The 72089-nt window shown below is 44.9% G+C and overlaps 3 protein-coding genes across 3 annotated transcripts; all 3 read right to left on the minus strand.

Moving 5' to 3' along the window:
* Positions 1 to 15279: 15279 nt before the first annotated feature.
* Positions 15280 to 26229, minus strand: bmp16 (bone morphogenetic protein 16). Its single transcript, XM_021587404.2, has 3 exons — positions 25636 to 26229; positions 18814 to 19166; positions 15280 to 18108 (listed from the first exon to the last, which is right to left on the minus strand). The coding sequence occupies exons 2-3, from the start codon at positions 19157 to 19159 to the stop codon at positions 17024 to 17026; spliced, it is 1431 nt and encodes a 476-aa protein (XP_021443079.1). The 5' UTR covers positions 19160 to 19166; positions 25636 to 26229; the 3' UTR covers positions 15280 to 17023.
* A 22356-nt stretch (positions 26230 to 48585) lies between these two features.
* On the minus strand, positions 48586 to 49670 carry LOC110507421 (gem-associated protein 7). The gene has a single exon (XM_021587407.2). The coding sequence runs from the start codon at positions 49649 to 49651 to the stop codon at positions 49265 to 49267; it is 387 nt and encodes a 128-aa protein (XP_021443082.2). The 5' UTR covers positions 49652 to 49670; the 3' UTR covers positions 48586 to 49264.
* A 10995-nt stretch (positions 49671 to 60665) lies between these two features.
* LOC110507418 (galaxin) lies at positions 60666 to 70992 on the minus strand. Its single transcript, XM_021587403.2, has 12 exons — positions 70964 to 70992; positions 69538 to 69595; positions 68191 to 68333; positions 67911 to 68045; positions 67053 to 67249; positions 66912 to 66943; positions 66066 to 66208; positions 65388 to 65488; positions 64412 to 64641; positions 62148 to 62470; positions 61732 to 61788; positions 60666 to 61536 (listed from the first exon to the last, which is right to left on the minus strand). The coding sequence occupies exons 5-12, from the start codon at positions 67179 to 67181 to the stop codon at positions 61259 to 61261; spliced, it is 1293 nt and encodes a 430-aa protein (XP_021443078.2). The 5' UTR covers positions 67182 to 67249; positions 67911 to 68045; positions 68191 to 68333; positions 69538 to 69595; positions 70964 to 70992; the 3' UTR covers positions 60666 to 61258.
* Between the last annotated feature and the right edge of the window lie 1097 nt (positions 70993 to 72089).

Consider the following 72089-nt stretch of genomic DNA (forward strand, 5'->3'; position numbering starts at 1 on the left):
TTTCCTCCAACCATAACTAACAATGGTCATTATGGCCAAACAGTTCTATTGTTGTTTCATCAGACCAGAGGACATTTCTCCAAAAAGTAAGATCTTTGTCCCCATGTGCAGTTGCAAACCGTAGTCTGGCTATTTTATGGCGGTTTTGGAGCAGTGGCTTCTTCCTTGCTGAGCGGCCTTTCAGGTTATGTCGATACAGGGCTCGTTTTACAGTGGATATAGATACTTTGTACCTATTTCCTCCAGCATCTTCACAAAGTCCTTGCTATTGTTTTGGGATTGATTTGCACCTTTTGCACCAAAGTACGTTCATCTCTAGGAGACAGAACGCGTCTCCTTCCTGAACAGTATGACGGCTGCGTGGTCCCATGGTGTTTATACTTGCGTACTATTGTTTGTACAGATGAACGTGGTACCTTCAGGCGTTTGTAAATTGCTCCCTAGGATGAACCAGACTTGTGGAGGTCTACAATTATTTTCTGATGTCTTGGCTGATTTCTTTTGATTTTCCCATGATGTCAAGCAAAGAGGTACTGAGTTTGAAGGTAGGCCTTGAAATACATCCACAGGTACACCTCCAATTGACTCAATCAATTAGCCCATCAGAAGCTTCTAAAACCATGACATCATTTTCTGGAATTTTCCAAGCTGTTTAAAGGCACAGTCAACTTAGTGTATGTAAACCTCTGACCCACTGGAATTGTGATAGAGGGAATTCTAAGTGAAATTATCTGTCTGTAAACAATTGTTGGAAAAATGACTTGTTGGAAAAATTACAAACTATAGTTTGTTAACAAGACATTTGTGGAGTGGTTGAAAAACATGTTTTAATGACTCCAACCTAAGTGTATGTAAACTTCCGACTTCAACTGTAACTCTGCAATGTTGGGTTGTATTGGAGAGAGTCTCAGTCTTAAATAATTTTCCACACACAGTCTGTGCCTGTATTTAGTTTTCATGCTAATGAGTGCCGAGAATCCACTTTCACATACTGTAGGTACTTGCTTGCAAAGGGCGTCTGTGTCTTAACAGTGCAATTTGTCAAGGCAGGACACTCTGAGCGCCGCCCAATCCAGAAATCTGGCAGTGGCTTCTGATAAAATTACATTTTCACAGAACCGCTTGTTGCAATTTCGATGAGGCTCTCATGTTCAGATATCGGTAAGTGTACTGGAGGCAGGGAATGAAAGGGATAACGAATCCAGTTGTTTGTGTCGTCCGTTTCGGGAAAGTACCTGCGTAATTGCGCACCCAACTCACTCAGTTGCTTTGCTATATCACATTTGACATTGTCCATAAGCTTGAGGTCATTAGCATACAAAAATAAATCATACAATGACGCATCAGATTCACAACTGTCAGTATCCATGATAGCTGGTCTAACAACAAATTTAGAATTACTGATGCTGGCATTGGGTGTGCTTGTGGAAGCAGAACAACTTGTGTCGTCGACAGGTGCAGGTGTAGTACTGCTGGTTTGTGTCTCTAAGGACGAGGGCCTTACTTGTTTTGAACCATTTATCAATTTTCGAGCAAACGGAATGAGCAGCAGCTACATTTGGTACATATGGACCGTTAGTGGACTTCCCGCGAGAGAGGTTAATGGTTCATGTGATTGGGTGTTAATTATTTGACTAGGCTACCTGTATTTGACATTGTGTTGTTATTTCGCTGAACACTAGATGGGTTTATTTTAGGCAAGAAAAAAACCTCACCCAAATGTATAGCCCCTTCGGAAAATATAATTGGACTGTTGAAAATTAAAACAAAAGACAATTTTTTATATATTTAAAAAAAAAAATGTGAATCGCATTTTTTTGGGCGTACCCCCGACAGCGTTGTGCGTACCCCATTTTGGGAATACCTGGTCTAGACTTGTTGTTCTCCTTCTGGTGACGAACAGATTTGTGATTTGTCTGACTGTGCTGTTGCTCAGGCCAAAACAGGAAGGAGGGAGGGATCGATGGATGAAAACGGGTGTTAATTGCTCAATCGCAGTTTTGCAGGGTCTTACGTTTTTTTGAGTGCTGGTCTGGTGTCGGTCCAGAGTCAGGCTGACATTTTGGATTGTGTCTGGCCCTAGTAGCAGCCAGGAAATGTGTAGTATATGAACCAGTCATCGCCATGTTGACAATGTCACTTCCTCCTTGGTATGGAGAGCGGAGGGAAAAAGTGATTGAGGGTGGATGTTTTGGTGTTCTCTTGCCATAATCAACCACAATCGTTTTCCCTATGCAATGAAACACAATACAGTCACATTAAACGGAAACCGTTGTAATAATGTTTTCATCGAGCTCTGTGCCAGGTGACTGTGAAATAAGGACAATCTGGTCATGGCGCGCTGTTATAACTCTCATTGTTAAAGGAGACTTTGTCCATAGCCAGTGAGCGTTTTGGATGAAGCGCACGCTGAAGTAATGGGGTTTCCTCTCTTTCTCTTCCTCCCCAGTTGAGCTCTGAGTCTGAATCACCCACGTGAGAACACGGGGGCTAGTCGGCTATACACCTGAACGTGGTTCACGCTAAGTTCCCGGAAAGCAGAGACCATGTGATTGGTGTGTTGACAGAGGATCTTTCCCATACATGTCTCCGATAGTAAAATGTGGTTGGAAAGAGATTTGTATTTGACACATGGCGGTACCATATGACATTTGCATTTTCTGTCACCACATTTACATTTGAGTCATTTAGCAGACACTCTTATCCAGAGTGACTTACAGTGGTGAGTGCAGGCATTTTCATTAGTACTGGTCCCCTGTGGGAATCAAACCCAAAACCTTGGCATTGCAAGTGCCATGCTCTTACCAACTGCCCCACGGGACCATCAGATCAGTCGATCTGCATCCACAGGCATCACCAGATCTTGGGGTGAAACAATGCTTGACATGTCAGTCATCCATCTCCTTGTTGTTGAGTCTTCAGTCCGTGGAGGAAGGAGAAAGGAAGAGAGAGAGAGAGAGAGTGCTGCATTTCCAAGTACAGCAGTAGCTAGCAGACTGAGTCTACTGGCCAGCGAGGATACATGCTGCATTTACAATAACTAGTTTGGCGTGGAGACCGGGTCTGGGCATCCAGGGAGGGGTTTTGCTTTGTCTTCATGCCGTACCAACCCTTCCTACCTTTGGAGTTGCAGCTCAGTGGTGCTGGAAGCGAGGTCGTAATTAAAGGGAAAGGAATGGCGTAGGTCGCTCCAAACCAGGCCCACGCCTTCCCTTGGTTGGGGGGGGGGGGGGTGTTATCCTTCCCACCTTCTCTCACCAGGATAGATGGTGCTGGAGAGGGTGTTTAGCATAACATAACATTATCATGCCTTAGGTCTCTGGACTTCCATCACTGTCCCGGAGACAGGTGGGAGTGTTGATGTTGTAACACTCCATGAGGCGAGCCTTCGGAACTGTATGGTAATAATGTGACACTCGACAAGTCCGGTCCCCTTCATGGGAGGGGGTGGTTAGTGATGGGCTTGGTGTTGTGTAAAAATAAAAAATTATACTTATTATTAGGGCTACGCTTAAAGTAGTAAATTGTACATTATTGGGCTATGCCATGAGTATAGCCTGTGTAGTGTCACACAAAGTCGTATATCAGGGGTTCCCAAACTTTTCTGTCCCGTGACCAGTTTATGATATATTTAAAAAAAATCTCGACCCCATCATATAAAAAAAAAGTTATGTGAACAACGACCGATACTAACTTTTTAAATAATATAATAGTATTTAAATCTGAGGAAGTACGGTTTGAAGTTCAGGAAAACTTCATGGAAGATCATCAGGCAATAATTGTGTATGATCTTCTGTGTAGAAAAGAACATCACGTTCTTCTTTCACCAGTCTATCACTGGCTGGTTCTTTACACTCTGTTCTAGGGTTTCTAAGGGAAACAGTGTTCCTGGGAGTCTTATTTTTCAGGAATGCGGTCATAATATTTTGTAGCATAAACCATTCAAAAGTGAGAGACAAATTTCTAGGAAAGAAACACTCTTCTTACAACCCAATTTAGTGGCTCACGTAACCCTGGTTCTATGAACCAAGCACCCATTTTCCCCCCCAGTTTCTCCCGCGACCCCTAGGTTGGGAAACGCTGGCTTATACAGTGACAAAAGGCACTAAACGCATCCAACCATTGTGTGCTCTATGCTCTGTACACATTTGTTTTATATAAGCTGTACCCAATTTAACATTCGCTGCTTTGAGATGAATGACCGAAGGAGGGCGAGAGTCGTAAAAAACAACAAACACACTCACAGTGAAAAACAGTGAAAAACAGAACAGACAAACCACAACAGAGGGGGATGAGGGTGGTGGAGGGGGGAGGATGGAGGGAGGGTGGGCGGGCGGAGGAAGAGAATGCACGATCGGGCCCAGATCTGTCGGGAAGCGGTAGCTTGGGCCGGACGAATTCACAGATGTTTTTAAAGTACTAATCTAATCTCTATGCCAGGCCTTTTCCCCCTCCCCTCTCCCTTCCCTCCTTTTTTCATCCTTCTCTTCCTTTTTAACTCGGGATGGGCTGAAGCCCATGTTAATGTTCCTCAGGAGCACCATGTACTGCTCAGAGATCGCCTGCAGTTATTCATGCGCCTGTTATCGGCCCTGTTCTCAGGCTTAGACACATGTGCTAATGCAATGAGGGAGATTTGCCTGAAAAAAAGGAGATAAAAAAAAGATCCCTACTCTGGCAAAACACAAAGCCACCTTAAAAAAAGGAAGAAGTGTTTCTTGTTTGGTTATGTCACCCCTGGTGACCATTCATCACATTCGATGAACTCCATTTTTTTACTCAAGCAGTTGTTTTATTCAGCTTATCCTTGTCTCGTTTACCCATATTCTGACGATCAAAATGTTACAATTTTGCTCCCAGTAAAGAACCAAGGGGATCGTATTGCCATCGCATAGTAAAATATTGGATACGTTTAAGGGCATACTTTGAATTTTGACTACCGACTCCCTCTCTCCTCCCGTCTCTCCCTTCCTTCCCCTTTTCTCCTTTCCTCGCCACAATTCTCCCTTTCATCCTTCCTTCAATCTCTTGCCAGGGAGGAAGAGTATTCTGTGTAGTACAGTAGCCACATTGAAATATAGTCACAGCTCCCCCCGACTCAACGGATGTACATGTTCAAGAAATGTACTCTCCTAATGTGACTGCAAACCTCAACCCTGTGGTTTAACCTGTATCACCCCAGACATGCAAGAGGAGAAACAAAGAAGTACTATCAGAAACGTCCACAAGTAATATCAATGAAGTAAGAGGCCAATGAAGTGTATAAAAGTAAGTGGGAGTGGAGAATCCTATGACGCATTAATTGTACAGTACTGCAGACAGATTCGATATGCAACACAATGACATCTATCATATGTAGGCATACAAAAACATACACAGCAGTGAATTCATCAAGAGGAGCAGCTGCACAGAGAAGCTTTGTTTGGTTGTTGTGTTGCTGGGCTCTGACTATTTGAAATATGTTTGCCACAGACCGGGGCACCTGGGGCTGGCCAGTCCTACTGTTGACCCTCAGTACCTGGCCACGTAGTGCATTGAATGATGATTCTATCCTGGCAATGATCCACAAACACCCCCCTCCCCCCAACACTCCCTTTCCTCTCTGGGCTTCAGAACATCTGGAGAAGAGTGACATCCTGCAAGTAAACAGACCAACAGCTGTCCTCCACCGGCTCCTCTCTCTCTCTCTCTCTCTCTCTCTCTCTCTCTCTCTCGCGCTCCCTCTTTCCCTTTCCCTTTCTCTGCCTCGCTATTTCTATCTATCTCTGTCTGTCTGTCTCCTTTCCCTCCCTCTCCATAGCACCCTCTCTCCTTGGATGTGGTCCCACTAGGCAGTTGTTGATGGATATTTTTATGACATTGTTTGGTCAGTTTGTAGGGCCAGATCAAGGTGAAAGCTAAATATGGCAGATAGTTGAATCAGTCAGTTAGAAGAGATGAGGAGGGTGTCAATGTGGCTCGTCTGAAGCCCCTCTTTCTGGGAGTCAGGGTTAGAAGAGGATCAAGTCATTATTAAGGGGGCTGTCCCATAGAGAGACGATAGTCTGGTCTAGATGGGTGGGGGGTTGAAGGGATGAGGAGGTGAGGAGTTTAGGTGACGACAGGATTCAAAACACTGCCTTTATTGTCAACAAGTTGCTCATTAAAGCAACACTCAGGGAAGATCACTTCCCTCCTCTCAACTCCAGTGTTGACAGCAAAGCAAAAGTCGGCAGAGGGGAGAATATGGAGGGGCGAGATGGAGGGGATGGACGAATGTGATTTCCAGTTGAGCAGGGACAGCATCTGCATCGTGAGACACCTGTAAAAACATCATTTTTTAATCCGGGACTGTGGGGGACTGAGGGCAAAACGGAGGGGGAACGGGAGCATAGCGGGCCGGAGGGTGGGGATTGTTTTTCTCTCACCCCTAAGTCGTTATCCAGCCTTGAATTTCCATGGCGAGGACTCTGATTTAAGACTGCGATAGGGATTCCAGGAATAAACGGGATACAGAGATGCAAGCACGAACAAAAAACTCACCCCCCAAACAAACCGCCATAATCCCCATTTACACACACCATCACCCCCCCCCCCCCCCCCAATTCCATAAAACGACCCCAGCCCCCCCATACCAATCACATCACCTGTGACTCCCACCCCAGCACCCCGGTGCTCCGGTCTGCTTCAGGATGGGGATTGGGGTCAGCCTTCCCAGCTTTATTACAGGCTGGCTTCCGGTCAGCCTGAAGGTTTGACATGCCGCAGCCCCTGCCTCGTTCTGCGACCCTCTCACTCATCCAGGTTTTGTTGTTCCTTCCAGAATGGGTCCATCTTCGAAACCCAAAACCCTGGCAATCTGTTTTATGTGTTCCAGACCAACCATCAACTCAGCAAACTGTATTCAGTTAGCACATGACGTTCTAAGAACCATATGTTTCCAAGAGCTTGGTGAGAGCATGGTTATTGTATGGTTATTTTGCATACAATCTTTCTAAAATGTTCTGGGAATGGTGCGGGATAGTTACTTGACTTTGGAACCATCTCAGCACATTGAAGGAACTTGACAAAATAATGTTGTTTTCTTGGTATTTCATTCCTTTAACAGAACGTTTCCTGAAGTTCAAACATGGTTACATTTCATTTCAATTTCGGTAATGTTCTAGGACCGTTCTACAGCTGGTTTGAACTTGGGAACGTTCTCAAATAGTTCTGAGAACATTAGGAAACAACGTTCTTCTGTAGGAATTTCAGTAATTCAACGTTTTCTACAGGTTCCCTCATGGTTCTATTCAAAGTCATGTTCTCAAAACGCACAGAGAACATTAAGAAACAACATTCTTCTGTGAGAATTTCAGGACTTCAGCATAATGTTTTCTACAGGTTTCCTCATGGTTCTATTTAAAGTCATGTTCTCAGAACATTAAGAACACTTTCAATAATCAACACAGAAAAACAGTAACGTTCAAACTTCATGTTGTACACAAAACTGTTCAAACTATTGCATTCAATAAATCAGTAAGCATAAAACCGATTTAATTGTCTTTTTTCCGGAGGGGATGTAGGCTACATGCAACTATTGACACGTTTTACACAAAGTACATTATCGGCATGTCCATACAAATGTTGTTGTCAGTATTGCAAACATAAGCGCGACACAAACAGGCAGTCTAGCAATTTCATGTTCTTCTTAGCTATTGAGTTACACGCTATTATATCAGTACATATCGCATAACTAAGGCACCGGGGGATGCAAAACGAACCCATTGTCAGACTCTTTTTTTCCTGATACAGGCTGGGCTGTCACACCCTGATCTGTTTCACCTGTCTTGTGCTTGTCTTCAACCTCCACCAGGTGTCTCTTATTTTTCCCCGTTATCCCCTGTGTGTTTATACTTGTGTGTTCTGTTTGTCTGTTGCTAGTTCGTCTTGTTTTGTCAGGTCTTAACAGCGTGTTTCTCGTTTCCATAGTTCTTGTTTTCTAGTGTTCCCGGTTCCGACCTTTCTGGCTGACCTGACCCTGACCCTGATGCCCGTTCTGTACCTTTTTGACTCTTGGATCACAAACCTTTGACTCTTGGATCGACCTGGCCTTTTGCCTGCCCCATTGTTATAATAAATATTCTGAGAACCGAACCATCCGTCTCCTGTGTCTGCATGCGGGTCATATCCTGAGTCGTGATATCGGCTGCCTAGAACGTTTGGCTGCCCAGAGGTGGAACGCATCAAGATACAGACACTTGGTCTAATTAGCGATTCAATTACATTTTTTTTCATCATTGCAAACATTGGCTAAGCTGCACAGGAGGTCGTCAGGCAGTCAAGTAGTGTTTTTTGGACACACAAAATGTGTCCAAAGTGTAGGAACTGCGTCCTTCTTGTGCAACTGCAATATCCATTACAACAGACAGATAGAGAGGGTTGTAGCCTTCATAATTCAGTGCATTCGGTAAGCATTCAGACCCCTTGACTTTTTCTACATTTTGTTATGTTAAAGCCTTATTCTAAAATTGATTATATCGTTTTTTTTCTCGCATCAATCTACACACAATACCCCATAATGACAAAGCAATAAAAAAAAACCTGAAGTATCACATTTACATAAGTATTCTGACCCTTTACTCAGTACTTTGTTGAAGGACCTTTGCCAGCGATTACAGCCTCGAGACTTCTTGGGTATGACGCTACAAGCTTGGCACATCTGTATTTGGGGAGTTTCTCCCATTCTTCCTCTCAAAGCTCTGTCAGGTTGGATGGGGAGCGTCGCTGCACAGCTATTTTCAGGTCTCTCCAGAGATGTTCGATCTGGTTCAAGTCCTGGCTCTGGCTGGCCACTCAAGGACATTCAGAGACTTGTCCTGAAGCCACTCCTGCAATGTCTTGGCTGTGTGCTGTCGTGGAAATATTGAATCAAATATTTCTCAGATACCGTAGCTTGTGAATTCAAATAGACTTTATTACAAAAAGTAACAAAGCCAAGCAATTCCATGGAACAACTCAATTATCTTGCCACAGACCTCAGGCCTTATAGGGTTCCATCTTCAGATAACACACATGGTCACTCCCCTCTATGTAGATGATTAACAGCTCTTGGCCTCTCGCCACCATTATCTTTCTGTCTCAATTCTTGCTTGTTTACAGATTCTATTGGTGGCGTATCCATAGCAATGATACAAAAAATAAGACACACACATAATGTCTGTCCAATGATACTCATAGGACTACACAATGGCTCTCCCCAAGCCTGTAATGGCACAGACATACATATACTGTACAATACAACTACATGCCCTAAAGCCAGTCACAGGACCAGGCAATGACTTCCCTCAGGCCTACAACAGCACAGGCATACATTTTCTGTTTACTTCTGTTTTTACATGTCTAGTGATTAACTCTATGTTGATCCAGCTCTGTTCATTCACCTGGCCTCAGCCTTTATTCTGCTTACACATGTCTATTAATTAACACTATGTTGATTATGCTCACTACTTCTGGGAGAACAGTCCAGATACTGGAAAATCACCCATAGTCATGAATTTTCTCCTACAGTGCTTAGGGTTGTTGTCCTGTTGGAAGGTGAACCTTCTCCCCAGTCTGAGGTCCTGAGCGCTCTGGAGCAGGTTTTCATCAAGGATCTCTCTGTACTTTGCTCCGTTCATCTTTCCCTCGATCCTGAATAGTCTCCCAGTCCCTGGTGCTGAAAAACATCTCCACAACATGATGCTGCCACCACCATGCTTCGCCATAGGGATGGTGCCTGGTTTTCTTCAGACGTGACGCTTGGCATTCAGGCCAAAGAGTTCAATCTTGGTTTCATCAGACCAGAGAATCTTGTTTCTCATGGTCTGAAAGTCCTTTAGGTGCCTTTTGGTCAACTCCAAGCGGGCTGGCATGTGCCATTTACTGAGGAGTGGCTTCCGTCTGGCCACTCTACCATAAAGGCCTGATTGGTGGAATGCTACAGAGATTGTTGTTGTTCTGGAAGGTTCTCCCATCTCCAAAGAAGAACTCAGGAGCTCTGTCAGAGCAACTATCGGGATCTTTGTCACTTCCTTGACCAAGGCCCTTCTCCACTGATTGCTCAGTTTGGCTGGGCGGCCAGCTCTAGGAAGAGTCTTGGTGGTTCCAAACTTCATCCATTTAAGAATGACGGAGGCTACTATGCTCTTGGGGACCTTCAATGTAGCAGACAAATTTTTGGTACCCTTCCTCAGATCTGTGCCTCGACACAATCCTGTTTTTGCTTGGTTTTTGGTTTGACATGCACTATCAACTATAGGACCTTATATAGACCGGTGTGTGCCTTTCCAAATCTTGTCCAATCAATTGAATTTACCAAAGGTGGACTCCAATCAAGTTGAAGAAACAGCTCAAGGATGATCAATGGAAACAGGATGCACCTGAGCTCAATCTTTCAAAAATGTCTATAAACCTGTTTTCGCTTTGTCATTATGGGGTATTGTGTTTAGATTGATGAGGACAAAAATGTATTTAATGCATTTTATAATAAGGCTGTAACGTAACAAAATGTGGAAAAAGGGAAGGAGTCTGAATACTTTCTGAATGCACTGTATATACGTCTATGTTTTGGAAGGTTCGTTGAAATTGCTGCAGGGTTTTTATTTTAGCTGTTCAGAAATATGAGGTAGAGACATAGGCATCATCATCATGGTTCAGGCAGAGGGTGAGTAAAGGCTGTGCTACACTGCATCCATCAGCTCCCAGTGTAGCCATCAGACAATGAGGGAATGCTTTCTTTAAAATCTATGAAAGCTACTATTCTGCCCGTGTTGCAATCGCATTGCGTCACATCCAAAAGGCGTGTCCAAGCTCAAAAATAGCCTCGGTTCAAATCTTGATGGCTGACGCGCACGTTCACTCTATCTTTTGAATTGAAATTCTGAGAAATAAAGTTGATTTTGGTTGCATATGGCCTCGAGTATACACCACAGGTTATTTTACTAAGATTTATGAAGTCAAGAATCTACTAGCTAGCAGGAACTTTAGCTAGATTGCCTATGTTCTCAATGTACACAAAAGCAACTTGTGTAATTACAGGATCATTTATTACAACCACTAGCAAAAATGATAATGAGTACTTGCGTAAAACTGGACCAAAGCTATTGTACTTACACATAATCGAAGAATATTGTACAGAACAGTAGGGGAAAATAAAGATGCTCCTCTCTGCTCTCAAAACAACACTGTATACCAGGTCGAAGGTCACAATGACACAACGCTAATGACAAAGCATCGCAATGCTTATAGTGGAGCGGAAGTGTAAAGCGCGACACCTGAAGGGTGGGGGAGAGTGAGCAGAAGCTATGTTAGAAAAACAAATGTGTGCTGAAAATAACACATAATCAGAAATAGGTTTCCCAATGGGCGGGAGGGGGGGGGGGGGGGGGGGGGGGGGGGGGGGGGGGGCAAAAACTCTGTATCCGTAACCACGGCCTATTTAAAAACGTATACATTCTGTTCTCAGCTTGAACAAAATCCTCTATCTTGCTAAGTGAGTTCAGGTGTATTGGTCATGCCCACTAATTGGTCAAACCTGATCTTTAAGAGTGCTTGTTTCCTTTGAAATGTGGTCTGTTTGAATAGACTAAAATGAACAGCTTTGTATACGTAAAAAAAAACAAAAAACATGTTATTCTAGCTCCATCCTGATGGTGCAGTGGACTAATTCCATGGATAGAGAACAGAAGGTTTGAATCTCAATGTCGCTGTGCCACAATAAAAAATACATGCCTTTGCATGATTATTGCCTAAGCAAATGAATATTTCCATGTGTCCTATCTCTGCTTGGAGTTTAAAACAGTTAACCTAAGCTAGCAGTGTTATTATAAGTCTTACTGAAACATGTTCTCAAAACGTTATTTAATTACCTTCAAATCACCTATCGTTTCTGTTCTCAGAACGTTAATAAAACCTCCCAGGAAAACTTTTGAGGAAACAGAGTAAAATGCTCTCAGAACCTCACAGCAACCTGACATTTTCACGTCCGTTCTCAGAACATTTAAAAAACGTTCAGTTTTACCGTTCAGGAAACTTATGGCTTCGTTCCCAGAACCAATGGGAAACCAAAAACGTACGTTCCCACAACTTCCAAGGAACCAAATGTGCTAGCTGGGGAGGCTTTTACCACAGCTGCTATGGAGGTTTTATCTTATGACAATATGTATCATATATTGTACACGTGGGGGGATCCATGATTGAAAACCGTGTCTGTTATAGTACATGGAAACCTTTGAAGCTGAGACATATATTGCACGTTTGTGACCACACTGAACTGCTGTTGTGAGTTTTATTGAAATCACAATGACCTCAAAGACCTGGAACACATACATCATTTTGGAGCATGTACTGCTCTTACCTACATCCCTGATGTTATCCCACTACAGAGTTTTAAACTAGTCTGAAGCATATTTTGGGCTATTTGAAATGTAACTCAAGCCCAGTGTCACATTCTGACCTTTATTCCTTTGTTTTGTCTTTATTTAGTATGGTCAGGGTGTGAGTTGGGGTGGGCAGTCTATGTTAGTTTTTCTATATTTTCTATTTCTGTGTTTGGCCTGATATGGTTCTCAATCAGAGGCAGCTGTCTAGCGTTGTCCCTGATTGAGAACCATATTTAGGTAGCCTGTTTTCCTTTGTGTTTTGTGGGTGGTTATTTTCAGTCTTTGTGTGTCTGCACCAGATAGAACTGTTTCAGTTGTCATGTTGTTGTTTTGTGTTTTTTTGAAGTGTTCAATTGTTTATTAAAAAGATGAACACTAACCACTAACTAACACTTTGGTCCTCTCCTTCTTCCACCGGCGACAACCCTTACACCCAGAGCTTTTTCCTTGATAAGGTCACCATATCCTGTAGCCAGACTAGTCAGTCCACTGGTTCTGACGCTGAACCATGCTTTGGGCCTTGTGGTCCTAAACGTGGCAAGTCTAGGGCCGGGATTCAATCCAATCGTGGATTTGGATAATGAGCCATTTAAAGGTTATTTCAGATTGAGCCGACATATGCAACGTTTACCGTGCATGTGCTTTCCGCGAACGTGGGAACACTGCCGACAAAATGTGCTTTGCCGACAAAATGTGCATTGCCGACAAAATGCGCTCGGATTGAATCCCAGCCTAGGTTGGCACGTCGCAATTTCCAACATGGTAATTTGTGTGTGTGTGTGAGTGGGAGTGTGTGAGCAAGTGTGTGTGGTTGGGCGGATATGGACAGTGGGTGGGCTGTACAGGTGAACTGGCGGTGGTGGGAGTTATTCCCGTATTACGGGGTGAATGGGGAGAAGCCAGTCAGTTAGTAGGGCATACCAGGGATGGGGCCTGCTCTGTTCTGGGCTTACCTTGGCCCTGCCTGTGTGGCTGGTTGGATTGGCATGTTGACGGAGACGGAGTTCATTTCCATGAACTCCACACTCCAACATGGAGGCACCTCTGGGCCTATCCCTAGTCCCTGGATCACATGAGCATTCTGCTAATACTCTAACACTACTGAATATTCCAATTAAACTTCCATCTGCACATAGCACAGACTTTGAGTTCCATAACCGAGGTTATAATCACAACCGTACTATCTGAACAGGCATTTGTGGCTGGAACTGCACTGGGCCTCTTGAACGCGGCTCGGTTCCTGTAAAGCTGTTCTCGCAAACTTTTCGCTGAATGCGGCTATCTTCTGTATGTCAGAAAGAGGGCTATGTAATGTGAGAAATGTGTACTCCCCTGTCTATCTGGGGTCCATCGCAGATACATCCAGGCACCTGGTTGGAGGTGCGGCCCCGGGGCCCTGTCTCTGTGGGCCGGGTGGGTTTGGAAGCCCCCGGTAGCGTGTGATTTAGGGCTGAGGGAAGGTGTTCCACGGGGTTGACTGGGTCAAGGCCATTGCTACCCAGGCTCACAGAGCCTACACACCTGACAAAATAAACTGGCCATATCCTGTCTCCACTCCCCAGTCCTGCTCCACCCACCTGATACCCTGAACCACAGTCATAATCCAGCACCTGGGAGAGAGGAGGGTTTGGGGTGAGGGAGGGGTTACGGTGAGAGAAAATGGAAGGGTTGAGGGATGGGTTAGGTAGAGGCAGGGGGCAAGGGAGGGAGTGAGTAGTCTTGGCTAGGGGTGAGACGGGTGATAGGGGAATGGGCTGAGAGGGGGGAGAGGGGAGGGTGGGATGAGGAATGGGTCAGGGGGTGAAGGATGGGTTGGGTGGTGAGAGAAGATGTGTGAGGGATGGGTTGGGGGGAAGAGTGGCTTAGAGGGGAGTTAGGGGAGTTAGGGCAAAAGGAGGGGTTAGGGAGGATACAGACCCTCTGTGGAGCAAAGGTTATCCTCCTGCCAGTGCATGGCTGACTCATGCTGTGTGTATTTTATGAGATAGTTTTCACTACTTACCTAAACACACATCTACACACACAAACACATTAATGCTCTCTCGCACGCATGCAGACAGACAGATGCACGCACGCGCACACACAGGAGCCCCGTTGGCAGTGTGCTGCTGTTGACAGCTGGTGAGAGGCAATATGTAAGAAGAATCTGGACAGCTCCAGCTGCAGCCAGAGAGCTCTGGACCACGTCCAGCCTCTGACAGGAGGGGAGGAGGGTCGCCCCTCCCCGGGATGGAGCAAAGCGGCTGTGGGTTTCACACTGTTCACCTCCCAATACTTCACAAGCAGTGAGCCGATCCATCTGGAGGAGGGGAGGGGAGGGGAGGGGGGGGGGGGGGGGGTAGTTCCTTTCAACACACAGGAATGTGGGATCGAGAAAGCTGTTGAGTTGGTTTGACCCCCACATTCACGACGTGAGGAATGACCCGTTGCCGAGCACACTGACTGCTGCGAGCTCAGAGGCGCAGTAGCTCTCTGCGTAACATCTGGCGATCAGAAACACATGTGGGCTGCATCACAGGCCGGGTGTGAATTGACAAGGTGGTGCAGTGGTTTTGCCAGTAAGGGATGTGGATCTGCCCCATGAATAGCCTTCTCCTCATGCCCTTCTATCACAGGGATGTGTGTCTCATTGGGACTATATGGGTACTCGAGGCCTACAGCCAAATCTGGTTTGTTCTGGGTACATCAAGGGACCACTGGCTTCCTTCCTTGACTCAAATGTCTATCTAGAGGCAATTTGTGATTGAAAGAGATTCTGACCAATGAAAGGATTTCACAGTCCCCCTCTGCTCTCCCCTTGTCTTTGTGCATAGACTCAGAGCAATAGGTCCTCAGAACACTAGCAGAGGAGGAACAAGGAAATGTGGTTGATTTTCAAAACCCAATCATGTGACAGAGGTGCTGCTTGGTCTGTTTATTACAGGTATCATCACGTTTTCAGACAATGTCAAACATTTTACAGACTGTTGTTTAAATGCTTCCATTTAAATAGAGGGAAAACCAAAAATGCTGGAAAGATACTCAAAATGTTCAACTCATAACAGGAGAACACCTGCAAAGCCCTCGTCCAAAAGGCACTGGAAATCAACTGCTTTAACATTAGCCGCTCTTTAAAAAAAAACATGCACACCTCCAGCAAAGACATCTGTGTTCGACGATGACATTGTGTTCTTGTTACACGATTCAGTAGAATACAATACACAGAGCCTTGATATGTGGCATTTCTTGAGCTTATGACTGCATCATTACAACACTGTGTTTTTGTATGTATAGTACACCAAAAGCCACCATAACTTGCTGTACCAAAGCTACTATAAGGGCCGCAGGTTTTAGGTGTATTACGGTACTGTACATGTGGCTTTGTAGAGAGCAGATATCTTAAATATTTTCAAGGTTAAATACACAATATGTGGTTGCTATTTAAATACCTAATGTGACTCGTTAAGTTAGATTTACCATTTAATGGAATTACTTTGATGACAACGGTTTTCTGAATTTTCTTAATCTCTGCAAAGGAAATGTACAACAACAAGTTATCTTTAAATAATAATGATAGTAGTACATTCAAACAATAGCATAATAATTCCTCTGTATTATTGTTGTGGTTTAAAAAATATATATCTCATGACGGGAAGATTCATGTCTGTCTGTCTGCGAAAAATCCATATCTATTCAGTCTGCGAGGAGTGTCCGTCAACATCTCTCTTGATGAGAGGTCAGTAGCTGTCCGTTGGCCCAGACAAGTTAGCCGAGTTAGTTTGAGGATGGTGTCAACTGATGCAAAGGCTATATGTATCATCCTCCTCATATGGGCCACATGACAGCTGTCTCTGTACTATAAGCCACTATTGATGTCCAACCGTACAGATAGTATACTCTGGCACTGATATCTTCATCTCTTGCCAGTCCCCTTCCACTCCACTGATTGAGTGCGTCTCCTTTACAGATTGATGCTGGAAGGAGGTGAGCGACACACTAAGCACGGATAGACACAGACACGTTACAGACACGTAGAGGGCTGGCGAGGGAGCACTGAACAAGCACAGGGCTGTCAGCGAGTGGAGTGCTATTGAAGGAGAGGAGGTGGGGCTAATGGGAGGATTATCTTCTCCTCTACTCCTGGCTGTCGTTCCCCTCTTCTCCTGTCAGCAGCATCCTCTTCCCCTACCGGGATGTGGAAGACTGCTTCGTTATTTCTCTCCGTCATTCCCTCTGTCTTCTCTTCATACTCTCACTGTGTGGTACTTCTGAAGCACTGCACTGTGTGTCCTAAGGGGGCTCCTCTGTCTCTGTTTGTCCTCTCTCTCTCTCTCTTTCCATCTCTCTCCCTCTCTCTTTCTTCTCCGCTCTTTCTACTCCTCTTTATTTCCACTACCGACAGCTGTGGCCCTCCGACACCACGCACTTCTTAGAAAGCACTTGTTCCTGCTGGATTGGGTTCTACATTCCCGTCTCTTCTCTTCCTGCCTCATCCATCTTGCCGGCCCCCCGCTAGTACTAGTATTTGCATCCCTCCGCCACAAGATCCAGGTCCTCTTGTTTCACGTGGTCCTGCTGGGCTGGGTTCTGTCCTTGCCCCCTGTCTTTACGCCATCAATCTCTCCTTCCATCTCTCTCCTCCCTCTCCTCTCTTTTGTTTCCCGTCACCGGCATCCACAGCCCTCCACCACCATGTCCTGGTAGTTTTTGAGCACCACGCGGTCCTGCGGGTCCAGGTAGAGCATGGCGATGGGGCTGAGGGCGGTGGGCACGCAGCAGGCCCGCGGCACGGCTCCGTTCACCGAGTTCACCAGCGTCTGCACCATGGCGTGGCTGGATGAGTTCATGTGGTCGGCGAGCGGGAAGCGACACTCCCCCAGGCAGAAGAAGGCGTCGTAGCCGCTAGGCGCCACGATCCACTTGTTCCAGCCCACGTCTTTGAAGTCCACGTAGAGTGGGTGGCGGCGGCAGCGGGTGCGGGACAGACGCTTCAGCTTTGCTGCGCGGCCACCATTACGCTTCACTCTTCCACCCTCGTCCCAGCTACTGCCCCAGCCAGGGCTGGCACTCCGGTCATTGTCCCTCTCCCTGTCCTTGTTTCTGTCCCTTCCCCGGTTGCTGCTGCTACTCCTGCCCCTTTCTCTGGCCCCCTTCCTCCCCCTCATCCTCTGGGCAGTGCCAGAGGTTCTCCGGACATGGGCGGCTAGTGCCTCCCCACGCCCGTCATGGCTGTAAGTAACCAGCAGGGGTCTCTCTCGTGCCCAGCTGTGTTCGTCCTGTCCCAGAGATCTGCGCACCCTCAGGTGTCCCACTCTTCGTCCTTCCTCCCCAGTGGAAGGTGGTAAAGCATCATGGTCAGGGGGGGTGAGGAGGGTGGTGTTACCCAGAGGGGTCACCTCCAGGAGGAAGGAAAGGCTCCCAGTCTGAGCGTGGGCCCCCAGAAAGAGTTCGGTGCTGAGGCTGAATGCCTCCCAGGAGACAGCTGGCTTGGTGTTGGGGGCCCGTGTGAGGACCCGTGACTCCAGCAGAGTGGGCTCAGACTCAGAGTCCCCAGGGCTTCCAGAGAGGAACAGGCTGACCCTGTGGGCCCCAGGGCCCGGGCTGGCCCCACCACCCCGGAAGAAACGTAGCTCTGCAGACACCACACGCTCATCCTGGGGGATGGACGACACGTTGAAGGAGATGGGGACCCTGTTGTTGCTCGCGGTGGTCTGCCTCTTTTCAAGGGGGAGTGAGGGACTGGTAGACTCTGAGGGAGGGAGGGAGGGAGGGAGGGAGGGAGGGAGGGAGGGAGGGAGGGAGGGAGGGAGGGAGGGAGGGAGGGGTTAAGATAGTTCAGAGAAGAAGGTTCAATTTGTAAAACAAAACTGATGTTCTCTGCGGTTCCATGGAGGTCTCTCTTGTAGGATTTCCTATTATCAAACATCGTAATCTCACAATGTCGAATACAAGGTAAATTGACCTGTCAACCCTTAACTTTAAATGTCAGACACATTCAGTGCCATAAACAGCTAGATAAGCTTTTCATTGCACACACTAGCATCAGAATAGGACCTCCACTTGTTGCTGGTTAGCTTGTGACTGTTATGGAAACATCCACGTTATCAAATGGAAAATAGAGGGTCTGACTTTGGAGCCTACTGACTGCCAAGGTGGAGTCATAACAGAAACAGACTGGGTATCACAGCCCTGTCGCCATCAATGCCATCTAACCCGGACTGAAACTACAAATGGGATGTGTAGAACAGTGTCCATTAAAAAACGTGTTGTGGAACTGATCCCAATCAGTGGCAGGACAAGGTAGAACAGCGTTGCAAACTATCCACACAGAGCCTCAGATTAGGAGTGCTGATCCAGGATCTGTCCATATGATCTTATTCATTATGATCTTAAAGGCTAAACTAATCTCAGACGCTTTGGGGATATTGGGCCCAGACCACATGTGTAATGTTACCTGTGTGGTGGAAGCTGCGCACGGTGTTGGCCTCCTGGACATGCTGGCTGGGGTAGCTGAAGTGTGGATCCTGGACTAGGTGGTACTGCTGGGAGTGGAAGCGATAGAGGTCCACTATGTACTGTGGGACGGGGGCACCTGGCCGGGGGTTGGGGTGGGACTGCAGGCCCAGGCGGCTCAGCAGCAGGTTCTGGATGGTCTGGGCCAGGCTAGGGTCCAGGGGGGTTGGTGATGACGATAACAACGACGACACACTACCATCGGGCTCGGTGGCTCCGCCCTGGCGACCAGACGAGGCTTGAGGTAGCAGCAGGACCATCAGGACCAAGAGGTTAGCAGGGAACATGGTGGATCTGCATGAGGGAGAGAGGGGGAGGAGTGGGGGAGGAGAGGGTGAGGAGAGGAGTGAAGTTAGGGTTTATTTCAGGGAGAAGAGGAAACGGAACGCTCAAGTCGTTCACTTCTTGACACTTCCAGTGGTGCTCTTTAAAGTCCCACGTTGTTCATTGAAATTCCTATACCATATGTTTAACGTCTTTCAGCAAATTGGAGTGTGGGGGTTTGAAATACCACTATTCATAGCTTAAATCCTCAGAGAGAACGTTTTATGACATTCGGGATATGTCATTAGTTCTACACTCTTGTGAATGAATTGACGCATCTTGGTGACAAATGTACCTTTTTTTGGGGTCCGAAAGACAAGTCGGGACGACTGAGAAGAGGCTGAAATACGGGACTCAAATACAGCTCTGTCTGTGCGGAGCTCATCAACTGTGAAACTATTATGTAAGATCCACTGGGACCAAAGTTGATCATGTTGCAGGTTTGCTCGTGGGTTGGACCCAGTCAATACAATGTTGCAAGTTCGCTAGCAAAAGTTAAAGACAGAGCGAGGCAGAGAGACAGGGACAGAGAGAGAGAGAGAGAGAGAGAGAGAGAGAGAGAGAGAGAGAGGCCTTAAAACGAACCCCAATCGACTTTCACTGGCCTTAAAACCGTGACAGGGAGGTGGGGGTGTTCGTTTCATTTGGCGTCATCTTTTATTTTCATATTTACCACTGTAGCAGTACAAACGTGCTGTTTAAACAAATAGGAGAATGGTTCAATTAGAGAAACCCCCCTCCCCCAAAGCACCCCTCACGTAATTCACACACTGCTTGTCGGGCTATCATGCAGTAAGTCTGGCGCGATACCAAGAAATGTACTGCTGGAGTCCATGTGAAGTTGTTTGCTGGATACACATGGCTGTAAAAACAGCACCACTTTGTTTTCCTTATTGTTCACGTATTGCTATGTGTTGCCAAGGCCCCATCTCCTAGGAAACTCAAGCACAGGAGGATAACAGTGATTAAGCAGAGGATATATTCTGTGTTTGCGTGTGTGTGTACATGCGTAGGAGAACCTTAATAGTAGTCCTGATAAACACCACCAATGAGCTAAAGATATATGACTGTACCATCACTCAGTCATATATCTTTATGTACATATTCTTTATCCCCTTACACTTGTGTCTATAAGGTAGTAGTTTTGGAATTGTTAGCTAGATTACTTGTTGGTTATTACTGCATTGTCGGAACTAGAAGCACAAGCATTTCGCTACACTCGCATTAACATCTGCTAACCATGTGTATGTGACAAATACAATTTGATTTGATTTGATTTATTTAAAGCCAGTTGACTTTACTGGAGAATAATAGCTAGTGGAGCTACTGTACTTTATATCTATATTGCTCTAATTTACTTCCCACAGCTTACCTATACAGGAGCTTCAACCAAATAATGAGACCATAGTTGCTAACTGGCCTGTCTGCTGCGCGGGGAAAAAGGCCCAGTGCTGGAGGTCATAGCATTAACGCCCCATCCAGCCGGGTTACCACCCCAATGAGTGACTAATAACAAACTACAGGCCTTAATGGCCTTGTGCCCTCTGGAGTCAGGAACTAGAGGTCAGGGTAGGGGTGTCTGACCTGTCTATTGTTCAAAGTAGGATGAAGTTGGCACTTAACTAGCGAGTCAGTTTGCCGTTAGGATTGGGGGAGGGTAAGCTGACCCTAGATTTGGTTCAAAGCATTCAAAGTTTGGAGGTTCACGTAGAGACTGAGACCTGGGCTGGGCCATGACTTCTCTCCTCCCAACCGGTCTGCTTTACCATCATCCTACAACGAAAGAAATAACAGATGTCGTCATTATTCTAAGAAGAAAAGACACGTCTCAATGAATGTAAACGAGGTAGAGCTCAACGTCCTAGTTTTCCCTGCAGACTCGAGCAAAGTGTTTTCTAGTTCTGCACTTCTGCACTCTCCCTATCTCATCTCGGCACTGAGCTGAGAATCGATCAAGTCCGACACAGCTAGATAACTGAGGCGTTTATGGCACAACGAACACATAACGACGCCCTAATGACAGCCGATCATGCTATAGTGTCAGAGTAGGGTTTACAAGAAGTTCACGGGCTGTGTGTGGGTTTGTGTGTGTGTGCGTGTGTGTATGCGTGTGTGTGTGAGTGAATGTGAGTGTGAGTGTGAGTGTGAGTGTGAGTGTGAGTGTGAGTGTGTGTGTGTGTGTGTGTGTAAGCATGTGAGTGTGTGTGTGTGTGTGAGCGAGAGCAAGAACAGACACAGTAATACCCTGGGAAAATAAGCTGTGAGCGTGGGACTCTGCTCACTAGCCATTAACTCAGGCAGCCCCACCCAAAGTAATGTCCTTCCGCCCGATGCCTCTCCACTTGAGGCAACGCTACAGGACAATTAGAGTACGATTAGAGATTAGAGAGCCACAACTGTACAGCCTTTCCCGTGGCGTCCCAAGGCTCGTAAACTAGATTGAGGACCCCCCCCCATAATGAAGGTTCAAAGGTTACTTGCAGAAGGGGGAGTGGGTGGGTGGGGGTGGTGGTTGTGGGGGGAGTCAGAGGACACCCTGCCATACATCCATCTAGAGTTCGTCCACCCATCTCCCTGTGTTTCTCCATCTAATCTAAACTGGGAGAGAAGCCACTAAACTCCATTTGGCCTCATTATCTGCCATCCTCTCCGTCAAGCCCCCCCCCCCCTCCATTCATCCTGGATGGTGACATCCCTGCATTAGCTTTCCCTCCCTCCCTCCACCCCCCCCCCCCCCCCCCCCCCTCTCTCTCTCTCCGCTGAAATGGGACTAATCAAGTCTTCCGGGGGAGGTGAGGGGTGAGGTGGGGAGAGGGGGTGCTCTCAGACATATTAGATTATGTCTGACCCGGAGCAGACGGTAGAGTGACCCCATGCGCACGAAGACGAGAGATTTGTGTGTGTAATCAGGCAGGGCGGTCTGCTCGCTGGCCCTCTGAACCCACAGATCAAAACAGACCAACATAAGTGTCTCTCTTTCCCTCTCTCTACGTCTCTTCACGCTCTGTCTTTTAGTCTCTCGTTTTCTTAGTCCCTCTTTATCGCCTTCATTTGTCGCTGCATCAATCCCCCCCTTTCTGTTTATCTGTCCCCCCCCATTCTCTCTTAGTTCCTCTCCATTTCTTTCCCCTCTATTTTCTGTATATCTCCTCTGGCGGGGAGAGGAAAGACATATGGACCAGGACAAGGGGTGATAGAGAGACAAGAGTTAAAGAGAGAGAAGTGAAGATAGACAGAGATGTACAGAGATATACAGATATATACAAAGACATACAGATATATACTCTGTATATACGCTCCCCTTCTCTCTCTTTGACTCAGTCTCTCTATCACCACTTGTCCTTTTCCATATCTCTTTCCACTGCCCCCCCCCCCCCTGTGTTCCCTGTCTCTCCATTCTTCTTTATCTGCATGTCTCTCTCTTTCCCAACCTCTGTTTTTCTTTTTCTCCCTATCTTCATTTCTCTCTCCCCTCTCTCCCTTATGTTGGTCTTTTTCCTAAGCCCTCTAAATGAATGGTGTTTTTGCGGAAGAGTGCTGCCGAGTGTTGCCGGGGCGAGAGGGCCCAGTGTCACCGCAGCCGGCTGATTTATCCGCGGCCGCTGTCTTCGTGTTACGCCTGGTCCCGCCACTTTCGTTTCCTGTTGTTCTTCCCGTGTTTCTTTTCCCCAGATTCCTTCTCTCCCTTTCCTTCTCTCTTGCTCTCTAACACGCACACACACGCACACACACACGCACACGCACACACACACACACACACACGCACACGCACACGCACACGCACGCACACACACACACACACACACACACACACACACACACACACACACACACACACACACACACACACACAGACTGGCTGCCCCATGTCATAATGACTGTATGTCGTGGAAATCTTCAACTCACCCACACCAACTTGGGCAAGCTCACGTTACACACATCGCAAGAACGTCGTTTGTTTTTTCTTTCTGACTTGCTCAACCAGCACCTGTGTGGACCATTCTCATAATCACCTGAAACCGACACACCTACACCTAATGCATCTGGAATGTTCCTCACCCCTCTCTATACATCGCTAACACACGACGGAGCTCTCTGATGACCTCGGCATTCACTGCTTTATGATTTAATGTATGAGGCTGAAGCTAGGAGGACAAAACATTTTTTTTATCTCGAAGCGTGACAGATGAAATCATTAGAATAATATTCCTGGTTGCCTGCTGGGTGGTTTTTATTAGAGTGTATTATAATTTATCCCAGCTGGGGCGATTAAGAGGCTAATGAGCGGGCGGCCCCAGACATTCAGCCCGCCGCTCGCCTTCCTCAACAAACCGTTACGGTATTTACTGCCCCGGCCCCTGCCACGGTATTTACTGCACGGCTCCACGCGTACGCACCACGCAGGCTGAGTGCAAACACGTACATGCCAAGAGGAACAGATATGTTGTGTGTGTGTGAATGTGTATGCGTGTGATGGACAAAAGCCAATCGATTTGAATGTTTTTTAAGGCATAGCGCTGCGCATGCATCATGCACACGTACAATCACAACAAAAATATGCTTCACACACACACACACACACACACACACACACACACACACACACACACACACACACACACACACACGGAGGAGAATGCAGACAGGGTTAAGATGACAGCAGACGATGAGGCTCCCTAAGGAGAGGTGGAGTAGACCAGACATTTTCCGGCTACTGGGGAACCAACCAACTCTCTCACAACATCGCCAGAAACTGCTACTGCGAGGCACCTGACCGCAAGGCCCTTGAAAGGGTGGTGCGTACGGCCCAGTACATCACTTGGGCCGAGCTCTCTGCCATCCAGCACGTCTTCACCAGGCGGTATCAGAGGAAGGCCCCAAAAAATGGTCAAAGACTCCAGCCACCCAAGCCATAGGCTGTTCTCTCTGATACCGCACGTCATGTGGTACCAGTCTGGAACCAACAGGACCCTGAACAACTTCTCCCCCCCCGAGCCATGAGACTGCTAAAGAAGACTGCTAAAGAAGACTGCTAAAGAAGACTGCTAAATAGATAATCAAATGGCTACCCGGACAACCTGTAATGGCCTTTTTTTGCACTAACTCTCGTGCACTGACTGTTGGCACACTGGACCCACACACTCACACATACTTACACTCACACCCCAACACACACACACACACACTACATGCGCCCACACACACATGCGTACTGACACTCTCACACACACACATTTTCACACTCACCACATACACTGCTGCTACTGTCTATTATCTATCCTGTCGCCTAGTCACTTTACCCCTACTGTACCATACTGTATGTACATAGTAACCTCAATTACCTTGTAGCCCTGCACATCGACTCGGTTCCGGTACATGTTTATAGCGTGCTATTTTGACTCGTTATTGTTCTCCGTTATTCACTGTGTTTCATTCCTCTTGTCACTATTTCTATTCTAATGTTTTTATATAAATGTATCTTTAACTCTGCCTTGTGAGAAAAGGGCCCCGTCAGTAAGCATTTCGCCATTGGCCTACACCTGTTGTTTGCGAAGCGTGTGACAAATAACATTTGATTTGATTTGGGACATGAGCTACCTGGTCCTTTGGAAAGACATTAGACAGACACACAATGTACAGTATAGTAGTCACTACTGCCAGGGCTTTCATTCCCAGGTACATTCTCACAAGAGTCTAAGTAGCACATAAGGTGCAGGGCATCAACAAGTCAACTTTGTCTCCATTCTATTTCAACCTGAACCTGTCACCGGAAAGGCGTTCGGCTCTTGTACGTCTTCATCTAATTTCAGCTCGGACATTCACAACTGCACGCCTCCGTTTTCACACTCCCCCCCCCCCCTCGCCGTGATCCACACGTTTCCTTCCGAGCTACGTTCAGACGATCTGAGAGTCAGGGAGCTAAGTGACCGGCAGCAGGAGGCTACGTTTTGGTGAACAGGGGGCTCGCTGAGGGCCGAACATTGCAGAAGCATTTGGTGGAAACAGTGACATGTCCGACACGTGACATCAGAGAGTTCAAAGACTTCACGCGTCTGGTCGACACAGGACCCGAGGTGGAAAAGACAGAAACAACACTGAAAAGCTGGATTCTCCGTTAACACAGAGGAATAAGTCATGCCTTTACGCTCCTACAGAGGAGTCACGTTATGTCTTCTGAAAACATAACAGTCACATTGTTCTCGGACCTTCGGCTTCCAGGCGTTTGATTTAGAGCAACACAGTATGCCAGCCTCTGCGGGCGTGTGAGCATGCGTTTGTTCTCCCTAGAGTGGCTAATGGTTTGAGCAGTGAAGTTCCTGTGGCCAGGCAGAGTTGGCTTGGCAGACATAGACAGTATATGTGTGTGTTTGCGTGTGTGTGAGAGAGTGTGTGTTTATGGGTGGGTGTGTGTGTGTGTGTGTGAGTGTGCAGTACTCACGTCCAGGCGTGGTAAGAGGTGTGCAGAGTCCATGGTTTATCCTTGAGCTCCAGTGTTACGAACCCTCGCCTCTCGCTCCCACTCGGTCGGACAGAGTGGACAAAGTAGACTCTTTCCCTCTCTTTCTTTCCCTCTATCTCTGCTTCTCTCTCTCTCTCAGGTTAGCCTGTGTCTGTGTGTCCTCTGTGAGTGGGCTGTGAATGAGGACGGTGTACTCTCCATGGTTCTCCCCCTGTACTGCTGGGCTCTCCCCCCTCACTCACCCTCTCATCCTGTTGTCAGTTTCAGATAAGCGGCCTCTTAAAACATATCCACCGGCTTTCCCCTGCCTGCCTGACCTCTTCAAACAGGCAACTCCCTCTCTCTGTCGCCGACACTTCCACCTCTGCTCAGACACAGAGAGACAAATATACACGCAATTTATCTACTGTATGGACCTGCACAAGACAAATTAGTCTGGAGACTATTCTGTAACCGGCAAAAAATTCCCTCTGGTCCCCAGCTTCCGAAATGTGTCTCTTTCCCTTCCTCTCTTTCGTTGTCTCTCATTCTCTTTTTGTCTCTCCTCCCCTTTTTCCCTTTTCCTCTCTCTCTCTCTCTTGTGCTATACAGAGAGTCCAGCTGGTAAACTCAGTGTAACTCTAATTGACTTTCCTGGTCATTTGGATCCTCCCTGATGGTGATGTCACTAAGTCAGACCACCCCCACTACCATCAAACACACACACACACACACACACACACACACACACACACACACACACACAGTTAGAGATAAGGTCAGGGTGGACTGGCTAATTATTTTCCTTCATTACTTTTACAAACCCACCCACTGATTTTCAAGGACACCGTTTTCATTATCAGCTAACATGCTGAGATGATCATAGACAATACAATCTCTATGATCAATTCATGAGTATGTTACTGAATAAGACCAAACATATTATCTTACCAGACCAAGGTATGAATGGATGACTCATAGGGGAGGATAAAGTCACTACAATTTGGGGGCTGTGATTGGATGGATCGAGCCAGAAAAAGGAACATTGTAATTCCCCACCGCCTTGTTCAAGCAAGGGGCAATCGTCCTTCCAGCGGCGGCCACCAAATTGGTATTCATCGGGCAGGGCTACGAGGAAACGTCTCTTTAAGATGCTTCGTCTCACATATTAGATTTCATCTGGAGATTCACCCCCAAACACACACTCAACCCAACTCCCATCAATTCACCCAGTCTGATGAATTACCCTGGGCCAGAGGGACAACACACACACCATCCCATCTGTGAGCTCAGACAATTCACAGGACCGTTATCTAATGTTATCCAATAAGAGGCCACTAGGAAGCAACATGTGCTGTGACCACAACATGAACCAGTCCAGTCTCTCAGTGAGTAGCCTACTGCATATACCTTTCAGTGAGTAGCCTACTGTACGTGTCACGTTCACTGTCTTCAAACTCCCTGTCGTAAATGAGCCAAGGCGCAGCGTGCATGTAATTCCACATCTTTAATAAAGTGAAACCTTCACAAAAAATAGGTAAACAGAAACCGGACGTGGCGCAACCGTGGCGCATACAAACACACACAGAAAATAAATAATTACCCACAAACACAGGTGGGAAAAAGGCTACCTAAGTATGATTCCCAATCAGAGACGATAGACAGCTGCCTCTGATTGGGAACCATACCTGGCCAAAAACAAAGAAATAGAAAACATAGAATGTTTCACCCAAATCACACCCTGACCTAACCAAATAGAGAAATAAAAAGGCTCTCTAAGGTCAGGGCGTGAGAGTATGCACCTTTCAGTGAGTAGGCTACTGTATGCACCTTTCAGTGAGTAGGCTACTGTATGCACCTTTCAGTGAGTATGCTACTGTATGTGTAAAGCGAGTACGAGTACCGCTCCCCCCTGATTCAGCTCTTACCAAGGCTCAAACCCAGGACCTCTGCCTTGCAAACACACGTGACCACCCTCCTGAAGTGTCTTACCCAATTGCGCCACCGAAAATACTCCAGGCTGAGGAGTGAGTTTCATAGACTCCCATCTGCTGCATATGGAACCTTCAGTTAGAGTAGGCTACTGTAAGGACCCTTCATCACGAGAGCAGTGGTATAACTCCACTTCTGCCCCCAGGTTTCCCGTCCTCTGGAAAAGACGTCCGCTGTCCCACGTTCCCCCCTCCACATTCCGACGGGGGTGGAGGAGCTTTTAAAGTAATACCTCACCGCTCTCTTAACAAGCCGACCGGAGTCTTCCCCCCCACCACCCCTCGATCCTTTTCCTGTCCACTACACTGACTGGAGTCACATTTGGAGAAGAGGGGACAGAGACTAGGGCCCTTGATCCCTATGTACCCTTCACTTCAAATTGTTACCTATATCATCATCATGGCGTACCTTAGTTTTCAGCACACACACTTTATGTACAAATATTGTACGGTATGAACATTGTTGCCCCTTTGTGTGTGTCTGACATAGGAAAAGTCATCAAGGAAATGGACCTTACACACAAGGGCTTCATTCTGTTATGATTTGATGAATTAAACTTCAACACGGCTGACAACCACCCAGAGACATCGCATCCATGTCACTGCTCAATTAATCGCTGAATTAAAGACGTAATGGATTGTAGAGTCAGGTGGGACTGAAAATAGCATAGCCTAGGCGTGAAAGCAGGAAGTGAGGTGAGGAGAAGAGCAGTAAAACTGTATTGACGATGGCGTATCTTGGGTCTTAAGTGATCCTTGGCCTCAGCAATAACACAAACAGCTGAAGTAGAGCTGTTCAGCGTGAGTATAAATGCTTCTCAGGCGATAATGGGAGGATTTACGAGCCACTTTATATCTGTGACAAAGTTCCAAACTCCTTATCTGTTCCCAACTAAACATCTGTTTGTTCAGGTAACCTCATTAAACTGAGAACTGCACACACATGATGCATGACACACGTTCTTTTGATGTCACTCTGTAAGTATATGAGATGGCTGATGGTGTGCTCTAAAGCCTATTGTGCACTGGTATTTCTGTAGCGATATTGCCTGAAAAAAGTTCCATTGAAAATAGCCAACTTGTACGTACAGATGTAGGATCTTAATTTGATCACTCTTTTGTTGCTGAGAATTGTGTAGAGTATTCGAGGTTTAAATGGCTTCTAAAGTTTGTCATTTTCTCTTTAAAATGTCAGACTTGATTTGCCCAAACAAAAAATGTCAACACTCTAAAGAAATGTCCATTAATTATAATACACATAATAATTCACATTTCCTGTTGCTGCAAGATAATTTTCCTGCTGTAGCAAACTTTACCAAATTAATATCCTACATCTGTATCTTGTGAAATGTACCTTAATACGGTATTCAAAAATACATTGAAGATCATATTAAAGTATTAATCTTTAATCGTTTGAAGGAAAGATAATTGGAAGTGCACACAGTTGCTATTAAAATGTTGAGAACAAATGATCCTGGGTTTGGCCTCTGAAGGAATGACACTGCGAGTGGAGTGGATGATTTGTGAGTGTTGCGTGCTGGGAAGGACAATTTGATCTTGATGTCCGAGAGTGGACTGCAGTGTGAGGGATGAGGAGGAACAGAGGAAAACTTTCACCAACAGTTCACATGAAAGAATTGGGGTAACTCATGGCCCACAAAACACACACCATGTACAGACTCTCGTGCACACAAACCACACACCAATAGGCACACACTCTCACACTCACATGGTTAGACAAACACATGCTCGCATGGTCAGACAAATGCGCTCACACACGCACACAAGGAGCTGATGTTTTGCATTCGCTGGTGATGAATTCCAAAGTGCATTTTTGCAGAGATAAGATTCCATTCTCCTGAGCTCACTGTTTTCAAGACAGAGTAAGGGAGAGGGAGATGGTGGCAGGAGGGGGTCACTCATGGCAACACCCCTCTGGCCTCCCTCCCCCTCGTTCATTCAGACTCTCCACCACCACCACCACCACCACCCTCCACCACCACCTCACCGGGAGACTATGAGAGCCAACAGGTTTCCTCTCGGTGTCCTATTGACTGAAACCTTCCTGCAAATGCAGGACAAAACCTGCTGTACCAACACTTTCCTTTCAGGTTATATGATGACTCACTTTTACTTTCTCCCTTACACACACACCAACGCACAGAAATACGTGCACACACACGTGCATGCGCATGCACACACACACACACTGACTGTTCGACATCCTGCCCCTCCCTCCCCCAGAAACACATTCCAATTATCATGCAAATGCTGAAGACAAGGTTGTTGAGCAGGCAAACGTGGACCAGGGTGTGTGTTGAAGATTGTGTGGGTGTGTGTATGCGTGTGGGGGAGTGTTCGTCCTTGTTATCAAGACAATCATTTTATAAATGTGTACGGAGGTTAGAGGAGTGGATGTGAGAGATAAACAGGGCACGTATAAAACTAACTCTCTCTCTCGACGTGACAGTTCATGCAGCTTTAGTATTCGGATCATAGAGTTCTGATCACGGAATTCCGAATGCGTCGTACATCTACATTTAAATGTGTCTACCGTGTCCACAGTGTGGCCAGATTCCCCTTTCCTGCGCTATATTCAAATTGCAGCATATATTCTACAGACGGTGGAATAGGCAGAATATGATAATAACACAACAACAATTGAAGGAGGTAGCTAACTACTGTAGCTAACTAGCCAGTTAACTTCTGTAGCTTGCCAGCTAGCTAGCTAGCAAGCAACGCTAAAGATATTGCAAACGGTTTAGCATATCTCTAGCCCCCCCAACAAATATTTATTCTAAATATTAGCTAGCTGGCTAGCATTTGAGGCCAGCTCACACGTATTTCTTCCAACACTATACTGAAAAGGTGCCTCTGTCCCAAAACACACGTTTTCTGGAGACTTGTGGGGGAGCGCTGATGTCGTCGCCCACTGTGTGCACTTTCGGTAGCCAGACAGAGGAGAAATCCGCATGCAATGCCTCCTTGAGTACCTCCTGAAGTGGTAAGCCAGATCTGAACACAATCAGATCACAAAGTGACTTTTGTGCATCTAGACCCGTCTTTTCAATGCGATCTTCGAGTCACGTGTAAGTGTCAAGTGTAGACACGACCTCTGTGATCCCCATGACCTCTCAGAAGCGTGGCAGTCAGACCGCACTAATTCCACCACAGGGGACTTCCCCACTAGCAGCATCCAAGCTGTCTAGAGCAAGCCAAGACTTTATATCATCCATCTGGTCAAACTGTCTATGCAACACACACACACACACACACACACACACACACACACACACAAATGACTGCCTGCATAGGACAGTGATCTCTGAGAGGAGTAAAGCTTTGGCTTGATCGACTTCTCCAAAACCTGTCCACTCTCATCAACAATCGTCAGCAAAATATCTCACAGAACATTGAAATAGCAGATAGCTTTTTCATTCAAGGTTATACACAGTTCTGTGTTGCCTTGACGACGACCCCAAAACTATGCCCTGTGTCTGGGGTGACAGGGCTGTGGTACTTCCCCTTCCTGTGTCTACTTTAATACATATAGCTCTGAACCAAGGTCAGCTATTTATGTTTGAGGTATTTTCAGACTTCCAAGATCAACAAACTGCATGTGTGAAGCAGTGCCAGAGAAGAGTGGGTGATGAACCATTGATACATTAGCTGTATACTTTTTAACGCAGGTGCCAACACCACCGTTGAGGCCAGACTACGTCTCCCTTCCTTGGCAAGCTGAGCACACAGTGAGTAGCGTAATCAGCAGTGGTGTGTCTAAGAGTATTTTCAGAGTCAGTTTGACTCACCTCACCCGTAGACGTTTTTTTTCCCTTGGTCCTCTGTTCCATTCTCATTTTTAAGGGTAAATGGGATATATTATATATCTATGATAATAATAGTGACAACAATTGTGAGACAAAAAGATAATATACATTTCAATTACACAAGATTAGTATGTGCTACTTTTATATTTTGTACATTTGGGTGTGCTAGTTTTTATTCTCCTGATGCATCTCCAGATACACAGTGTGGTCTTTGGCAGACCAGGCTCCGTATACACAAAGCGTCAAAGAGTAGGAGTGCTGATCTAGGATCTGTCCATAAAATCCTATTAATTATGATCTAAAAGTCTAAACTCATGCTAGATCAGCATTCCTACTCTGAGAAGCTTTGTGGAGACGGGCTCAGGACTATGTAAGCTTCGTCACCCTCCATTTCCATGGTGCCCATGATGTTTGTTCTCACAGACAACATTCAGCAGTCAGTCAGTCAGTCCGGCCATCAATGCAATCTCCCCATCTGTTTATCTGTAGTGGGAACGACAAGTACATAAGCCGTAAACATAACTGTCCTTAACAGACAACCAGGGATGAGGAGAGGGATGTTCGCATCTCTGTGTGTTTGTGTTAACTGGTATGTGTATGTCTGTCTGTGTAGCTGTGTGTAACGTAATGCATGTTTCTCTCTCTGTGTGTGTAAGCACATGTAGAATGTGTGTTTGTGTGTGAGTGCTTGCGTTTGCACAGCCTATGTGTACAATGTGATGACCATGCCTCAATTCATGGAGTTGTGTGTGCATTTCCTTATAGTATATATTTGAGTAGTGTGTGTGTGTGGAGGGGCTGGAGGAAGTGGGGGGGGGGGGGGGTCTGTAATAACAGGAAGCTGGTCCTCTGTGTTGATATAAACCTGTCTGTTTGACGGGCCATCTGAAATAAATAAATAAGAGCCCAGAACTCAAACTAGCGGAATGTTCTTTAAAAAAAGAAACTTGAGGGCTCCCTCAAACCCAAACAGGAACACCTGCAACTCGCCCCGAGCCTGGTCCGTTGTCACGACAACCACTCGCATTGTGTGTAAACAGTTTACAGTAGAATAGGGTTGGGAGCAGGGAGAAGAATGTACAGAAGTGGGGGGGATTGGGATGAGAGAAAACAGTGTGTGTGTGTGTGTGTGTGTGTGTGTGAGAGAGAGAGCGAGAGAGAGAAGCAGAGGTTGAAGAGTTCTTTGAGTAGGAGTGGTGGTTGGGACAGAATCAGGTGGCCTTGTAGCGGGACAAGGGAAACGCTATACAGTACCAGTCAAAGGTTTTGACACACCCACTCATTCAAGAGTTTTTCTTTATTTTGACTATTTCCAACATTTTGAAATAATAGTGAAGACATCAAAACTATGAATTAATACATATGGAATCATGTGGTAACCTAAAAAGTGTTCAACAAATGAAAATATAATTTTAGATTCTTCAAAGTAGCCACCTTTTTCCTTGATGACAGCTTTGCACACTCTTGGCATTCTCTCAAAGAGCTTCATGAGGAATGTTTTTCCAACAGTCTTGAAGGAGTTCCCACATATGCTGAGCACTTGTTGGCTTTTCCTTCACTCTGCGGTCCAACTTATCCCAAACATCTCAATTTGGTTGAGGTCGGGTGATTTTGGAGGCCAGGTCATCTGATGCAGCACCATCACTCTCCTTCTTGCTCAAACAGCCCTTACACAGCCTGTAGGTGTGTTTTGGGTCATTGTCCTGTTGAAAAACAAATGATCGTCCCAATAAGCACACACCAAATGGGATGGCATATTGCTGCAGAACGCGGTGGTAGCCATGCTGGTTAAGTGTGCCTTGAATTCTAAATAAATCACTTACAGTCTCACCAGCAAAGCACCCCCACACCATCACACCTCCTCCTACATGCTTCACTGTGGGAACCACACATGCAGAGATCATCCGTTCACCTACTCCGTGTCTCACAAAGACACAGTGGTTGGAAGCAAAACCCTCAAATTTGGACTCATCAGACCAAAGGACAAATTTCCACCGGTCTAATGTCCATGAACGCCTGGTTCACGCAGTCTCCTCTGAACAGTTGATGTTGAAATGTGTTGGTTACTTGAACTCTGTGAAGCATTTATTTGGGCTGCAATTTCTGAGGCTTGTAACTCTAATGAACTTATCCTCTGCAGCAGAGGAAACTCTGGGTATTCCTTTCCTGTGGCGGTCTTCATGAGCGCCAGTTTCATCATAGCGCTTGGTGGTTTTTGCGACTGCACTTGAAGAAACTTTCAAAGTTTTTAATGTCTTAAAGTAATGATGGACTGTCGTTTCTCTTTGCTTATTTGAGCTGTTCTTGCCATAATATGGACTTGATCTTTTACCAAATAGGTCTATCTTCTGTATACCACCCCTAACTTGTCACAACACAACTGATTGGCTCAAACGCATTAAGAAGGAACATTTAACATATAACACCTGTTAAGTGAAATGCATTCCAGGTGACTTCCTCATGAATCTGGTTGAGAGAATGCCAACAGTGTGCAAAGCTGTCATCAAGTCAAAGGGTGGCTACTTTGAAGAATCTCAAATATAAAATATATTTTGATTTGTTTAAAACTATTTTGGTTACTACATGATTCCATATGTGTTATTTCATAGTTTTGATGTCTTCACCACTATTCTACAACAACAACAAAAAAACATTGAATGAGTAGGTGTGTCCAAAAGTTTGACTGGTTTTGTATATAGACTAGAAGAATGCACAAATAAGAACAACAAGGTTCCCAAAAAGGCAAAATTAGCAGTTCTTTGGAAGATGGTTCGCCCCCTCATTGGACCTTTAAATGGTACAGAGGGCAAGGGAGGGGAGAGAGCTCACCTGAGTATCGTCATCCATCCAACTCAGGGTTAGATGAAAGTTCAGCGGCATCATAAAGTATGACCTTCCACATACAGTGCCAGTATAATTAGTTACAGACCCATAGATGTACAGTACAGACAGATATCTGTTTTGATTTGGGTGAACTATCCCTTTAACTCTATGGTTAGTTATATGGTTGTGTAGTAGCCTGGTTGCCAGTCTGGAGCAAGACATGATATTCCTCTTGTCCTCGTCACATATGGGCTCCCTACACTAGAGCCCGTTTTCGCAAATGGTTGTTCCATTTGATTTGAATCACTTTTTGACCATTTCACTTTTGATTTGAACGAAACCTTCCATACATATTTGCCCATGGTAGAAGTGGTCAGAAAGTAACTTTGTGGACCTGAATGCCAAAACATTCAGGAGATCAAAGCCCACCCATTTTGCATACCCCACAATACCACGAGACATCCATGTCTTCATCACTGGAAAAGATTAACGAGCGAGTTTGATATCATTTAAAAGTTTACAAACGGGCTTGTCAAACAATTAAATCATTTCTTTAAAAAATATGTTTTTTAATAAAAATTGTCTTTTTTTTTTACCTTTAACATCAATTATCTAAAAACGTATAAACTCAGATTTGTTTCATTTTTGCATATGTTGTAGCTTAAACCCTAATGTATAATCTGAGATGAATGTGTTGTGCCTACCATCAGTTGAGACAGAGCATGCTCTTTAATACAGGGTGGTTGTCATTTCAATTATAGAAATATAATTCACAGAATGGACCTATACCTTCAGATCACTGCAATTTAGCTTGTACACCATTGAAATTGTAATTTAATGTAAAATTGAACTTCCAATTACTACCACAAAGATGGCTGTCGCCCCACCCAACGTTGAATGTCAACTTAAATGCAAATATCTTTTCTATTATCTATATTTCTATGATTTCAATAGGTTTCTATGGAAAATTGGCAGTGTAATTTAAAACTGATATTCGCATGCAAGTCAACATTCTCTGATGGGTGGACCTCCAACCATCTCTGTAGCACCATTTGAAAGTAAACATTTCTATTTTATTCAACAGATGGTGGGCACAACAAAAACACCTCAGATTATGTAAATAGGGACTAATCTACAACATATGCAAAAATTATGTTTTTAAATAATTGCCATTAATAAAAATAAAAAAACATTTTCATTCCATTTTTTTTTTTAAATGATAAAATAGTATGACAACCCTTTTTTAAAGCTTTTAAATGATTTCAAACTCAACCGTTTCCATTTTCCATTGATGAAGACATGGATGTCTCATGGTATGGCAGGGTATGCAAAAAGGGTCAACTTTAGGCACCTCTAGGTCCAAAAAGTCACTGTCTGACCACTTCTAACATGTATGGGAAGTTTTGTGCAAATCAAAAGGGATGCGGTCAAAAGTGATTGAAATCAAATGGAACAACCCCAAAGCTTCCCAGAGTAGGAGCACTGATCTAGGATCAGGTCTCCCCCTCCTGTCCATATAATGGTATTCATCTTAGATCAGCACTTCTACTCAGAGGTTTCATGGATATGGGCCATGGTCTCAGATTCCTCTATTAAAAAAGAATTTATTGAAATTGTATAGCTCTTTTCATTACAGAAAATAATCTCAAAGCGCATTAAAAGCAAACAACACATTTAAATTGAGATGATGAAGATGGAGATGGAATGTCTCTAGTTGGGTTCGGATGATGGAAAGTCCGGGAGACTCTTCATCAGTGCACCACACCAGACCTGCTTTTCTGACGTCAGTTCCTCCAAACGTCGCTCCTTCTTAGATACTCCACCACATCTTGGCAGTGGTTAAGAACAGTCCCGAGCCTCCTCTGCCATCAGTGGACACAGCATACAGTCCTTGTTGTGGTTCATCCTGACAGATGAAACATAAAAAGCAACCGGGATGAAAATATACTTTTCACCCCAATTCTGCAAATTTGAGAGTCAAGAATGTCAGGATGTCTCTACTGACAGTGACATGCCTCTGCTGCCTGTAGGGAAGCTGCTGGGTCAGAGAGGACCAGGGGATGCATGCTCCTGCAGTATCAGTGGGGTCCAGTGGGTAGTAAAAGTGCCACTCAGAAAGACAGAGCAGGTGATCGTATTTCTCCCCCAGATTGTGGGATAAAACACAAGCCTCATCTGATCCATAAAAACAACAGCCAAGCTCACAACTCATGAGGCTGAAGGACACACTGGATACAGAGTGTCAGTGTGTGTGAGTATGAGTGTACATGCCTGTCTGTGTGTCTGTATACAGTATGTGTGTGCGTCTCAGAATATGTGTTCCAGAATGTGTGTGTGTGTGTGTGTGTGTATGTGTTATTTCACTCAGTCAGAGCCCTAGCTCCAGATGTGCGGGGGTCACAGGAGGAGTTTAGCTCTCCCAGATGTGGCCAGGTGTTGCCTGTGGCATCACGCCACCAGACCCATGGCTTCCCTCCACACAGGGCTTTATCTAGCGGTCACAAGGTCATGTTTGTCAGCCTGTCTGTCCAATCAGCACTCCAGAATTGGAGGAGAGGAGGACCAGGGTAGGACAGGGCCAGGCTGAGGTCCAGCTTCGCTGTGGCAGGAAAGGGACACTGAACTTCTACACCACACACTAGGGCTGAGGAGGGAGGGAGGGAGAGCTGGGCAGGTTACGAGGGAGGGGAGTATTAGTAGAGGTTTGGGATCAGTCAAATCAAATCAAACTTTGTCACATGCGCCAAATACAACAGGTGTAGGTAGACCTTACCGTGAAATGCTTACTTACAAGCCCTTAACCAACAATGCAGTTTCCAGAAAGAGTTAAGAAAATATTTACCAATTAAACTAAAGTAAAAAAATTCTAAAAAGTAACCGAGTCAATGTGCAGGTTAGTCGAGGTAATTTGTACATGCATACATAATAAAACAGCAAGAAGCAGCAGCGTAAAAACTAATTGGGGGGAGGTGTCAATGTAAATAGTTTGTGTCGGCATCCCGAGTGGTGCAGTGGTCTACTGCATCGCAGTGCTAGCTGTGCCACTAGAGATCCTGGTTCGAGTCCAGGCCGTCCGGCCGGCCACGACCGGAAGTCCCATGGGGCGGCGCACATTTGTCCCAGCATCGTCCGGGTCAGGGGAGGGTTTGGCCGGCAGGGATGTTCTTGTCCCATGGCGCAATAGCGACTCCTGTGGCGGGCTGGTCGCAATGCACGCTGACACAGTCGCCAGGTGTACGGTGTTTCCTCCGACACATTGGTGCGGCTGGCTTCTGGGTTAAGCGGCCATTATGTCAAGAAGCGAACATAAAATGCATTTAGCTCATCTGGTAGGCTCGCGTCACTGGGCAGCTTGAGGCTGGGTTTCCCTTTGTAGTCCGTAATAGTTTTCAAGCCCTGCCACTGACGAGCGTAAGTGCCAGTGTAGTAGGATTCAATCTTAATCCTGTATTGATGCTTTGCTGGTTTGATGTTTCATCTGAGAGTGTAGCGAGATTTCTTATAAGCGTCCGGATTAGTGTCCCACTCCTTGAAAGCGGCAGCTCTATTCTTTAGCTCGATGCAGATGTTGTCTGTAATCCATGGCTTCTGGTTGGGATATGTACGTACGGTCACTGTGGGGACGTCGTCAATACACTTAATGATGAAGCCGATGACTGAGGTGGTATACTCCTCAATGCGTCTGTGCTAGCAAAACAGTCCTGTAGCGTATTATCCATGTCATCTGACCACTTCCGTATTGAGCAAGTCACTGCTACTTCCTGCTTTAGTTTTTACTTGTAAGCAGGAATCAGGAGGATAGAATTATGGTCAGATTTACCAAATGGTATGTGTCTCTGTGTGTGGAGTAAAGGTGGTCTAGAGTTTTTTTCCCCCTCTGGTTGCACATGTGACATGCTGGTAGAAATTAGGTAAAATGGATTTAACTTTGCCTGCATTAAAGTCCCTGGCCACTAAGTGCACCACTTCTGGATGAGCATTTTCTTGTTTGCTTGTGGCCTTATACAGTTCATTGAGTGCGGTCTTAGTGCCGGCATCGGTCTGTGGTGGTAAATAGACGGCTACGAATAATATAGATGAGAACTCTCTTGGTAGATAGAGTACCTTATGATAAGCTGTAGACCACGCTACCTCAGGCGAGCAATACCTCGAGACTTCTTTAATATTAGACATTGTGCACCAGCTGTTATTGACAAATGGCCACACACCCCCCACCCCCCACGCCCCTCGTCTTACCAGATGTAGCTTCTCTGCCCTGCAGATGCATGGAAAATCCTGCCAGCTCTATATTATCCGTGTCGTCGTTCAGCCACGACTCAGTGAAACATAAGATATTACAGTTTTTAATGTCACGTTGGTTGGATAAACCTCCACTACCACCGTATATCATCCATTTTGTTTTCCAATGATTGCACGTTGGCCAATAGAACAGATGGTAGTGGAGGTTTAATTTTCAGAAGGCAGCCCAACGAACAAAATAGCACAGTTGGATAGGAGCCCGTAAAACGGCAGCCATCCCCTCCGGCGACATTCTCAGTTAGGAGGGTATTGGGGTGGGGGGTGATTATGAGGGGGTGTGGCGGTGCAGAGGAGGTTGGCTGGAGGGTAGAAGGCAGTGGGGGCTAGGATGGAGGAAGATGTCATCTCCTCGTTATCTAGGTTCAGTGTTTACCCAGATTCCAGCTCTAAGATATCATCAGTAAATAAGCGGCCAGGGAGACGTGCTCTGGGATCCCGCCAAAAATGACCCGCCCCCCCTGCCCTCCCCTGTAAACACACACACACACACACTATCCGATGCCAAACTATGAGCTCTGAGTGACAGGGGTAGAAGACCATGGGGTGGGGGTTATGGGGGGCATTTCTTCTAGCACTAAACAGACCAGGCCAAGCAGTACAGAAAGCCTGGATAGGCCTGGACAGAGAAACAGCTGCTCTGAGTGGGATGAACAGAGTAATAGAATCAGCACTCACTTAGACATTTAAAGGCGTACCACATTAAAACAGTATAACAATGATAGATTATGATCATATCAATTATAAAGACCCAATTATAAAGTATCTTCCTCATTCTCCTTCCCACTCGTCCCTCTCTCTTTCTCCATTCTCTAGTGACGGACCACATTATCAACATAATGGCTCTTTCAAAATGACAGTGTAACGTGGTTTGATTCACTTCATATTGACCAAGTGGTTTTGAGTCTGCCCTCTCTCCATCTCAGCCTCCCTCTCTCCATCTCTCCCTGCGACAGAGTGATGAGACAGTAGAGAGCAGACAAGGTTGGGTTCCCCTGGTAATTTCGGAGGGGACGGAAGTAACCGCGGCGTCCCACCCTGGGCCCCGAATGAGCCCACTGATGATTCACCGGCCTGCGTGACGAAGGTTGGCAACCCCAATTTCAGAGAGGAGGAGAAGGATGATAAGAAGAGTGGGAAGGCGATACGGCGATACCTAAATCAGTCGCTCGCTAATGGGCAGATGTCCTGGTCTTTGACAAGTAAATTAAGCCTCATGAAAAGAGGGAAAGAGAGAGAGAGAGGCCAGAGGAAGTGAACGAGAAAGACACACACTACATGACCAAAAGATTGAGGACACCGGCTCGTCGAACATCTCATTCCAAAATCATGGGCATTATTATGGAGTTGGTCCCCCCTTTGCTGCTATAGCAGCCTCCACTCTTCTGGGAAGGCTTTCCACCAGATGTTGGAACATTGCTGCGGGGACTTGCCTCCATTCAGCCACAAGAGCATTAGTGAGGTCTGGCACTGATGTTGGGCGATTACGCCTGGCTCGCAGTCGGCATTCCAATTCATCCCAAAGGTGTTCAATGGGGTTCAGGTCAAGGCTCTTCCACACTGATCTCAACAAACTATTTCTGTTTGGACCTCGCTTGTGCACAGGGGCATTGTCATGCTGAAACAGGAAAGGGCCTTCCCCAAATTGTTGCCACAAAGTTGGAAGCACAGAATAATTTAGAATGTCATTGTATGCTGTAGCGTTAAGATTTCCCTTCACTGAAACTAAGGGGCCAAACCCAAACCATGAAAAACAGCCCCGGACTATTATTCCTCCTCCTCCAAAAATTACAGTTGGCACTGTGTATTAGGGCAGGTAGCGTTCTCCTTGCATCCCTCAAACCAAGATTTGTCCGTCTGACTGCCAGATGGTGAAGCATGATTCTTCATCAGTCCATAGAATGTGTTTCCACTGCTCCAGAGTCCAATGGTGGCGAGCTTTACATTGTTCCAGCCGGCGCTTGGCATTGCTCATGGTGATTTTAGGATTGTATGCTGCTGCTCGGCCATGGAAACCCATTTCATGAATCTCCCAATGAACAGTTCTTGTGCTGACGTTGCTTCCAGAGGCAGTTTGGAACTCAGTAGTAAGTGGTGCAACGGAGGACAGACGATTTTTACATGCGATGCGCTTTAGTGGTCCCGTTCTGTGAGCTTCTGTGGTCTACCACTTTGCGGCTGAGCCATTGTTGCTCCTAGACGTTTCAACTTCACAATAACAGCACTTACAGTTACCCGTGGCAAGTCTAGCAGGGCATACATTTGATGAACTGACTTGTTGGAAAGGTGTCATTCTATGACAGTGCCACATTGAAAGTCACTGAGCTCTTCAGTAAGGCCATTCTACTGCCAGCGTTGGCCTATTTCTTATTTCTTTAATTTGACCTTTATTTAACTAGACAAGTCAGTTAAGAACAAATTCAAATTTTCAAGGTCAGGCCTAGGAACAGTAGGTTAACTACCTTGTTCAGGGGCAGAACGACAGATTTTTACCTTGTCAGCTCAGGGATTCGATCTTGCAACCTTTCGGTTACTAGTCCAGCGCTCCAACCACTAGGCTACCTGCCGCCCCCATACCGTCTATGGAGATTGCATGGCTGTGTGCTCGAGTTTATACAGCTGTCAGCAACGGGTGTGGCTGAAATAGCCAAATCCACAAATCTTTAGGGGTGTCCACATACTTTTGTGTGTATATATATATTGTAGATTGAGATTGCAGTCTGGTCCGGGGAGGGGGCTGGTGGGCTTGAGTATGTGTGTGAGATAAATTATAAGCAATTAGGTCTACCTCCTGAAAATGCGCTTTTGATGATGTGTAAAAAAAAAAAAGATGAGTACAGGAAGGAGAGTAGAGGGGAGAATAACTCTCCTGTAGTGTAGCAAGTACTGGAGGATGAGGGGGCGTTGGAGGGAGGAGGAGGGGACTGAGTGTCGGGAACCGTCCTCCCTTCCGTTCTTGTGGGATCGTCTGAAGATCAGTGCAGCGCTCCAGTCACAGACACAGCGTTAATGACCACAGGAAGAAAAACCTTTAAATGTATGTGATTCTGTCCCTGATAGCTTTATGAGACTGCCACTTCTCAGTGCCAGGGCGCTTTCCCTTGGAGATAAATTAACACACATCTCCTTTGCACCTCTGTTAAAATAACCAGATTCAGTCATTTAAGGGAATGCAAGAATGTCTAATGCGTTCTTGCTCATCGAACAGGAATGTTATTCAACATAACAAGATGTTGAAATAAGAGGCCTTGGCATAGCAGGGTCAGGCCTGGGCCCTTGCCCACACCGAGCTCCAACAGGAAACTGCTTCTCAGATATTGCCTGTCTACTTCCTGTTATTGTCTAATTAAAGGATTATTGCAGTGAGATCCTAGCAGCCTGGAATGGTCCGTTAATACTGTTGGACCTGTAGTTCTTTGGCCTGGACGTCTGCAATGAGGTTCAGGAGTGGTTGGGAGCCCAAGGAAGGTCCCAACTTGACTGGAAATATGAAACATTTTTATCTTCCCTTGGCCTATGAACATCCTAAAAGCCTGTGTCGCTGATATCAATATGGATGACTCCATTTAACCCGTTTGGAGGGTTGGATGGACCCATTGACATCATGCTTATCCACAAACATACCAAAATGGCAGCTTTGCTTTCCTGCCTTCCCCTGATTGGCTGAGGAATGAACTTCATAGCTTGTGAAGCGATCCAATCATCAGTTGGGAGCTCTGTTGGTGGGTCATCAGCATCATAGTCATTAGCAGCATCTTCCTGTGTTTAGGCCTGTGGGAATGGGAGTGGGACAGTTAGGGCTCTCTAGGCTTTGATGTAGATAAAGTAAGATAACTTTAATCTCTGACTAATTAGCGAACCCCCTTCTTCGTGTTTTTCTGTCTAGACAGACTACATGCGACCCCCCTTCCGTCCTTCCCTATTAGGTCACTCAGGAAGCAAAACTACGTTCCCCCACTTTACTATGATGTGTTGGAAAGCAGTCAACCAGCAGCTGATATGCTCAAACCATAGATTGTCTGTCAACACGCTCAAACCTAGGGAAGAAAGAAAAGTTGGAATGTTCATTTATGAACATGTTTCATATACATAGCAAACATACTCAGACAACACTAATAGATTCAATATTTCCCAGGATATGTTTGGTTCAGGAACACATACTTTACACAGATATAGTATTATATAGTATTATATAAATGAGCAGGCTTGAGGCCTCCTGGTATGAGCTAAGTGGGTTTGTTTGGGTTTGGGGCCCAGACATCTACTTGCCTGGGTCTCTCTGCTGGCATGGTCCCCTGCCTTGGTCTTTATCTCCCTGGCCACTTGAGCCGGGGAAGTGAGCCTGCCACATGGAGCGCCTGGCCCTCACAATCACTGGAGCTCCTCCAACATTCCCTCACAGGCTAGTCAAACAAACCTGGGGCATGCCGCCTGCCCGTGACTCAGTCAGTCCCCCCTCGGTTTGCTCTGCTCTGACTGCCGCACAGCGCCACAATGGGCACATTCCAGTCAACATCCCCAGCGGCCCAAGGAGCCACCGTCTTAATCTCCTGTATGGAGAAACCAAACAACAACATGTCTGATGGAGGGCGCTGTGACCCAATCACCACTGTGTTTTCATATTATTTCATATAAGTGCAGGGCTTTTTCCATGGAGAAACTGTCGTGCTTTCCATCCACATAAAGCACATGTTTAAGGTAGCACCTCTTCTCCAGCTGTTTGATCACAAACCGCTTGCCTCTCGAAAGACAAAACAAGAGGCCGGAGACTGGAGAGAGCATGATCCAGGCCCCACAATAGGACAGGCTTTGGTCCTTTCAGAGCCAAGATTAACAGCGCATTCGGAAAGTATTCAGATCCCTTTACTTTTCAACATTTCATTATGATACAGCCTTATTCTAAAATGGCCTCCATCTTAAATGGAAGAAGTTTGGAACCACCAAGACTCTTCCTAGAGCTGCGCCGCGCAGCCAAACTCAGCATTCGGGGGAGATCGCCCTTGGTCAGGGAGCTGACAAGATTCTCTGGTCTGATAAATCCAAGATTGAAGTCTTTGGCCTGAATGCCAAGCATTACTTCTGGAGGAAACCTGGCACCATCCCTACGGTGTAGCATGGTGGTGGCAGCATCATGCTGGGGGGGATGTTTTTCAGCAGCAGTGACTGGGAGACTAGTCAGGATCGAGGGACAGATGAACAGAGAAAAGTACAGAGAGATTCTTGATGAAAACCTGCTCCAGAGCATTCAGGACCAAACTGGGGCTGAAGTTTCACCCTCCAACAGGACAATGGCCCTAAGCACACAGCCAAGACAACGCAGGAGTGGCTTTGGGACAAGTCTCTGAATGTCCTTGAGTGGCCCAGCCAGAGCCTGGAATTGACCACAATCAAACATCTCTGGAGAGACCTGAAAATAGCTGTGCAGAGACGCTCTTCATCCAACCTGACAGAGCTTGAGAGGATCTGCAGAGAAGAATGGGAGAAACTCCCCAAAAACAAGTGTGCCAAGCTTGTAGTGTCCTACCCAAGAAGACTTGAGGCTGTAATCTCCAAATGTGCTTCAACTATGTACTGATTAAGGGTCTGAATACTTATGTAAATGTGATATTTCAGTTATTTTATTTATACATTTGCAAACATTTCTAAAAACCTTTTTTGCTTTGTTATTATGGGGTATTGTGTGTGTGTCTAGATTGATGATGAAAAAATACATATAAGGCTGTGGATAAAGTCAAGGGGTCTGAATACTTTCCGAATGTACTGTATACCCATGTATCTGCCTCTGTATTTTGAAGTGGGGAAAGAGGTAACGGATCCTTTCCCCCTCTCATGGTTGTATCATGTAGGACTGTTATACCAACGTGTTTCTTTCCACTACGGCACTGATGTTATGTAGGTGAAGGAGCTCCTTTCTGATGAACTCCTCATGGACACTCATTTATTGGACACAACACAACAGCGTGGATGTCCCAACAGCTTTAAAACAGTTACACAGCCCATTGCCAGTAATGGCTATAGGAATGCGTGGACAAAGAGCTGTGATGGGATGGTGAGGCTGCGGCACTGATGTGTTCCTGAAGCTGCTGAAAGGGTTTCACAAGAACCCAGCAAGGTGAAACCGATCTGTTTCAGGTTCCATTGACTCTTCAATTAGGTGTGTGAATTCCTCATCTGACTGCTGGCTCATTGGTAAAAGACCAAGTCCATATTATGGCAAGAACAGCTCAAATAAGCAAGGAGAAACGACAGTCCACCATTACTTTAAGACATGGTCAGCCAATCTGGAACATTTTAACTACTTTGAACGTTTCTTCAAGTGCTGTCGCAAAAACCATCAAGCGCTATGACGAAACTGGCTCTCATGAGGACCGCCACAGGAAAGGAAGACCCAGAGTTACCTCTGCTGCAGTGCATAAGTTCATTAGTTTCCAGCCTCATAAATTGCAGCCCAAATAAATGCTTTAGAGTTCAAGTAACAGACACATCTCAACATCAACTGTGTAGAGATTGCGTGAATCAGGCCTTCATGGTCAAATTGTTGCAAAGAAACCACTACTAAAGGACACCAATAAGAAGAGACTTGCTTGGGCCAAGAAACACGAGCAATGAACATCTGTCCTTTGGTCTGATGAGTCCAAATATTAGATTTTTGGTTCCAACTGCAGTGTCTTTGTGAGACGCAGAGTAGTTGAACGGATGATCTCTGCATGTGTAGTTCCCACTGGGAAACATGGAGGAGGTGGTGTGATGGTGCTTTGCTGGTGACACTGTCGATTATTTATTTAGAATTCAAGGCACACTTAACCAGCATTGCTACCACAGCAATCTACAGCAATACGCCATCCCATCTGATTTGCGTTTAGTGGGACTATCATTTGTTTTTCAACAGGCTGTGTAAGGGCTATTTGACCAAGAAGGAGAGTGATTTAGTGCTGCATCATATGACCTGGCCTCCACAATCACCCGACCTCAACACAATTGAGATGGTTTGGGATGAGTTGGACTGCAGAATGAAGGAAAAGCAGCCAACAAGTGCTCAGCTTATAGTACCAGTCAAAAGTTTTAGAACACCTACTCATTCAAAGCTTTTTCTTTATTTTTACTATTTTCTACATTGTAGAATAGTGAAGATATCAAAACTATAAAATAACACATATGGAATCATGTAGTAACCAAAAGTGTATTTTATATTATTCAAATAGCCACCCTTTTCCTTGATGAAAGCTTTGCACACTATTGGCATTCTCTCAACCAGCTTCACCTGGAATGCTTTTCCAACAGTCTTCAATGAGATCCCATATATGCTGAGCACTTGTTGGCTGCTTTTCCTTCACTCTGTGGTCCAACTCATCCCAAACCTTCTCAATTTGGTTGAGTTCAGGGGATTGTGGAGGCCAGGTCATCTGATGCCGCACTCCATCACTCTCATTTTGGTTAAATAGCCCGTACAGAGCCTGGAGGTGTGTTGGGTCATTGTCCTGTTGAAAAACAAATGATAGTCCCACTAAGCCTAAACCAGATGGGATGGCATATTGCTGCAGAATGCTGTAGTAGCCATGCTGGTTAAGAGTGCCTTGAATTCTAAATCACTGACAGTGTCACCAGCAAAGCACCCCCACACCATAACACCTCCTCCACCATGCTTTACGGTGGGAAATACACATGCAGAGATAATCCGTTCAGAGATAAGCCATGTCGCTGTTGAAACAAAAATCTCAAATTTTGACCCATCAGACTTCCACCAGTCTAATGTCCATTGCTTGTGTTTCTTGGCCCAAGCAAGTCTTCTTCTTATTGGTGTCCTTTAGTAATGGTTTCTTTGCAGCAATTCGACCATGAAGGCCTGATTCACGAGGTCTCCTCTGAACGGTTGATGTTGAGATGTGTCTGTTACTTGAACTCTGTGAAGCCTTTATTTGGGCTGCAATTTCTGAGACTAGTAACTCTAATGAACTTATCCTCTGCAGCAGAGGAAACTCTGGGTCTTCAATTCCTGTGGCGGTCATGAGAGCCAGTTTCATCATAGCGCTTGATAGTTTTTGCGACTGCACTTGAAGAAATTTTCAAATTTCTTGAAATGTTCCGTATTAACTGGCCTTCATGTCATAAAGTAATGGTGGACTGTAATTTCTCTTTGCTTATTTTAGCTGTTCTTGCCATAATATGCACTTGTTCTTTTACCAAATAGGGCTATCTTCTGTATACCCCCACCTCCTACCTTGTCACAACACAACTGACTAGCTCAAACGCATTTAGAAGGAAAGAAATTCCACAAATGAACTTTTAAGAAGGCACACCTGTTAATTGAAATGCATTCCAGGTGACTACCTCATGAAGCTGTTTGAGATAATGCCAAGAGTGTGCAAAGCTGTCAAAGGCAAAAGGTGACGATTTGAAGAATATAAAATATATTTTCATTTGTTGAACACTTTTTTGGTTACTACATGATTCCATATGTATTATGTCATTGATGTCTTCACTATTATTCTACAATGTAGAAAATAGTAAAAAATAAAGAAAAATCTTTGAATGAGTAGGTGTGTCCAAACTTTTGACTGGTACTGTATCTCTATGCACAGAGTCCTCGACCTCATGCCTTATGTTAACCAGTAATGAGTAATAATTGTAATTTCTCAACCCCAGCTCTCCTAAACCAAAAACTGAATCCGTGAACCCCTTATGAGGCAGTCATAGAAGGAAAACACCTACATTCCCTAGAAGTAACTGCCCAACAGTTTTAATGGAGGATTTTATAGGCAGGGGCAGGGTGTGACCATGTATTTTTGTAAGTTATCACAGACACTTGACAGGAAGTAAGAGGGCCACAAACAGGAAGGAGCGGAATGTGCTTCCTGTTGGATGGCGTTAGACAGGGCAGATTCCTTGTACCATCGTGACAGCCCCTCTCCTCTTGTAACACTGGCGCACAGGGATGTTTTTCCACTGGGAGAAGCAGAATCCAGGAAAGAGAAACTCAATGGTAGATAACATTGAGAAACAGTGTGCCCACTATGCAACAAATGAGGCAGACCACAAGACTCAGTCCACAGCACAAAAATAGGATTATCATAGTGACCAATCACACTCTTCTCACTCAAAGGAGACAGTAAACGAACTGTACACACAGCAACTAGCTGTATCATCACTTAGTTGCGGATACACTACTGCAACGAGATTAACGTTCAGACCACTTCTGTTTTTCAGAGCTTGGACGGCACATCGAGAGTGCGGGCTGGGAGGGAGTTGAGCACTGCTGCCACTGCCTGGGAACATGAAATTAACATTGGTCGTCCTTGAGGGCTTTTTGATTCAATAACAAGGGCCCTATGACGTCACAGGGTTTTACTCATACTTCCGGGGGGGGGGGGGGGGGGGTGTGGCTGTGACTCACCCTCTCATTGATGATTGTCTCCACAAAGCGGTCAGTATCATTCAGGCACAACAGCAGAGGGAGACTGCACTGCACAGCGACCGCCTATTCCATTCCAATAAAAGTATTTATTGGAGACGCACACAAAACACACCTTTTAGGAAGATTAAATATTACTGATGCCTCTTCATAAGGGCAATTTGTGAGGATGACGAACTCTACACTATTGATCACTCATAAGGAGTTTCAACTGACAAATGTGTAAACTAAAGATGTCACATTGATCCACACACAACATATGCAAAGAGCTTTGACCTTAAACAGTCATTTATAGTGCGTTAAAAAAGTGTCTTAAAGACTGGGCAGTCGAGATCAATTAGGCTAAGTCTACTTTCTTCTCATCCATATTAACTCAGAAAACCAGAGGTTGCAATAGCATCTGGGCTGACTGGCACAATACTGGAACGTAGGCCAACGTGTCAGGGTCCTATCAAAATAAAAAGATTCATTTGAAACTATAGGACAACCAGTGACCACTGAAAGTTAATATTTCATTCAGTGAAAGGAATACGATAACGTCGACATCACCAACACCTTCATCTACAACATATGGCCTACTTAATCAACACATTGTCAAATTCAACGCAAGTGACAAAAATGTTTATTCAAAGTAGAAAAAAAAACAAAGTGCACATGCCCGTTGACAATGTAATAGGCTTCAGTGGTAAACAAACATATCTCAGCAACAGATCTTATCAGAAGGAACAAGACAAGAACCACATTGTCCTATACTCAAGGAACAATGCCAAGATTTTCAGGTTGCCAGACAATTCAATCCAAATTCCACCTGCGGACATGCGTCCTCGTCTCTTCCTAATGAAATGGACTGGACAGCCGAGAACTGCTGAGTGTCAGATAACCTGGTGGTATAAGAGCCCCCTGACATGTCTGTTGCAAAGACAGTGCTGACATCTCCCTCCAGTGGAGGTACAATGAATAGGAAACGATGAAAAAATCTAATCATAGACTGTATATCAGAGTTCTCAATACCTGGCTGGCCACATAAAAAAACATATGGCAATGGCAAGTCTCCCTCATACTCAAAGTAACAGAATAATACATGGAAACAGCTTGCTACATATTCAGCCAGACAGAACACCCTGTGTAGCAATGGAACAGTTATCACTCTCCCAAAACACCCTGTATGTGAAACGAAATCATATTAAAAATAACAGTTCAAATCGGATTTCTTGGACATCTGTTCAAAAACATCACAATTAAGTGAACAGCACTGAACATCACAAATTGGTGAACAGCACTGTTCAGAGATCAAAGGAATATGAAATGACATCCTGACATCTGAGCAGAGCTTCTTTTTGCACCCCAATGGGGGTATGCAGTTCTGAAACTTGGAAGTTGAGCACGTCAATGTCCGAAGCTCCAAACTTGGCCTCAACCTTGACTCTCTCGTACATGTGGAATTGCACCTGCTTGTTGGTCATGGCTATGAGCGTTCTCAGGAAGCTTTCTCTCAAAACCGACCGTGCACGCTGCTCTTCTCTCATTTGGACTGAGTCGGTCCCTGTTTCAGTCGAAGCTGAAATAGTAGTTGGACACAGCGCGATGAAACGGGGTGAGTTCGGGTCGAATCCGCGGCCATTCGGATCAGGTCCTCTCGGGAGGCGAAGCACAGATACATGTGGTCTCATTTCGACTTTTTGTCACTCTCTGCAATCACAAAGTAGTACAGGGATGTTGGCATGATGTGCACAAAAAGTTTGAAGAAATTGCAACTAGATTCATAACGACACAAGTTAGCTACTGTAGCTAGCTGTGGTTGCTCTGCGTTGTCCCATTCGCTAACTAGCCAGCATGCTGTCTTATAAGAGTATGAGTACAATGCTGTAGAGCTAGCATTAGCTAGTTTATGTTCATAGCTTGCAAAGGGAAGTCACTCGTACTTAAATACTTACCGACTCAAAGTACGAAGATTATATTTGAAGTTGGCAAAGGAGTACGTTTTATGAGTGCCGTTTGAGTTGGTACGCGTACATTTTGTTGTCCCTCTGACAAATGTGACCGGAAAATGTAGTGTATTTTTTGGTTCCGCAGGGGGACCCCTCGACGCATTCTTTGACACTGATGCCTCCTAGCGAATAAATAAGGGAGCACTCAAAATGTTGATGTGCACCGTACACCAAGGTGTTAGGCAGGCTGTGACTGTAGTTAGGCTGCTGGGGCCATGTGAAGCATTTAGCTATCCTGTTTACTGTAGTGTTTGTATAAAATATGTATTCCTCCTCCTACTTGATTGATTGATCAATGAGCTTGTTCCACTGAGAAATCATGAATCAAATTGAAACAATGTGAATTTCAGGTGACAATAAAAATGATGATTTGAATGTAAAGAATTGCACTTTCAAATAAAAAATGTTGTGTGTTTTTTTTTGGCCTCACCCGTCTGAACAGTCGGCTGTGAATGCCCTCACCCATACACTTAAGATGATTCTTAGGTTCTGACCCTCTACTACAGGGTGGCTGGTAAGAAGAGGCGGATGTGCTTACTGTGCGTACTGTTTACACACACACAGTGCCAAACAAACCACATATTCCTACATTCCTATGTCAAACCTTAGGGTCAGATATACTGCTATACTGCTCAATAACAAGATTTTTCAATGTGCATGTTGTTACATCTTTTAACATTGTTTTCCAGATGTATTTTATTTTTTATCTAATGTTGTTTTTTTTCTTCATTTGTTTTTACAATGCAACCAATTTTGACTTTAAAGCTTGGCCATGTAGTGGGAACCATTTTTCAACACTCAACAAGTTAGATCCATTATTTCAAATATATTCACTATGTCAGCAATGTAAACTTACATTGCATTATCCAGTAACCACATACACATTTAATACACATCTTAGTTTCCCACTAGCATTCCACTAAATGAAAGACGATAGAAATGAACTTTTGACCATTGACAGCTGACAGTATTTGCTCTGACTTCTTCAGTTTGAGGTCTGGGATGTACGCCATGTCTCAGCCTCCAGTATTTATGCTGCAGTAGTTTATTTGTCGGGGGGGCTAGGGTCAGTTTGTTATATCTGGAGTACTTCTCCTGTCCTATTCGGTGTCCTATGTGAATCTAAGTGTGCGTTCTCTAATTCTCTCCTTCTCTCTTTCTTTCTCTCTCTCGGAGGACCTGAGCCCTAGGACCATGCCCCAGGACTACCTGACATGATGACTCATTGCTGTCCCCAGTCCACCTGGCCGTGCTGCTGCTCCAGTTTCAACTGACCTGAGCCCTAGGACCATGCCCCAGGACTACCTGACATGATGACTCCTTGCTGTCCGCAGTCCACCTGACTGTGCTGCTGCTCCAGTTTCAACTGTTCTGCCTTATTATTCGACCATGCTGGTCATTTATGAACATTTGAACATCTTGGCCATGTTCTGTTATAATCTCCACCCGGCACAGCCAGAACTGGCCACCCCACATAGCCTGGTTCCTCTCTAGGTTTCTTCCTAGGTTTTGGCCTTTCTAGGGAGTTTTTCCTAGCCACCGTGCTTCTACACCTGCATTGCTTGCTGTTTGGGGTTTTAGGCTGGGTTTCTGTACAACACTTTGAGATATCAGCTGCTGTACGAAGGGCTATATAAATAAATTTGATTTGATTCGATTCGATTTTCTTTGCCATGTGCCTTTTTCAACAGATTTTCTCTTTCTTTCTCCCCCTGTTTCTTTTCATTATAGTTCCTTGCCACCTCGTCCAGGTGGGCCTTCACCCTCTCCTTTTTCTTCTTCACTTCTTCCTTACTCTCTGCTTTTCTAGCTCTGAGCAGCTCTTTCACTTTGTTCTTCTCCAATTTTTCTCTTTCTTGACTCTCCCTTTTCTCCTTCTTTGCCCCGACTCTCTGGGAACTGTTTGTTTCATATGTTAGACAGTGATCTTGGACATTATTATTAGTCATTCTCTAGCATGCAGTCTACTTAATCTGATGAATCGGGCTAGTATAACCCTTAGGAGGTGATTTATGAACTCCCTGAACTGTGACTGGTGAAATGGAGTGCTGTACCTGAATGCTTTGTTCACCCTCTCCACCATGTCTCTCTTCTCTATTGCCCATCTGTCTTTCTTCCATTTGCATTTTCTCTGTTTCTCTACTCTTTCTCTCCCGCTACTCTTCCTTTTCCATCTCTCCCTTTTCCATCTCCCATCCCTTCTTCTCTTGTCCATGCAGGCAAAGAATCCTCATCTTTTCTATTTCCAGGGCCTCTATCGCTCTCTCCTTTTCTCTCAGTTCAATCATCCACTCCTCTGCTACCTGTGTGCTCCTTCTCTTAATCTCCTCCTTCTCCTTCATCCATCTTTCCCCCTGTTGATCCCAGATTCTTTGTAGGCCAGCCTTGGCCTTGGCCCATCTCCCCCTGTCCTCCTTCCAGCCTACTAAGGTCTGATTCCTCTCCAGGTCTGCTTTGGCCAAATCTGTCTTCAAACCATCTCTTATGAGATTCCATCCATTCCTCTCTCAGAGCCTCTCCTTCACCACCCTTTCATTCCCAGTTCACAATCTCTTGTTCTCCACTGTCACCTTTCTCATCTTGACTTCTAGATTTTCTTTCTCTGCCTCTAAGCTTTCTCTCTGTTTCTTCAACATCTCTCTCTTCCTTTAATTCTCAGCTAACAGCTTAGTACTCTCCACTGTCACCTCTCCTATCTCGGCCAAGTTCAGCATGTTCTGCACCTTCAGCTTTGCCATCTTGAGCTCCATCTTCTTTCTGTCTGACACTACGCGTTTAGCTTATGTCATTCTTTTGTTCCTCCTTCACCTTGTTGCCTTTCTCAATCTCTTCATATTCAGTCATCTCTTTCTCCATCTCACTGACTCCTCTCTGCATCGATATACACTGCTCAAAAAAATAAATGGAACACTTAAACAACATAATGTAACTCCAAGTCAATCACACTTCTGTGAAATCAAACTGTCCACTTAGGAAGAAACACTGATTGACAATAAATTTCACATGCTGTTGTGCAAATGGAATAGACAACAGGTGGAAATTATAGGCAATTAGCAAGACACCCCCAATAAAGGAGTGGTTCTGCAGGTGATAACCACAGACCACTTCTCAGTTCCTATGCTTCCTGGCTGATGTTTTGGTCTCTTTTGAATGCTGGCGGTGCTTTCACTCTAGTGGTAGCATGAGACGGAGTCTACAACCCACACAAGTGGCTCAGGTAGTGCAGCTCATCCAGGATGGCACATCAATGCGAGCTGTGGCAAGAAGGTTTGCTGTGTCTGTCAGCATAGTGTCCAGAGCATGGAGGCGCTACCAGGAGACAGGCCAGTACATCAGGAGACGTGGAGGAGGCCGTAGGAGGGCAACAACCCAGCAGCAGGACCGCTACCTTCGCCTTTGTGCAAGAAGGAGCAGGAGGAGCACTGCCAGAGCCCTGCAAAATGACCTCCAGCAGGCCACAAATGTGCATGTGTCTGCTCAAACGGTCAGAAACAGACTCCATGAGGGTGGTATGAGTGCCCGACGTCCACAGGTGGGGGTTGGGCTTACAGCCCAACACCGTGCAGGACGTTTGGCATTTGCCAGAGAACACCAAGATTGGCAAATTCGCCACTGGCGCCCTGTGCTCTTCACAGATGAAAGCAGGTTCACACTGAGCACATGTGACAGACGTGACAGTCTGGAGACGCCGTGGAGAACATTCTGCTGCCTGCAACATCCTCCAGCATGACCGGTTTGGCGGTGGGTCAGTCATGGTGTGGGGTGGCATTTATTTGGGGGGCCGCACAGCCCTCCATGTGCTCGCCAGAGGTAGCCTGACTGCCATTAGGTACCGAGATGAGATCCTCAGACCCCTTGTGAGACCATATGCTGGTGCGGTTGGCCCTGGGTTCCTCCTAATGCAAGACAATGCTAGACCTCATGTGGCTGGAGTGTGTCAGCAGTTCCTGCAAGAGGAAGGCATTGATGCTATGGACTGGCCCGCCTGTTCCCCAGACCTGAATCCAATTGAGCACATCTGGGACATCATGTCTCGCTCCATCCACCACAGACTGTCCAGGAGTTGGCGGATGCTTTAGTCCAGGTCTGGGAGGAGATCCCTCAGGAGACCATCCGCCACCTCATCAGGAGCATGCCCAGGCGTTGTAGGGAGGTCATACAGGCACGTGGAGGCCACACACACTACTGAGCCTCATTTTGACTTGTTTTAAGGACATTACATCAAAGTTGGATCAGCCTGTAGTGTGGTTTTCCACTTTAATTTGGAGTGTGACTCCAAATCCAGACCTCCATGGGTTGATACATTTGATTTCCATTGATAAGTTTTGTGTGATTTTGTTGTCAGCACATTCAACTATGTAAAGAAAAAAGTATTTAATACGAGTATTTCATTCATTCAGATCTAGGATGTGTTATTTTAGTGTTCCCTTTATTTTTTTGAGCAGTGTATGTGGAGAAACATGTATTCCTAATAATATCTCAGCATATGAGGCTGCATGGACGTTTAGACTGTCCTACATGTATCTTACGCCTACAACGTCTTGCAGCGTTTTTAGAATCATTATTTAGCCTGCCTTGTCACAGGCGTAACAACATGTAAATTGACGGGTCTGGTTAGGTTCACCAAGTGTCCAGTAGAGGGCACAGCTAGCCCAGGAATCCACTGAAGTCTATACAGTAGAAGACACTAAATAATGCATGCTATTGTCTGACTGGCCTAGCCTATATGGACATTAAGATCAACAATTGAGCCATCTGTATTGTCAAGGAGGTGTTATTAGCTTGGCTAGCGTATATCAACACCATTTTTGGATATGATAGCCTAACATTGGTTTAAATTGCTATTTAAACCAATGTTAGGCTTTCATATCCAAAAATTGTGTTGATATAGGCAAGCCTATTCTACTATAGGTTGAACTGAAAATGGCAGACATTCACATCAGATAGTGTCCTCCCACCCACTGGGGAGCCAGGCCCACCCTATCAGACTGAGCAAAAGCCAAAAAAGTATACATTATTTTTATTTTTCTAAACTCCTCAATTTTTCAGGACAGGTTCTTTGAGTGACTCAGACCAAAACACAGGCTATAGGATAGGCCTAATACAGAAATATTAGTCACTACAATGAATATAGGGGAAATTATATAGACATGCAGGTCATTGGCCACAGATAAAACGACGTCAAATCACATTATATCTACCTTAGCTTTTATTGGACTGATCATGTCAACATCATCCTTTCAAAATCTTAGCTAGCAAGCTTGACAAGCAGTCATCATCATGCATCAAGTTGGCAATCTAATGGAAAATCCTTTTCAATACTTATCGTTACTAAATAAAACTTATCGGTGCTCATCAGCCATTGGCCATAAACATTAAACAACAAGTTATAAATCACAAATTGAACAAGCAGTGTGTCAAGAAGCAGTGCGGCTTGGCTCTCGACCTTCGCCGAGTCCGTAGCGGGGTGGCAGTGATGGGACAAGATCGTAACTACAAATTGGATATTACGAAAAAGGGGGTAACACCATGGGACAGAAAAGTTTGAATACATTGGCCATGCTGTCAATCCAGCATGATTTATACCGTGTTCAAAACAACTGGAAACTCGGATCTGGAAAATCTCAGACTTCAGTGAGTTCAAGACAACTGGGAACTTTGATAAAACTAGCTCCGACGGAGAAAATAAGGGGAATTATTTTGAACGGTCATCCAACTCGGAATTCCAAGTCGGGATTCGGGCCTTGTTCTAGAGCCCACAAGAAGGACCGCGGCGCCACCTTCCTGTTCAAGTGAGCACAGCACAACTAGGTGAGTCCAAAAATATATTGTATGCTGTTGCATAAATGATGTAATATGCCAGAGAGATATGCATACTTTAGCCAAGAAAGTAACACTAAGTATGTTGTGTAGTAAGCTGTTAGTAGCCCATGTGCCTCACCCTAATAATTTGGCCCCTTTCCTACCTCATAACTTCCCCTACTGTTCTGAGTTGATGGTGCACATGTAGCTTATAGCCTGTTTTAGAGAAATGTAAACATTGAATATTGTAAGAGCTTTCATTGTCTGCTTGTGTGCGCCCTTTATGTATCCTACAATTCTGAATTGATGTACACAAAGAATACTGTAAGAATGGCAGATGTTCTGAATTCTGTCGCTGTTCATTTCAAAAGTGCTGAACCAATAGTTATATTGACTACGTCCGTCCTAGCTCGCTCATTTAAGTCTCCATCGAAATTATGGACTATATTTTATCCGCTCGTTGTTCCTTTATGTCATAGTTTGTACATCTCAATTGTCAGTAGAAACCTGTTTATGCAAGTCAGCCATATCAGCTATGTTTTTTAAAAAGGCAGTAGATGAGGCTGAATGAACTGTTTTGCTGCCAGACAAGGCCCTGCTGATAGCCAGGTGTAGCAGTGGTAAGGATTCCCTCCATGGTGCTGAAGGAAAGCTCTGCTGCTGGGACAGGCATTAACAGTTTGTGGGCACCGTTTGTCACCGTTATAATGCAATTAATGTATTGTTTAGTGTTGTGTTGTGTAGTGGCTTTGCTGGGATGCATCCCCACCACCCCAAAAAATAGTTTGCCACACCAAAATGTACATGCTAAAATTGCCACTGCTTATGTCTTATTCAGGGGAGCTGAGCCCACACTGGCTCCCCTGTAATTCACACATGGTGGTGTAATGAGATGAGCTTCAACGTGGTCAATGAAACGCAGATCCTTATTGGCCCAGAGAAACAGTAAGAGAAAGAGAGTTTTGTAATTGGCTGATTTGCGCCAAATTGTGTTTATCCATTGCAGAACTAATCAAATATGAACGAGTCTATAACTTTCCTTTGTATAAATCATTTGCTATATGCTATTGTTGGTCTTCCCTGGGGGCTCCTCGGTAGGATTCTTCCTGGCTGCTCACCAGGTCCCTGAAGCCCACCGTACTGAAGGCCACGAAGCAGAATTACAGGGACACGATGTAGCTCCAGCCCTCCATGGCGGAGTAAAGCGTGGAAGCATCACACGCCACACACCAGGGTAGCATCAACAAGTATGAGACTGACAGAATACACAGAGGGCCTCCACCCATCTTTTCCACCCTCCATGTCTCTTTCCTCTCCTCCACCCTCGGGTTGGTTGCTGTTGCCCCATAGCCTGCTGTTGTGTGTTCTCCTCCGGTGGCACCATCGCACGAGGAAGCCCAACATGGTGATGACCCTCTCCAGGAAGAGGTTGAAGAAGAGGATGGCAGAGCAGCCCAGCAGGCTGTAGATTACCAGGAGGTGTCACGAGTTCGACCGAGGGTGGCTCCCCTTCCCGTTCGGGTGGCGCTCGGCGGTCGTCGTCGCCGGCCTATTAGCTGCCACTGATTTCCTTTTCCTCCCCCTCTTTGTATGTTTATTGTTAGCACCTGTATGTTAGTAATTAGTTGGGCTTTATTAGACAGCCGGCCCGCCTGTTTCTTTGTGCGGGATTAATTATTGTAACCTTCGTGTAGGTAGTGGACAAACGTGTTTGTTCCTGGTCGTGTATTCTGCTGTACTGTTTTCATCCCCCGTGTTTGTTCCTGGTCGTGTATTCTGCTGGACTGTTTTCGTCCCCCGTGTTTGTTCCTGGTCGTGTATTCTGCTGTACTGTTTTCGTCCCCCGTGTTTGTTCCTGGTTGTGTATTCTGCTGGACTGTTTTCGTCCCCCGTGTTTGTTCCTGGTCGTGTATTCTGCTGTACTGTTTTCGTCCCCCGTGTTTGTTCCTGGTCGTGTATTCTGCTGGACTGTTTTCGTCCCCCGTGTTTGTTCCTGGTCGTGTATTCTGCTGTACTGTTTTCGTCCCCCGTGTTTGTTCCTGGTCGTGTATTCTGCTGTACTGTTTTCGTCCCCCGTGTTTGTTCCTGGTCGTGTATTCTGCTGTACTGTTTTCGTCCCCCGTGTTTGTTCCTGGTTGTGTATTCTGCTGGACTGTTTTCGTCCCCCGTGTTTGTTCCTGGTCGTGTATTCTGCTGGACTGTTTTCGTCCCCCGTGTTTGTTCCTGGTCGTGTATTCTGCTGTACTGTTTTCATCCCCCGTGTTTGTTCCTGGTCGTGTATTCTGCTGTACTGTTTTTATCCCCCGTGTTTGTTCCTGGTCGTGTATTCTGCTGGACTGTTTTCATCCCCCGTGTTTGTTCCTGGTAGTGTATTCTGCTGGACTGTTTTCGTCCCCCGTGTTTGTTCCTGGTCGTGTATTCTGCTGTACTGTTTTCGTCCCCCGTGTTTGTTCCTGGTCGTGTATTCTGCTGGACTGTTTTCGTCCCCCGTGTTTGTTCCTGGTCGTGTATTCTGCTGGACTGTTTTCGTCCCCCGTGTTTGTTCCTGGTCGTGTATTCTGCTGGACTGTTTTTGTCCCCCGTGTTTGGGGCATTTGTTTTTGAGCACCCAGTGTTTCGTGAGTCCATTAAATAGCACAGTAGTGAACTCTCTGTTTCCTGCGTCTGACTCCACACCCACGACACCCGGAGCGTTACAGGAGGGCTTTGCCCTCTGCAGTGGATGGGGTCATCATCCCAAAACCTGACAGGCGTGGTATATCAGACCGTGTATCACAGGTATAACAAAACATTTCTTTTTACTGCTCTAATTACATTGGTAACCAGTTTATAATAGCAATAAGGCACCTTGGTGGTTTGTGATATATGGCCAATATACCACGGCTAAGGGCTGTGTCCAGGCACTCTGCTTTGAGTTGTGTGTAAGAACAGCCCTTAGCTGTGGTATATTGGCCATATACCACACTTCCTCGAACCTTATTGCTTAAACATGTCAGGTCACTTTTATACGATTTTGAAACTTAATCTCAGAAACCACACCATTCCAATCATCCCTGAAAAAGTGCATCCCGAAGGGGATGTCGAGAAGAAGTGCAAATGCTGTGTTAAGTTTCTTTCCGTCAGCAAGTCAACCCCACCTCATTCTTCTGGATAGTCATTCCCAAGCTATGCTGAAGTTCCTCCTTTTATCAGATCATTTGGAGATCATTCATCCAAATTGAGTCTCTGTTATACTGTTTTCCTAATAGATGCTTTGACACACACCTTGCAAGTAGAGTAATTAGACTTAGTCTTTCTTCGACAGCATCTGAGGTGTGTATGTCGACTGCTTTCCTATACACGCTTAGAAAACAAAGGTGCTATCTAGAACCAATAAGGGTTATTCGGCTGTCCCCATAGAAGAACCCTTTTTGGTTCCAGGTAGAACCGTTTTTGGGTTCCATGTAGAACCCTTTCCACTGAGGGTTCTCCTATGGGGACAGGCGAAGAACCCTTTTGTAACCCTTTTTTCTAAGAGTGTTGAGTAAGTAGACTGAGTCTTCGACAGCATCTGAGGTGTGTATGTTTACGACCTAACTCTCCAGCCTGCTGTCAGTGAACTTACTTCTTTATTAACACAGCTTCTCTTTATGTCTTTAATAATCACTTTATTGTCCGTTTATAACCCTCGCCAGCTCAAATTAGCCTCTTGTCCCTGAATTTATTCAAGGGATAGTGGCCCTATGCTTTCCCCCTACACACAGTAGTGATAGGATACAGTATTTTCATTAGTCTCTAAAATAGGATGAAATTACATTTGACATGTAAGCTTATGCGTTTCTGTCCATGTTCTGTTTTAAACCATTTGTGTGAAACAAAATATATGTGGTGCTCATAACATGACATTTTCTTTGTGTAGGCCATTAGATAGCATAGATCTGCTGTGTTACAATAGTGCCACGTTTGGCTTACTTTGAGACACTTTCGGTCAGAGCTTCATACAGGAAGAGGTTGTGTGGTCCACTTTAGAACAGTGTGGTTAACTGGGAATGTGTCCAAGGACTTGGACCATCTTCCCACGACAAGAGCCTGGAAGGAAGCATATGAAAGATGCAATTTCTCGCTCACAGTTTCAAGCAATTGTTTGGCACCGGTGTCAACCTATTGTTTTGATACGCAGTCATTTCATTGTGGTTTCTGAGGCTCCACTAAAATATCCTATCGCTTTCTTCAATCCTTCCATTATTTTCAGCACAATGTTCAGGAACACTAAAATTATAACACTGTAATGTGTTTGCAGTGTATACAATTGTTGGCCCTGTAACTGGACAGCTTTGTTTGATGTTTTTTTTTAATGTGGAATGGAACTGAGCCAACTCTACGTTGTCTTTCATACAGTAGTTCTGTTGTCATGCAGGCGCCAGCATGGCTGTGGCCTCCCACCCAGCCTTGTACAATAGTCACAACTAAAAGAGAGGATCAGCAAGGATCTTATTTGTCCGTGGCAGGACAATGTTTTATGTGCTATATCTCAGTCAATATCTTTGGAGTTTGGAGTATCTTCATTTATTAGAATAGTCCTTTATTAAACTTTTGAACAATTCTTGTGACGGTTGCTATGTTGACAGATGCTCCTCTGTCTTCTCTGACAAGTGTGCCTTGTCAAAAGCATACCGATTTCAGATGAAAAAGCGAATGAATGTTGACTGATAACAGCTGTCCGTCCAACCTGACAGAGCTCGAGAGGACCTGCGGAGAAAAATGGGAGAAACTCCCCAAATGCAGGTGTTCCAAGCTTGTAGCGTCATTACCCAACAAGTCTCGAGGCTGTAATCTCTCTGCTAAAGGTGCTTCGACAAAGTACTTAGTAAAGGGTCCGAGTACTTATGTAAATGTCATATTTAAGGGGAGGGGGGGGGGGGGGGGGGGGGGACAATTGAATGCATTTTAGAATAAGGCTGTAACGTAACACAATGTGGAAAAAGTCACGAGGTCATGGTGAAGTCACACACCTACACACAATTGCTTGGTTAGAAAATAGGCTTATTTCCTGCCGTTTCACAATGTGGTGCAATCACTTCACAGACAGATTCACGCCAATGATGTTAGTGTCACATTGAACAAAGGGTTTCAGTGAGTAAATAGCTTCAGTATGGAATAGACATTATTAAGAAAATATTGCATTAACATTAAAGGACCATTTGCAATAATATAACAGAAAACCACTACCCAGACAAACATGGTTGGGTTTTTTGTAAGCAAATAAAAATATACTTAGATATACTGATATCTTAAATGGGTCATCATCCACATACATTTTTGTTTGAGTTTTAAATGAATTATATACAAATGGACTCTTGAAGAATATAACGTATGCCTCATGAGCTTAGTTCATCTGTCCTACCCCATCAGAACCCAAAATGGACGGGTTTTGTTTTAAAGACATTTTTTGTAAGCAATGTAATTGTGAACAAAACACTGTATTGCCTCAAAACAAGGCTAAAAGTATCATTTTGAGCACCTGGAGAGGATGGAATGAAGAGGGGAGGAATGATCGCTGAGATCAGAGATGAAACTTATGGTGTCTGAGTAATTATTTTTCACCCAGATGTAAGTGTTGCCCAGCACCAGTTCAGGGGAGCTGCAGTGGTCGGGTAATGTGAGGTAGTGAGGGGAAGCCATGGCGCTGACATGGCCACGCGAGGCCTGCATGTACATGGTGTTCACCATCACGATGGACCGCTCATTCATCTTCACAGACACACTCTCCACTGTCCCTACCAGAACTGAGACACACACACACACACACACTTTAGATCAGTGTTGTGAAGCTACTGTAAATCAATTAGTCTAAGTGCTTCCCAAAGGGATTCAAGTACTTCCCACAAAAGTAGATTCAAGGGCTTCCCAATGCTCTTGCTAAAGGTCAAAGTAGTGAATAATGTTTCCTGTCATCTTGTGCTTCAAACTGGAGGCCTTACCTTTGCTCTGACACAGGACTTCAGTCTTCAGATCCCCCAGTGGTAGAAGCCTGGGTCCTGAGGATAATGAACAACAGTCTAATCAAATGGACAGAGAGACTCCAGGCAGGGAGCCCTAAAATGACATCCCCTTTATCTTATGCATGTATGCCCTTTAGGGGACGCTTTTATCCAAAATAAACTTAGTCAAGAGTGCATTTTTACATATGGGTGGTCCTAGGAATCAAACCCACTACCCCAGCATTACAAGCGCCACGCTCTACCAACTGAGCTACAAAGGACCACATGAATAACATATAGAATCTTCATAGCACTCGTCTGCCCTGTAGGTAGGTTTTTCGGAGACCTTCCAGAGATAAATCATGTATGGATGAAAAATGGGTATCAAGTTTGGATTGTATCCGGTTCCCACTGACCTGGAATCACGTTCTTGGTGGTGTTGTGTGGTTCAGGCCTTGGGTGCAGGACCCCGGCGCAGCAGGACCACAGGGATGAGTTGGGGTAGCGGTGCCCACAGCAGGTGAACCCTGGCTGGGTAGGATAGAGCAGGTCTAGCCCTGGGGCAGAGCAGCAGGTCTGGGTGGAGCCGGCCTCCATCAGGACACTCCCACAGCACTGGGCTTCCTCTGAGAGTCTGTCCTGAAACTGCAGGTCGTACAGAGTCCCTGCACAGCACTTCATCTGGTCACAGCTGGGGTCATAAGCCTTGACTCCGCAGCAGGACTTGTTCCCCCTGTGTCTGGGCAGAGAAAAATATTGGGCAGAGTCCATATCATCTCTCAGAATTTGGTTCCTGTTGTGCTGTCATGTTGGGTGAGATCAGAGCCATATGTACTGATGATTATTTATCATTGATTAGATTTGACCCATTCTATTTCGATGAATAGCTCTCAAGGAAATGGGATCTGGAGAGTTCTAGCTATAAAAATGAGTTTCAGCCAATTGATTACTTGAAATCGACAGATTGAGCAATGAAGAGAGATGACCAGTAGCATGTATTCATGGATGCCATGGGAAGCCAGGCTTCCCCCAAAAAATGTACCAAGAAAAAAAATCTCTCTTTTTGTTTTTATAATTTTCCTTCAATTAACAAGAGGCTGAATGTATCTCACCGGAGAAAGCATCTGAAAGAGCGAAACAGAGCCCCTCTGTCTGTCGGCCATCTATCTGATGCTGTCAGGTCATAAAGAGTATGACATCGTTGCCACGTATAGCATTAGATGCAAGGGAAACCGTTGAGCACTTGGCCTCGCTTGATACAAAAAAAAAGTATACAATAATAGCCCATCAACATTGAGCTACACTGAGTGAGCTCAACTGTGAATGTTCCTGGTGCACCAAAACAGAGTGTCAAAGGAAACAAGTTTGGATTTGGCTTCACTCTTATCACATCAAATAAAAATAAATACGTTGTTGACAGAAACTATTTCAATTGTTGCATCTCTTTGTGTTGTTGTCCTCTGGTGGCTAGCTAACTGAAATTGTCCCTTTGCTAAATTAGTCATGGATGAAGATAGGGATTTGGACTTGTGGTTTTACTTAATTCTCCGTACTGGCCAATGATTATAACGATGATTCTGATCTATCCATAAATTCATACATTGTTGTGCCCCTGGCCTGAGAGGATGGAAGTTCAATATGTAGCTAGATGTAGAGAGCTAATGTTAACTAGCTAACGTTGCCCACGAAAGGAAGTTAGGCTAGCAAGCAAGCATTTTAGCCAGGTAAAAATTGACAGTGTCATAGACCATAGATCTTTTAGTTGTCACTGTATTAGACTAGGCAGAGGTGATTTGCTGATGCTGAAATGTTGAAGTCGCAATGGCGCTGAAATAGTGAAGGCAGCTCTTGTTTTCTTTGCAACTTGCGGTAACTCTCTATGGTTCTAAATCATTAGTTGTTTAGTAGTCGGAAACATTCTTGCTTGACCATGTAATAAGCCTTGTGGACATCACCAGACAGAGCTTGCTCTCCAGTTTTGTGATGAAACAAAAGTGTAGTTGAATTTATTTGGATTCAAACAAAAGTAGATTCAAGTGCGTCACTCACAACTGCACTGCACAGACCTCCCGCTTATTGACCAAAGTATTGAGTAACGGTATCAGCGTAAATTCAGACTGCCATGCAAGTTCTTGGGGAAAGCACTACAGGTTGCGACCCACAGTTTGAATGACCGGGTCTGAGCCTTTTCACATTAGAGCATTGTTTGTTAATGATGTGTTCGCCCACGTTTCCACTTGTTCTCTAGAGAATTTAGATCAGCGTGTGAAACCCAATGAGACAAGATCGAAATTGTGGGGGGAAGTGGAATGAGGGGTAAAATACATACAAAATAAATATATATATATATATATTTCCAGTCTGTCAGGTCATGATAAATGTTTACGTATTTCCAATTAACAGACTTCAGTCAATAATAAACACAGTTTAAATGAAAAATGCATTAGTAATGTTCCTAAAATCCCAAAGAACCATCAACCAGCTTCCTCCCATAGCCGCGGGAAGTAGGGATGCTGAGGGTGCTGTAGCACCGCTTGAAAAATCACAATAAAATATATATATATTTTTTTATTTAAAATTAAATAAATGGTGCACTAGGCCTTTATTACTCTTGTATGAGCAAAGAAGAATCCTGGATAGGTTCAACTCCCTACAGTTTCCACACTACAGTGCAGCTCACTTGTGTCCGTTGCAGCAGATTTCATTCCAAGGGTAGTATGTCTCCTCCCCACAGCAGTGTTTGTCTGGATCGTTCAGATGAACTCGTGTGCCACACACCATGTCACGGGATGGCAGATACAAGTGGCCACCTGGGGAGCACTGGTACCCATCCTCCACCTCACAGTGCAAGGTCTGGTTACAGCACAACACCCCTCGGTCCTCTACACCATACGGCGTTGTACCACAGCACTGGGAGAGAGACACACCAGTCAGCAGGGTATCAACAACACACACACACAACATGAATAACAGACATGCAGACACACCGTGGCATGCACATACCCAAAAATGAGAGTCTAACTTTCTTACCAGGGGACCTGTGCACTCATCCTCTACCAACAGTGCTAAGCGTTAGAAAAGAGACCTCTAGTTATCCGTCGTCTGACACACTCTCACACAAAAGAGGAGCTGCTCTACTCTCAACTGGTTGCAGGGTGGGGCTTACAGAACTAAATGTGCTGTCAGAACTGACATGGTACTGCATAGAGCCCAAGTAAAGCAAACACCACAAATAGTTATTGTTACTGGTAAATCACGGGGCAGAGTTTCTCCCTGGCAGACTTTTAGATCAAGCAGCACTCTAGAAAATTGGCCTTGAGTATAGAGACACCCTCTTCCCACGGGGGCCCTGTGTAAACATTCTGAGTGGACTGAAATGGGTCTGTGGACAACGTATAGTGTCAGCCTTGCCTTAAAATGCCACTTTTTTGTTATTTTGACCATTTAAAAATGTACAAATACACAGATACATCCCTGTGCTGTACAGCATTGTCTTTATGCCTTGACAAACAACAACTCAACAAGCGTATGGAGGATTTAGCTGTTTAACTTCAATTTGACTGAGATGAGGAGAACTGATGTTTATGTAGTGGAGGAGGTTCAGTGAACTAAGCTTCAGCTGTAGGCCTGTGAGCTCTGTGGGCTAATGGACTTACCAGGTTTTTTCCAAGCACCCTATTGGACAGCTTCCCGGCACAGCAGATTTTACTGTCTGGATTGTAAACCTGAGAGCCACAGCTAGCACCATTGTAGAGATCTGGTTAGAGAGATGGGAAGGAGGAAGGACAGAGATGGGGATGGTGGTGATGATCAGATCAAGACTGGTAAATAATCTGTCTAACCTGGCAGCATTTACTGTACATACTGTAAAATCAGCATCCATACAATACTGTGCGATGACTGCTGAACAAAACGGGTCATCTGTTACACATATGGACTGCTTTTTCACCTACATATGATGCAATATGCCTTTGTGAAAACCCCCAGAATTTGCAGAGAGATTGGGTGATTCGACTGATGATATAAAACAGCTGTTTAATGCTGTTTCCTCCCATGTGTGGTTTGTGGGGAAGTGGATACCTAGTCAGTTGCACAACTGAATGCATTCAACCAAAATGTGTCCTCCTCATTTAACCCAAACCCTCTGAATCAGAGGTGCCTCCACGTCATTGGCACTCAGAGAACATTATCTTATTTTCGTGGTAGAGCACCTAATCTTCCACAAGAACTCACACACGTGTCTCATTTAAGATTTTATATTTTATTTTTCATTATAGATTTAATAATGTCTCCATCGCGTGTGTTTCTCTGTCTGCGCGTGTATACTGTCTTACATGGGGTGTGGCGTAGTGTTCCCTCACAGCAGGTCTGGTCGTGGGAGTAACTTTGTCCCTGGAGAGATGTAGGGTTCACACAGCAACGTTCTGTTGTTGGGTTGAAACAGGCACCTAGACCACAGGGCTGTTTCCCTGACATACTGGAGGCAGATGGAGAAAAAGACAGAGTGGGGAGGACCTCTGCAGGAAGTGCAGCTCAGAGCAAGGTAATATACAGGAAGTCTATAAACTGGGAAAGTTAAACTATTTGTTTGTCATTGCATCTGCCTCCACAGTTTACCAGGGGAAGACATTAATTTCAAAGGATCCACATGCACAGTGCACACCCACACACACCCACAATTAGATGCCATACAACAACACATGCACATAAAATACATTAACAGACCATAACCATAGAAATGTATACAAATACACACATACAAGTATAGTTAAAAATATGATTTAAAAAATAAAACAATCTATCATGTTTCTAATTATTCCACCACACTTGTTCTACAGGCAAACCTTTACAGTTAAAGTGCCCATTGGAGGTTATCTCAGTGTCAATGTGCTTGTTGGCAGACCAATGCCAAAAGGCAAAACCCACAAGGAAAAATAAAGCAACATCTGACAGCTGCAGATGTTCAGTAAATATTAAAGAACATTTGGAAAAACGGACATGTAAGTGGTTGTTTTTATTTGCATCTTAATGATGTTGCATCATTTAAAATGGATGCCATCCCATTGTGGCTTTTAGCCATTGGACATCAATTATATTATATTCAAACCTGACTGTTAATGAAATGGTTGAATTGAACATTGAATAAAGAAAGTGAAACATGAGGTTCAGTGTATGGTTACCATTTCGGAGAAGTCGGAGCAATTCCCAAGTGCTGGGGGGAAAAAAAAGAAAGAACAAAACACACACAAAGATGACAAACTATCATAACGTGAAGTTTCATTACAACCACACAAAACCAGTAGGTTTCCTTTTTTACTAACATTCGACCCTGATGATGCACAGCAGCTTGCATTGAGAGGCTCTGGAGAGAGTGGTTCAGAATCGAAGCAGCAGCAGTGGCTTCGCTGGTCAAACTGGTGGTCTCCACAGCACTGGTGGTGAACGGACATTTTGGTCAGGACCTTCTTTCCTTTAATGACATTTCCACAGCAGAGCTGGTGGTCTTCATCGTAAAGCTCTGCAGAACAGGTCATAAGGATTGATCAGATGTACTGTTTAAACGACTGAAGGGCTTTCAAGTGCTCAAGTCTAACGGTCTTGACATTGTGACGGGGAGTGAGCATAGAAGCCGTGAGGTGCAGGTGGGAAATTGGGAAACATCTCCCAAACAGTTTTCGGAGCAGACAGGTGTAAGGGGTGCGTAATCGATGGCAGGGAAGTCAGACGCAGGAGAGCTGAACTTGGTAATAGCCGGAGCAGTTTAACAGTAAAACCCACGGCATAAAAATAACAAGATAATTGGGTGCAAAAACCCGTCACGCACCAAACAACACGTGAACAAGCACTTACAATAAACAATCCCACACAAAGACATGAGGGGAACAGAGGGTTATATACACAACAAATGATTGAGGGAATTGAAACCAGGTGTGAGGAAAAACAAGACAAAACACATGGAAAATGAAAAGTGTTTCGATGATGGCTAGAAGACCGGCGACGCCGAGCGCCGCCCGAACAAGGAGAGGACCCGACCTCTATTGGAAAGACAGTTTGAGAGCAAAGTCTAAAATGCACACCACGACAACATCTCTGTTTATGCCTTTGTGAAGAATAAAACAAACACAACTACATAATCGATGATGACATCAATAGATGTGAATAGACCTGATCTCGCTGACCTTTTCCGCAACACTTGGAATGGGGTTGGGTCCTGGTTAGGATCTGAGAGTCACAGCACAGCTGGTTGAGTGGGTCATAGGCCTGACACCCACAGCAATCTGACACCAGCTGGCTCACATTAAGAGTCACCTGACCTGCATTGATTGAATAACAGATAAACACATGTTGAAAGAAAACTTGGGAGGTGCTGAGAAAATAACTTTTCACAGTTACCAGGTTTGAGTGAATACTGTAGATGCCATGGGATACTGCTAGGAGACATGACTCTGTCTATCTCACCTTCACAACAGGAAGCCTGGGTGAGGTTAAAGACCCTGTTTCCACAGCAAGACAGCCGCGCCTCTTTATGCAGTACTCTTTCACAGCAAGTGTAATCTAGAACGTCATAATTCAGCCCACCGCAGACGTGATCTCTGGGAGACCTGAAAGGCAGAGGCTCATCATGTCTAGAGGTCATTTTCTATATCTATGTGCAGCACATATACTAGACATAGGCTGCATTCCTCCCCTCAGCCCTCAAATGTAGTGGACTTCTGATGATGTATCATGACGTCTGACGAGTATACACTTGCAGGGCGAGGGAGGAAGGAATGATTTTTAAATGGACCTTCCTTGCCTAGAAATTCGTCACTCGTCAGCTGTGTTTTCAGCCACAGGTAGCTTATTGGTGTATTATATGTGTCACAGTCAATTATGATTGCATGTTTACCTATATTAACTATATCATTATTAATATACGCCTACTGTATGATGGCTAGCAAATTAATTAGCTAACCAACGTCAGCCTGCCTAGCTGGAACTTCTGAAGAAGGAAAATGTTTTATTTCTACAATTTCCAAAAGCTAAACAAACAAAAACATCAGTTTTATGAGACGTGTTTGTGCATTTCAAACTTATTTACATTCGTTTTTACTTGTATGTTGACTCCATATGGACGTTGAGGTTTTGACTTTTGGCAGACTTTTCATAGTGGATGTACTGTACAATCATTGCGAATTGAATTATGGGGCGTTTCAGGCCCGAAGTGAACATAATTGTATACTCGCAAAGTCCACTAAAATGAGGGCTGAGGGGTTTACGTTGCAAACTTCCCTGGTTTGGCTAATCATTTGGACCGACGACAAATATAGCCGCAGAGATTACGTCAAGGACATAAGGCAAGGGTAAATTGATGAGCGTGTGTCTTTTGTGAGTTTGAAACACAGCCACAGACAGAGTGGAGTCACAATGCTCACAAATACAGAGTCACATCATGATGACACATCTTAATTAAAGAAAGGTATTTAATATATATATATATATATATATATATATGTATATGTATATATATATATATATATATACATATTTCTCATTTATTTAACCAGGTAGGCAAGTTGAGAACAAGTTCTCATTTGCAACTGCGACCTGGCCAAGATAAAGCATAGCAATTCCACACATACAACAACACAGTGTTACACATGGAATAAACAAAACATACAGTCAATAATACAGTAGAACAACAAAGGTAGTAGGATGAATTTGCCCCTAAACACTATCAGGTCAATTTTTCATATCCCGCTTGATTTGAGCCCTAGGGCAGCTTCTACCCAGAGCACAGATAATAAGGGTACTTGCTATACTCACGTGTCGTAGAACTTCCCAGCATGGGCAGAGACTGGAACTCCTAAAGGATTGACTTGCCCTGTGAAACATCCTCACATCAAGACAAAGTGCTGGCTACGTATTCTGTGAAAAGCTCTCTCTCAGGTCATGAGGAATGCTTATTAATCTAAGCGTGATATTTGCAAAACGCTCACTAAGAAAATATTCCTACTGTCAATTGCTTTACAGTTAAAACAAATTAAAGCGATTCATAATTTTTTCTTAAAAAATTGCATTTTATAATTGCCAATCAAGTGACTGAAGTTGATAGGATAAAACGCATAGAGATAATTCTATGATAAAATGCCTGAAAAACTGAGTAAGGTATACCTTACTCAATATATTGTCAGGAAACAATGGTATATCTATGGTTAGCGCTCCCTAAAGTTATCCACAGCTCAATATAAGTTATTTTAATTAAAAAACCTTATTGGGCTTAATATCCCCAAAGCTCTATAAACCACACAGCCAGTTGTCTGCCATAGAAGGCTATACTGTTCAGAGCAGTGGTTTGCAACCAGGGTTACTAGGACCCCTGGGGGTACTTGGTCTATCCACAGGTGGTACTTGAGAAGACTCAGGAGACCATAGGACTACTGGTAAAATGCAAAAGAAGGGGTACTTCAGGGGTACTCCTGGCAGAGCAACATTCAGTTGGTGGTACGGTAACCCGAAAAAAGTTGGGAACAACAGAGTTTCTTAAATTATGGTTTGGGAACCAAAGTGGACCCTGAGCATGTGAGCGGTGGGTCGCGAGCTATTAGTAAACATTTATAATCACACACTATTTCTTCTTAATTTGAGTCGTTCAAGGACAATACTTTTCTCATTTGGGTCTTGAGCTGAAAAAGCATAAGCACCTTTGGCTTAGAGTAATGATGGGGCTCCCGAGTGGCTCAGCGGTCTAAGGCACTGCATTACATTGCTAGAGGTGTCACTACAGACCCTGGTTCGTTCCCAGGCTGTATCACAACCAGCCGTGACCGGGAGTCCCATAGGGCCACAATTGGCCCAGTGTCATCCTGGTTAGGATTTGGCCGGTGTAGGCCGCCATGGTAAATCAGAATTTGTTCTTAACTGGCTTGCCTAGTGAAATATATATATATTTTAAATGATGACAACTGACCGATCATCTAGATTGCAGATATCCCTATACAAGTAGAACTATGTTTGGGTTTCTAAACCAACATGATCCACTGCATTCCCGATTGACATTTGTTTTTCAGAAGGCATTTCAGGGAAATAAGGTACATAATGTATGAACTCTCAATTCCAAACCACAAAGCAATAATTTACAATTAATTCTGCTGTGGCTTAATCTGAGAGGCAGAGTAGTAGCCTACACCTCTCAACAGCTGGCCCGATTTCATTCATAAAAACAGACGCAAGACATTATCTTTCCACTTACCAGGTGCGCTGTAGCAGGGTAGAGCCAGAAGAACTGCACAAATGAAACAAACAAATGTTCAGAGAAGTCCAGAGGATTGTACAGACAAATTCTAGCGAATGTGCAGAGTTTGATAGGGATGCTCACATACCAAACATCAGTAGCGGAGTGGTCATGGTGACTCTTTCAATAAAGCAGTCTCACTCATAGATGAAATACTAAGATGCACAGAGAGAGATAAGTAGTCTATTTCAGCCACACCTACAAGCACCACCCCTGACAACAATATCCAATTGCCAAGCCATCTCAAAATATTCTACAGTATGAACCCAAGTCGTTAATATTTTGTTTGAGTCATTGTTTTGCTGGGACCTCCTTTTCCAGTTGCAGTTGGTGCACTTCTGAAACATCAGCTATTTTTAAGAAAAAAACGAATGGTAACACTTTCTAACAGCCACTACCGGTACTTCCTCGCTGTTTAGGATTTCTTCCTTAACTCAATTTAATAGTGAGAAGGTGGGTAAAACAAACAGGGGAAATAGTATGGTGGTGGAAAATTGTGTTTTATAAAGAAAGTATGCATATATCCCCTTTTTTCCCCCACCTCCTCGTCATTAAATTTAGTAAAGGGAGAAACTGAGGCCTTTGCAGGCTGAATAGAGAATGTTTTATGCACGATCCAGTCTACGGTGAATACGAGTGTATAGCAGGTTGCATACATTCCCCTTGGACGGTCTGATGAAATGACTCAGTAAAGCCATCTGCCGGTCCATTGGGCTGACACTGACAACGGTGTCCAGATCCCTGATCGAAAGTGTTCTCACTTTCAACATCACCTCCTAGCAATGGGAACCTCTCAGTCACAAACAGGCCAGCAAAACAATCTGCAGTAAATAGCCTCAACTCCAAGAACTGTACACACATAGCATCACAAGGAAAGCACTTCAATGACAACACCCACACACAGCACGTATCCTTCATTCATTTGTAAATCTGCAGCTGCTGGAACATAATGTGAGCATGAGAGGGGGGTGACCTGGAGGAAAAAAATGCAACTTTACAATAGAGCATTGCGTGCATATCATCTAATTTGCAAAGTGGCATAGAGTTGTCATAGAGCAGAGGAGCTTACAGAAGGTAAGGAAAA

The sequence above is a fragment of the Oncorhynchus mykiss genome, chromosome 27, assembly GCF_013265735.2.
Source record: "Oncorhynchus mykiss isolate Arlee chromosome 27, USDA_OmykA_1.1, whole genome shotgun sequence".
NCBI classification, from domain to species: Eukaryota; Metazoa; Chordata; class Actinopteri; order Salmoniformes; family Salmonidae; genus Oncorhynchus; species Oncorhynchus mykiss.

Coding starts and splice junctions, on each gene's coding strand:
- LOC110507421 (XM_021587407.2), bottom strand. CDS start 49,651: ATGAGACCACATGTATCTGTGCTTCGCCTCCCGAGAGGACCTGATCCG.
- LOC110507418 (XM_021587403.2), bottom strand. CDS start 67,181: ATGTCCGTTCACCACCAGTGCTGTGGAGACCACCAGTTTGACCAGCGA. Junction 65,489..66,065: donor AACACTACGCCACACCCCAT/GTAAGACAGTAT, acceptor CTCTCTAACCAG/ATCTCTACAATGGTGCTAGC. Junction 61,537..61,731: donor AGTCCTGTGTCAGAGCAAAG/GTAAGGCCTCCA, acceptor TGTGTGTCTCAG/TTCTGGTAGGGACAGTGGAG.
- bmp16 (XM_021587404.2), bottom strand. CDS start 19,159: ATGTTCCCTGCTAACCTCTTGGTCCTGATGGTCCTGCTGCTACCTCAA. Junction 18,109..18,813: donor GCGCAGCTTCCACCACACAG/GTAACATTACAC, acceptor TCCCTCCCTCAG/AGTCTACCAGTCCCTCACTC.